The sequence below is a fragment of the Mirounga leonina genome, unplaced genomic scaffold (assembly GCF_011800145.1).
Source record: "Mirounga leonina isolate KUSES-001 unplaced genomic scaffold, KU_Mleo_1.0 Mir_171, whole genome shotgun sequence".
Taxonomy (NCBI): domain Eukaryota; kingdom Metazoa; phylum Chordata; class Mammalia; order Carnivora; family Phocidae; genus Mirounga; species Mirounga leonina.
This window is the reverse complement of record NW_023270436.1, coordinates 23,106,277-23,169,910: the sequence shown is the minus strand read 5'-3', so window position 1 is coordinate 23,169,910 and position 63,634 is coordinate 23,106,277. Positions and strand designations below refer to the sequence as shown.

Genomic DNA, 63,634 nt, shown 5'->3' with positions numbered 1-63,634 from the left:
AGAAGAGAGAACAAAGGATTCCTCCTCTGCCTGACCTCACAGGAAACTCAATGTCCAAGAGTTAAGCATGGCGGTGCTGTGTGACCTTGTCCAGGTCACTTAACCTCTCTGAGTTTGAAATAGTTTCTCCTGTGTGAGATGAGAGGGTTGGACAAGATCATTCTAACCAAGCTCCCTTCCAGCTCAACCTGTGAAAATGTTGTCATCTTAAAACACCTCTAATCGGGGCGCCTGGGTGGCTCAGATGGTTAAGCGTCTGCCTTCGGCTCAGGTCGTGATCCCAGGGTCCTGGGATCGAGCCCCACGTCGGGCTCCTGGCTCAGCGGGGAGTCTGCTTCTTCCTCTCCCTCTGCCTCTGCCTCTCCCCCTGCTCATGCTCTCTAACTCTGTGTCTCAAATGAATAAATAAAATCTTAAAAAAAAAAACAAAACACCTCTAATCATTTCCCCAATGAGATTTTTATTGCAGTCATGTTGTGGCTAATTGCCAAGGTTCATTCCTTCAAGATAATCTGGTTTTGTGCCTGATTTACCACAAGTCAAGCTCTTCCCATTGACAAATACAGATATATGCATCTGTTTACGGAAGTACTTTACAAGTTACAATTAGATTGTCTGGCTCAAGAAGGCAAGGTGTGGCCCATGGGGTGAGGTTCTGGGGAATTAGGGAGGCCAGCTGGGCCCAATTTCTGCAGATTCTCAGGTTCAGACCTCCAGGGGAGCCCCAGCAATTTGTATGCAATGGAACTGCCTTGATCCAGAACAGGACTGCTTTGGCCCCCCCAACTCTCTGTGGCAGGTGGTGGTGATTCTGGTTCCTGCCGCCTCCAGGAGGGCAGCCTGGAGAAGGTGAACATGGTGGAGGAGCTCCCCATCCCCCAGCCTCTGGGGAGAAGCAGCTTCCTTCAGCAGGGTCACCTCTGATTCCCATGGACTCAAACGTACTGTGGTGACCCACCAGGAAAGAGGTGCATTTCCCATAGCTATCAGGAACAGAATGACTGGGGGCAAAGGTGGGCTGTGTTAGGTGATACTGTCAGGAAAAGTAAAAAGGAAAGATGACTAAAATGTTTGGTTCAGGATTTCTATTTAGGAGTCTATACTAAGAAAGTGAAAATTAGTGTGGAATGAACAAGTGAAAGTCTGCCTGTCCATGCATCAGGAGAGGTACTGATGAAGTCAGCTGCAATGTTAACAGGAAACATTACTTTTCCCAAGGTCATGTTACAGCTGTGAAGTGTCCCAATAATCATGTTCTTTGAGTGACTATTACATTTTACTGAGATTTCTTCCCCCCCCAATATCATAAATTTGCTGTTTTAAATCATAATTGTAAGAAAGAAACATGCCTGGAGGAGCTAAGTTACTTGGACACAGAGAAGCAGCCTGAGGTCAGAAGTTTCTGGACTCAACATTACACACCTATCTCTGTGGTTTCCAAGGGAACAGGACTCTGAGTCCACTTTGCTATCCAGATCTGAAGTTGACCCCTTTCACTCAGGCCTGCAATGTGCTGAGTCTATCAAAGCACTGCTTGGTTTACATTCACCTAACCCCCCAGCTTTTAGCCAAATGCTTTAATAACCTTTCTGTTTATGTGGTCAGACCCCCACAGTTGCTCTGCTCCATAAAGGAGCCTATAGATTCAAAACAGTTCCAAGGATCTGTCTGAGAAGTTCTCTTGGCACCCGCCAGCAGGGATCCAGTGTGTTCCCTCCAGGGGTCCTGGTCAGGACAACCAGCCTTTGAGGATGGAGGGAGGTTCAGGGGAAAGAAGGAAAGGCTGTCAGGCAGGATTACTCAGACTGCTGTGTCCCAGCACTGCATGGATTAAGATAGTCTATTAGTCTCGTGTCATGTGTAAGACTCTTTTCTCTTACTAAGCTGGAATCCAGACCTTTAGAAATTGGAAACTCACTAAGTGGATATTTAACTCTTCCCTATAGCCTTCTTTCCTGGATTTTCTTTTAAAGGTTTTATTATTTTTTAAGATTTTATTTATTTATTTCAGAGAGAGAGCACGAGAGGGGGTAGGGTCAGAGAAAGAAGCAGACTCCCTGCTGAGCAGGGAGCCCGATGTGGGACTTAATCCCAGGACCCTGGGATCATGACCTGAGCTGAAGGCAGAGGCTTAACCGACTGAGCCACCCAGGCGCCCTCTTTCCTGGATTTTGATAGTCATTAATAAGTGCTGAAATGGAATGAGCTCGAACCATATGCCAGCCACTGTTCTAAGCATTTCATAAGCATCCTCTTCTGATCCTAATGAGAAACCTATGAGTGTGGTATTACAGTCCCAATTTACAAGAAATGGGCTTGAAAAACCATCTTAGTATGTGGCAGAAGGAAATGGTAGCTCTTGGGGCACCTGGGTGGCTCAGTCATTAAGCGTCTGCCTTCGGCTCAGGTCATAATCCCAGGGTCCTGGGATCGAGCCCCGCATCGGGCTCCCTGCTCAGCGGGGAGTCTGCTTCTCCTTCTCCCTCTGCCTGCCGCTCCCCCCGCTTGTGCTCTCTCTCTCTCTGTCAAATAAATAAATAAAATCTTAAAAAAAAAAAAAAAGAAAGAATTGATAAGCTGAGCTTCATTAAAATTAAAAACTTCTAAAAAAATTAAAAACTTCTGCTCTGCTGAGGACACAGTCAAAAATGAGAAGACAAGGGGCGCCTGTATAGGGGTGGCTCAGTCGGTTAAGCATCTGCCTTCCTTCGGGTCAGGACATGATTCCAGGATCCTAGGATTGAGCCCCTCATCGGGCTTCCCATTGGTGGGAAGCCTGCTTCTCCCTCTCCCTCTGCCTGCCACTCCCCCTGCTTGTGTGCTCTCTCTCTGTCTCTCTCTGTCAAATAAATAAATAAAATCTTTTAAAAAATGAGAAGACAAGCCACCGACTGGGAGAAAATATTTGCAAAAGACATGATAAAAAACTGTTATCCAAAATATACAAAGAGGGGCGCCTGGGTGGCTCAGTTGGTTAAGTGTCTGCCTTCGGCTCAGGTCATGATCCCAGGGTCCTGGGATCGAGCCCCACATCGGGCTCCCTGCTCGTTGGGTAGTCTGCCCCTCCCCTTCCCCCCTTTCCCCCCACCGGGCTTGTGCTCACTATCTCTGTCTCCCTCTCAAATAAATAAATTCTTTAAAATATATATATACAAAGAACTCTTAAAACTCAACAAGAAAACAAGCAACCCATTTAAAAAAACGGGCAACACACACCTCATCAAAGATGATAAATAAATGGCAAATAAGCATATGAAAAGATGCTCCACATCGTATGTCATTAGGAAATTGCAAATTAAAACAACAATGATACCACTACACACTTATTAGAATAGTCAAAATCGGAGCATGTGTGTGGCTCAGTTGGTTGGGCATCCAACTCTTGATCTCAGCTCAGGTCTTGATCTCAGGGTTGTGAATTCAAATGTCATTGGTTTGACACTGAACATGGAGCCTACTTTAATAAATAAATAAATAAATAAATAAATAAATAAATAAATAAATAAAATTTTAAAATATTTTTAAAAGGGGTGTCTGGGTGGCTCAGTCAGTTAAGCTTTAGACTCTTGATTTTGGCTCAGGTCATGATCTCAGGGTCATGAGATTGAGCCTTGTGCTGTGCTCTATGCTGTGCATGGAGCCTGCTTGGGATTCTCTCTCTTCCTCTCCCTCTGCTCCTCCCCCTACCACGTGCACATACTTTCCCTCTATAAAAAAAAATAATGATAAATATAATAAAATATAAACAAATAAACGAATGAAAGAATGGTCAAAATTCAAAACACCGACGACATCAAATGCTGGTGAGTATGCAGGTCAACAGGAACTGCCATTCATTGTTGGTGGGAATGCAATACAGGACAGTCACTTGGGAAGACGGTTTGGTAGTTTCTTACAAAGCAAAACGTAATCTTACTATCAGATTCTACAATCATACTCCTAGCTATTTACCCAACTGGAAGTCCACACAAAAATCGGCATGTAAAAGTTAATAACAACTTTATTCATAATTACCAAAAACTGGAAGCAACCAAGATATTCTTTAATGGGTGAATGGATACAAATTCTGATATATATATATATATATATATATATATATATATATAAAATGAAATATGGTATAAATAAAAATAACAATCAAAAGAAATGGGAAAATGGGGCGCCTGGGTGGCTCTGTCGGTTAAGCATCTGCCTTCAGCTTGGATCATGATCTTGGGGTCCTGGGATCAAGCCCCATGGCCAGCTCCCTGCTCAGCAGGGAGTCTGCTTCTCCCTCTCCCTCTGCTCCCCTCCTCCCACCTGTGCTCTTTCTCTGTCTCTCAAATAAATAAAATCTTAAAAAAAAAAAAGGGAAATCAAGCCACAAAGAGACATGAATGAAACTTAAATGCATATTGATGAGTGAAGAAAAGTGAGTCTGAAAAGTCTACTTACTATATGATTGTAATTATACAACATTCTGGAAAAGGCAAAACAGTAGAAATAGTAAGATCAGCAGTTGCCAGAGCCTGGGGGGAAGAGGCTGGGGTAAGGGGATTGAATAAGTACAGCAAGAACAGGGGACTTTTTTTAGCATAGCATGGTAAAACTATTCTATATGATAGTAATATGGTGGATACATTATACTATGTATTTGTCCAGACCTATAGAATTTTACAGCACATAGAGTGAATTTAATGCATGCAAATTTAAAAAAAATCATTGAGGAGATCAAGAGATCCCAGGATAGAATACAGAATGTGACAAGGAATCTAATCTGTATTACCAATGTATAAAACAACTGAAGGGGTGGGGGAAAGGATGCTGACCTAAGAAACTTTGAAAATGAGTGGGATCCGTAAGAATAATGGCAAAAGGGAGTGCCTGGGTGGCTCAGTCTTAAGGTTAAGCATCTGCCTTCAGCTTGAGTCATGATCCCAGGGTCCTGGGATGGAGCCCCATATTGGGCTCCTTGTTCAGTGAGGAGCCTGCTTCTCCTTCTGCCTGCCACTCCCCCTGTTTGTGCTCTCTCTGTCAAATAAATAAATAAAATCTTTAAAAAAAACCACTAAAATTTTAGTATAATTTTTGATAGTTTATCAAATATCATAGTTAGTTGACTTTAATTTTGTCTCAATCAGTCCATCTAATTTTACAGTTCTCTTTGCAAGTTAAATAAATTAAAATGTTTCCCAAAATATGAGCAATTAAAAGGCATGGATAATAGAGTAAAATGATTCAACATAAGTCTAATGGGAACTACATGAGAAGAAAATGGTGAGAATAAAGAAGAAGCAATATTTGAAAAGATAATGGCTGAGAATTTTTCAGAATTGAGGGAAGATATAAATCCTCAGAATGAGGAATACCAGTGAATCTCAAGCAAGATAAATAAAAACAAATCCAAACTTAGATACATTATAATGAAACAAAAACATCAAAGATAAAGAGAATATCCTAAAAGAAGCTAGAAAATGACACATTTTCTACAAAGAAACAATAATTCTACTGTCAGATAACTTCTTTTTTTTTTTTTTTAAGATTTTATTTATTTATTTGACAGAGAGAGAGATAGCGAGAGCAGGAACACAAGCAGGGGGGGTGGGGGAGGGAGAAGCAGGCTTCCCACCGAGCAGGGAGCCTGATGCGGGGCTCGATCCCAGGACCCTGGGATCATGACCTGAGCTGAAGGCAGACGCCCAACGACTGAGCCACCCAGGTGCCCCCTGTCAGATAACTTCTTAATAGTAACAATGGAAGCCAGAACACACTAGATTAGTATCTTCATTGTGTTAAGAGATTATACTAGACACCTAGAATTCTATACACAGTGAATCTAACACTCAAAAACAAAAATTAAGTAAAATGAAGACATTTTAAGAAAAACAAAAACCAAGAGCTTACCTGCAACAGAACCTTACTTACTAATATACCTTCAGAAGAAGGAAAATGATTCCTGAAGGAAAGTCTAAGATGTAAGAAAGAATGGGAGCAAAGAAAATGTCAAGCTTGAGGATAAATTAAACAAATATTGGCTGCATAAAACAATACCAATAATGGCTAATATTAAGAGCATAAAATCAAGATAAAAATGAAACACAACAATTGTTTTTAAGTCTAGAGGGTTCAGATTGGAGTTGGAGTATACTAAGATCCATGTATTGTTCCTGAGGAGAACAATGATTAATGTTAGGATCTGCTAAGTGTGTAAATTAAAATTTGGGGGTGATCATTAAAAGAACAGAAACAGAGTATATAAACTAGTAAAGGGTAAAACAGAATTAGTACAGGGAGAATTTAATCCAACCATCACAGTCCATGTACTAACAGTCTCTTGAGTCTATAGGGAGAGGATGATTGGTACTTTCCTAGGCTCTGCCCTATGTATTTCTTCCCTTGGTTGATTTTAATTTGTATCCTTTGTCAGTAATAAATTGTAAACGTGCATATAACAGCTTTCACTGTGTTCTGAAAGTCCTTCTAGTGAATTATCAAACTTCAGGATGATCTTGGGAGTCCATGAACTTGTCATTGGTGTCAGAAGTGTGCATTCCTCCCTATCTTCACAGTTGGTGAACTTTTGGACTGTCTAATCTCCCCCCAAAATAAAATGGATAAAGTATGACATATTCTGTACAGCAATGAGAATGAATGAATATTCACACAACAATAAGGATGAATTTCATAAACATAATGTTGAATGAAAGAAGCCAGAAGAAAAAGAAAACATTGTGTAAGGAAATAAAACTTCCATGGATGTCTTGGTGCTTCTGTAGAAAACCCTAGTCTTGGGGCACCTGGATGACTCAGTAGGTTAAGCATCCGCCTCTTGATTCCAGCTCAGGTCATGATCTCAGGATTGTGGGATTGAGCCCTGGGTAGGGCTCTGTGCTAGGAGTGGAGCCTGCCTAAGATTTGCCCTCTCCCTCTGCCCCCAACCCCATACCAGGAGCTCTCGAGAGAAAGGAAGAAAGAGAGAAAGAGAGAGAGAGAGAAAGGAAGGAAGGAAGGAAGGAAGGAAGGAAGAAAGGAAGAAAGAAGGAAAGAAAGAAAGAAAAAGAAAGAAAACCCTAGTCCCCTGAGATATGGAAATGTATATGATTTAAAGATAGGCAATGCTTGCTTTCACTTCCCCTAAAAACATTTAACTTTTCAGACACCATGACACTCCATTCTGTAGCCATTTGTCTAGTTAATTGTCTTAACCAAAAGCAAAATAAAACTCTTATTTCTCTGCGAGGGCCAAATGGGTACAGTCCAACTAGGCCCCTGGTTTAAGCTCCCAAGGTCCCAGGAAAACCAGACTGCTATCTCCCCATATATTTCAAAAGGGATAAGCCGAGACATCCCAAACATCTTTACATTATAAAAGCCAGATACTGGGGCTTATCCAGTTCTTGTAGGGATGTATTTACATTCCATCAGATTAGGGTAAGTACCTAGGATCCTTTCCATTCAATTCTAACAAGCAGTTGTTTTTTCTTTTTCCTTTCAGGAGGGAAAGAGAAGGCAGCTGCTTTGCTCCTACTTACAGAAATGGAGAAAATTCATTGTTCTCCATCCCTCATTTATGATATATAACCCACTACTCACACAGAAAGCTTCCATCAGCTCTCACTGAATTGTCTGTGGGTCTAGGTACAAGGAACTAGGTACAATGCTACTCTGGTTGTTAATCTGGTTGTGGGTATCAAGCAAAAATTCCTTCCTCTGACCCAGAAACCTCATGTTTCTGCAGTGTTTATATTTAAAAATTATATATCTGTGCGAGTGGGTTAAGACCTTGGACTCTTCACAGTTCTTAACAGAAGATGTTATGAAATTCATTGACACAAGTTCAAAAACAGGCAAAACTATTGTATGATTTGGGAAGTGAAATTAGTGACTCTCATTGAGGAATATAAACTGAAAGGGAGCACAGTTGGGAGGGCCTCGGGGGTATTGGTCATGTTCTGTTTCCTTATCTGGGTGCTGGTTCTATGAGTATGCTTGCTTTGTGAATCATCATCAAGCTATGAACCTATGACTTGCTATGTTAGTCCACGTTCTCCAAGAGTAGATGCCAAGATGACATTAGGGGTGCACAGGATTGATTGGGGAGAATTCTGTGAGTATAAAAAGGGAGGGAAGCAGAGGAGGCCAAGGGCCCCCTGTGGTGCAGGTCTGAATCCAACCCTGCAGAGCCCAGAGTTACAGGGGTGGGAAGCACAATATCCCCCCAGTGGATCACTGGGTGGAAGTGGGATGGCTTTCCGTACATTGTTGCAGAGTATTTCCTTCAACCTGGTGCCTTTAGAAGGCCATTCCAGTAATTCTGTGAGGCTGGCTCCCTCTGGATGTGCATAGGTGATGCAACACTGGATCCCATGGCCACGGCCCTACTCCTACAAATCCTTACATGAGAAATGGGTCCTCTGGTTGGATGCAATGACATGTGGGATCCCATGCCTGTATCAGGCATTCCACAGGCTGCTGGATAGTGGTGTTGGCTGAGACTCTCCAGGCAGAAAAGGCAAACCCCTACCCAGATTAGATATCTATCCCTATGAGGACAAACCAGTGATCTTCCCAGAACAGAAAATGTGCCTTGTAGCTGAACTGCCATTGAGTGGCCAGCTGGCCTCCTCAAGGAACAGTGGCGTATTGGGGGATCAGTGTTTTCTCTATTACTTTCATCCTTGTGTCCATCAACATACCTCTACCCCAAACCTCCTTATCTCTACATTCTAGTCCTTTCCTTTCCAGACCCTTGACCAGACACTGAAACCATTGACTATCGCCCAGGAATCCATATGTATTCTTACCTTGGGCCACTTTACTTGCCATAACTAGCTGATGACTAATTACAGCCCCACCCATTGGAAAGAGTTTCCATCTCCACTGTCTTTCAAGACCAACCCTGGAAGTAGCTATAATGTAGATATGGTCTATTTTTGCCTTGTACCTGTATACTGAGCCTACCCATCTATAAATCAAACTTGAGTCTTTTCCTCCTCCTTCAGCTAGTCATTCGGGACTTCCATACAGCCTTAGGTGCAAAGTGGGGAGGGATTCTGGAGCAACTGTTGTATGCAACAGAGAGGCCTTAGGCTACCAGTTCATGTTGTTTACTTAGGCCCTCTAGTTCCATAAAACCTTTACTATACTTCCCATGTGGGAAACAGTATGGAGGTTCCTCAAAAAATTAAAAATAGAGGGCACCTGAGTGGCTCAGTCGGTTGAGTGTCTGCCTTCGGCTCAGGTTGTGATCCTGGGGTCCTGGGATCGAGCCCCGCATCAGGCTCCCTGCTCAGCGGGGAGGCCGCTTCTCCCTCTGCCTCTGCTGCTTCCCCTGCTTGTGCTCTCTCTCTCTCTCTCTGTCAAATAAATAAATAAAATCTTAAAAAAATAGAGGGACACCTGGGTGGCTCAGTCCGTTAAGCGGCTGCCTTCGGCCCAGGTCATGATCCCAGAGTCCTGGGATCGAGTCCCACATCGGGCTCCTTGCTCAGCAGGGAGCCTGCTTCTCCCTCTGTCTCCCTCTGCTTGTGCTCTGTCAAATAAATAAAATCTTTAAAAAAAAAAAATCTTAAAAAAATAGAAATACCACATAATCTAATAATTCTATGACCAGGTATTTACCCAAAGAAACCAAAACCACTAATTTGAAAAGATATATATCCCTATATTCATTGTAACATTATTTACAATAGCCAAGATATGGAAGCAACCCCAGTGTCCATGGATAGATGAATGGATAAAGAAATGTGGTATATATGTACAATGGAATATTACTCAGCCATAAAAAAGAATGAAATCTTGCCATTTGCAACAACATGTATGTACCTAGAGTGTATTATGCTAAGTGAAGTAAGTCAGACAGAGAAAGACAAATACCATATGATTTCACTCATATGTAGTATCTAAAACAAAGGAACAAAACAAAACAGATTCTTTTTTTTTTTTTTTTAAGATTTTATTTATTTATTTGTCAGAGAGAGAGAGAGCGCACAAGCAGGGGGAGTGGCAGGCAGAAGGAGAAGCAGGTTCTACGCTGAGCAAGGAGCCCGATGCAGGACTCGATCCCGGGACCCTGGGATCATGACCTGAGCCAAAGGCAGGTGCTTAACTGACTGAGCCTCCCAGGCATCCCTGCAAAACAGATTCTTAAATACAGAGAACAGACTGGTGGTTGTCAGGGGGGATGTGGGGGGGTGGGCAAAATAGGTAAAGGAGATTAGAAGATACAAACTTCTAGTTATATAATAAAAAAGTTATGGAGATGAAAAGTATAGCATAGAGAATTTTTTTTTTTTAATTAGTTTTGATGTAGTTTTTGGGATGTAGGTGAGGTCCGGAGCCAATGACCAAGAAAGAATTCTTGAGATGTCTTTGGTGCAAAAAGCTGATTTTAGGGGTGGTTCAGTTGTTAAGCGTCTGCCTTTGGCTCAGGTCATGATCCCAGGGTCCAGAGATCAAGCCCCACATCAGGCTCCCTGCTCAGCGGGAAGCCTGCTTCTCCCTCTCCCACTCCCCTTGCTTGTGTTCCCTCTATCACGATCTCTCTCTCTGCATCAAATAAATAAAATCTTAAAAAAAAAAAAAGCTGATTTTATTAAAGCACGGGGACAGGACCCGTGGGGCAGAAAGGGCTGCTGTACCTGGTTTATGAGGGGTGACTGATTATATACTCGGGAGTTGGGGAGGTATAGAAAAAGGGAGGTTTTCAAAAGAACTTTCATAGGCTAAAGAGGACCAACAAGATACTGGATGGAGGCCTTGCCATTGTCAGGTTAAGGTTGTTTTCCCCTCTAGTAAAGCATTAACATTGAGATAGTTGGGAGTTTCCTTCCGGAAGTTAGGTTATTGATAAAAATGCTTTTTCCTTGTAAATCTCTAAGACCTTTGTAAACTGAGGGAGACTCATGTCCTGCAGGACTGTGATCTCTGTAAGTTAACCATTTGTTTTTCATTCCCTTAGCTTTAGGTCAACCAGGAGTGCCTGAGAAATGTCATACAGATCCCACCTAGGTGTGCGTCTGTGTGTGTGTGTCAGCTTGTGCTTTGTCCTCAGCTTGCCTTCTGCTTCCTCATCAGTTTGGCATAAGGATATACATACAGACCAATGGGACAGAACTGAGAGACCAAAACACAAAACAAAACAAAACCCTCGCATATATGATCAATTGATTTGTGACGCGTTACCTGTCTCCTCACCTTTTTCTCCCATTCTCTTCAGCAAGGTTGTTTCATACATTTGTAAATTAAGATTGGTTTGTCACATTCGGCATTCCATCCTGGGATTCCACGGACCTCCTAACTGATTCTTTTCTTGTGGTTGTTAATTTGCACACATTAAGATGCACTCTTTGTGCTGTGACATTCTACGGCCTAGAGGCAAAAAGCAATCTTAGCTTGACAATAGCCAGATCTCCAGGATCCTGTACGTCTTTAACATATGAAAATCCTTTTGGAAACTTCCTTTCTCTCTGCCCCTCCCAACTTAAAAGTATATAATCAATTGCTCCTCACAACCCCAATGCAGCTCTTTCTGCCCACAGGTTCTGTGTCTTTGCCTTAATAAAACTACCTTTTCTGCACCGAAGATGTCTCAAGAATCTTAACCATTCGCTTCCAGACCCCAACATCTCACATCATTTTGGTGTCCCAAAGCGCAGCCTGAGTCTTCTCCATGGCTGGACTCCCATCCTTGGTGCAAACTTGGTGAGTACTTTCTCGTCTCTTCCTTTACTTTCATTTCAGGGGCTTTTCTTTTTTTTTTAAAGATTTTATTTATTTGAGACAGAGAGAATGAGAGACAGAGAGCATGAGAGGGAGGAGGGTCAGAGGGAGAAACAGACTCCCCGCCGAGCAGGGAGCCCGATGCGGGACCCGATCCCGGGACTCCAGGATCATGACCTGAGCCGAAGGCAGTCGCTTAACCAACTGAGCCACCCAGGCGCCCTTCAGGGGCTTTTCAAGGAGTATGGTCTTAATGGAGCACTTTCATGAAGATTGCTCAGGCTGCAATCCTCTAGCCCATGGCTACTCTACAGGGAGGAGAAAGCCTGCCTTTTGGCTGGAAGTTACTACTCTGGCCGGAATGGTAGTAAGACCCAGAAACTTGATGCCCTCTCTTTATTCCTGTCCTTATACAAAGTTGTCTGCCTTAGGCACAGGACTGCCACCTAAGTAACCAGGATGGCTGCAAATCTTAAGACTCCATTGTGAGGTTTCCTCCTGATTGCTCTAATGTGATCCCCTTCACATCCCTGGTCTAGCTGCTTCTGGCCGCAGGACCTCCACTGGGAGCTGGCCGAAATCAGTACCCGATTGAACTGTTTTCTATCAGTGTCCTCTACTTACTACTTAAATTACAAAATTGGGTAATTTCCCCTTGTAAAACTTTTCTAATGTTTTTCATGGTTAAAAATGGCAGGCTCTTCACAGCCCGGCACAGTATTTTGTTTCATTCACTGGTACCCATTTGTAGTCTAGAATGCAATATGGAAGCAGCGGGGACCCCAGCATCCCTCCTACAGAGCAGGGTGGTGATCATATCGATTTCATTTGAGGGACTCCTCCGGTTGCTTTGACACCAGGAACCTCGGACATATCCTGTGTGGGATGCCACTAGGGAGTCAGGCGGGTGGGGAGGGGGGAGGAGTTCTGTGGTAATGGACCTTCTCTACTTTTCTAGGAGTATAGGATCTTCAGTTTCCAAGGACTCTCCCTTGGGAAGCCTTTTAACCCACTGGAAACAATTCAGATTGCAAGATTTAAAAAAAAAAAAAAGCACTGGTCTTCCTCTTTCTCCTCCAGCCTTGGCTGGTGATACCTCACCTCTTCTGCCTCCTCCTCCTCCTTCTCCCGTTTCTGCACCACCTCGAGTGCGGCCTGTATAACTAGCTCCTCCTTCCCTCGCTGTCAAGGAGCAAAGAGCACCCACTTGGTGTACATCACCGGCTTCAGTTTCCCCACCAGTGTCCCAGGTAAAAATTGACAGTGGGTAGCAAATTAACTTTTAAGTGGACTCAGGTGGAAGATACTTGGTATTTAAACTAATTTAAGTTTGTTGGGTTTAAGATAGACATGTCTTTTTTTTTTAAGATTTTATTTATTTGACAGAGAGATAGAGAGCACAAGTAGGCAGAGGGAGAGGGAGAAGCAGGCTCTCCGCCAAGCAGGGAGCTGGACATGGGGCTCGATCCAAGGACCCCAGGATCATGACCTGAGCTGAAGGCAGCCGCTTAACCGACTGAGCCACCCAGGTGCCCCGATAGACATGTCTTTAGAGTTATCAAAATTAAATATGAAACTTTTATTCTACCTAGGTTTACTAAGGTCACATAAGCTCATGATCTTGATGAGGGAGCAGAAGGCTAGCTAAGCTGACACCGTACAACCTCCCTCCAACCTCCTGGGTGGGATATGTGTGATATTCTTCCAGGAAGATCCCAACTGTCTTCATGTTAATAATGCCTTCCTAAAAGGAAAAACAACCTTAACTTGACAATGGCAAGGCCTCCGATATCCTGTGGGTCTTCTTCTTCTTTTTTTTAAAGATTTTATTTACTCATTTGACAGAGAGAGAGGGAACACAAGCAGGGGGAGTGGGAGAGGGAGAAGCAGGCTAGAGGGAAAAACAACCTTAGCTTGACCATAGACAGGCCTCCAGTATCCAGTGAGTCTTCTTTAGGATAGGAAAGGCCTTTTGTAAACTTCCCTTGTCTTTAACTCCGCCAACTCTATAGTATATAATCAGTTGCTCCTCACAATCCTGGGGCAGCAGCTCTTACTGTCCAGGGGTCCTGTCCTCATACTTTAATAAAACCGCCTTTTTGCACCAAAGACGTCTCTAGAATTCTTTCTTGGCTGTCGGCTCCAAACGCCACCACTCCAAACAACTGGACAGTAAGTCTTTTCCAAATAAAATAAGGTACTGAAGCATTGATAACTGAACATAAGGCTCATCTGCTTTTGACTTCTTACCGTAAAGAAACTAAAGATACTTGGGTCTGTTGGTACACATGCTTTGTGTTTTATTAAAAGATAGCAGTATGGAAAAATATGTTTTTAAAATTGTAATATGTATTCATAAATTTCAGATCTAAAAGAATTCAGATCTAAAAGATCTGAGATAAATTTTATAAATTTCAGATCTCAAAGAATTCTGGTGTAACAGTTCACAATTGGTTACTATTTCGTTTTCACTGGAGACTATGGTTTCTAAGAGTTAAAATTCTGCTAAATGTAATTAAGACTGTTGGAGAAGAAAAGGCTTCAGTCAAAATCTGAATGAATAAGTTGTAAAGGTTTACAAAGAGAAATCACTGGAAAGGAATTTTACAAGTGGTCAGGACTAAGTTTGAAATGAATGGGTTTTTAAAGTACATTGGTATAAGATTACAACTCTGCTTTTCTTTCTGTTAAAAAGACAGTTTTCTTGGATTGTTGATCTGCTCTTGATAAGAAAATGTAAACAGTTTTTTTTTTCTCTTTTGTCTGCCCAGAAAACCAAAGTTTCTAGGTTTGGTTTTTATCAGGTCTTTGATTATTTAAGATAGTTAAAACTTCTCAATATTAAAGGAGCTAAGTTTTTACTAACAACTATATAACCCTACCTATTTGCCCTTGGGAATTTCTTATTGCCACCTTGGTTAAATAAATTACTATTTAGGCATGTGCTTTTAAACTTTCTGAGGGTTTTAAACAAACTCCCTCAAGATTTAAATTGTAAATGAAGTCTTTTTGACTAATTAGGCCTTTTTATTTGGTATGTTAAGTTACTCCAGAAGCACTGTTAAACAAATGATAAACCTTAGGTTACGGTGTAAATGCTATAACTATTCTAGAGATTATATGCAATTCCTAAAATTTTTAATACATTTTGGTATAAGGCCATCACTTGATATTCTGATTATTGAAGTGTTATGTGTCACAGAAATAACTGGACCTCCTTGTTAGCTACATCATAATGAATTCTCATATCAGATCTTTAACCATGTCCATTTTTGAGTCTTTTGTCATTTATAAGTAATTGTTCTTAATCTCTTATGAAACAAGTTTCATTTTCAAGGAGATTCATAAAAAGGGCTTCTGACAAATACAGGTTTTTGAGATCTTTAAAATCATAAAACTAAAATGGGTAAGAATTTCCAGAACTAACTTTTAAAAGCTGCATTCAAACTGAACAAGAATTAGTAACATGGAACTAAACGAACTGAAGAAGATGATTATAGTTTTTGTGACTCTTGTTTGAAACATCGGGGGCTCTCTAGTGTTTGCTCTTGCAGATTAAGGAAAATTTCTCTTAAGATAACCATGACTCACAGAAATATAAAATATTCCTTTGTGAACAATTTAAAGTGTTTAACTTTTCTCTCTACCTGAACCCTCCAGAATACAGGAAACGAGAGTTTCTTTTTTTCCATAGCAACTACAACTGTTTGCGTAAGTACAATAAGAATCTGTTCTTGTAACAGGACACCATTGGAAACATTGGCTATTTTACCAAGGCTTTGACTGGAATGTCATATTTGAGAGACATGCATAGACTCAGATATAACCATACAGCTTTTTTTAGTTAAGATTTTATTAATTTATTTTTAGAGGAAGAGAGAGCCGGGGGAGGAGCAGAGAGGGTGGGAGAAAGAATTTTAGGCATAGCCTGAATCAGGGCTGGATCTCACAACCCTGAGATCATGACCTGAGCCCAAACCAAGAGTCAGACCCCTAACTGACTGAGCCACCCAGGTACCCCATAACCATACAGCTTAAAGGAACAAAGGTTGACTTTATAAAGCCAATAAAGCCCCTTGGAAATATTAGTCTGACTGACACCTTGCTTACAGAGTTCCCAGCAGCCTCACCAGGTGAGTAAAGAATGTCACTTCCTGTCAGACAGAGGAACCTCAGGATATTTGGGGGATCTTGAGAAGAGGAATTCACTGGCATCTACAGGTATTGCAGGCATGTCTGATGGCAAGCACTTGGCTTGGCTTCTGGCCCAGAGAGGCTACTAAAAGTTTAACTGAGATTCCTTATAAAAGTTCCAGCAAAGCAGATTTTAAAAGATCTGTATGATCAATCACTATTCTTGCTGAGCTTATGTAAATAATTAGGCGAAGTTTGTTAAAATTGGACTTGTTTGATTTGGTTATCTTTGATAAAAATGAGGGTGATTATAAAGACAAAATACATTTCAAGAACCCATCTTTGTAAATAATTAGATTTAAGCACCCGAGACTCAAGACACTGGGTTTGTAATTTGCTCCCACCATTTACCTTGTATTTTTTTTTGTTTCCATAAAGGTGCCTCTTATTACTTATACAATTATTTGCTAAATAAAACAGAGTATATGATAGCTAACACCACCTGCTACACAATCAAAGCCTTAAATGATTCTCAGAATGGCTTTAGATGTCCTAACAGCAGCACAAGGAGGTGCACATGCCATTATTAAAACAATGCTGTGTATACATCCCAGATTATCACAAAAATGTCACAGGACACCAAGAGCTATGAATACTGGGGTGCCTGGGGGGCTCAGTTGGTTAAGCATCTGCCTTCAGCCCAGGTCATAATCCCAGGGTCCTGGGATTGAGCCTCACATCAGGCTCCTTGCTCAGCGGAGAGCCTTCTTCTCCCTCTCCCTCTGCTTCTCCCCCTGCTTCTGCTCTCTCTCTTTCTCTGTCAAATAAATAAATAAAATCTTAAAAGAAAAATTTATGAATACTCAAATTAAGGCTCTACAAATCCTTCCCTCTCTTTCAATGATTGGTTAAGTTCCTGGTTCAGGGGAGGACTGTGGTCAACTACTAAGGTCTCTTTGTTGGCCTTCTCATTCTTATAGCCATTTTAATTCTAACCTGTTGCCTTTTTCTTTTTCTTTTTTTTTTAACATGTCTTTTCAGTGTTTCTCTGCTTCGTGCCCAGACTCCATCACTACAATAATTTCACATTGACAGATGGTCCTTACCGCCTACAGAGATACTTCTTTGCTGTCCAAATTGGACTCAGCTGCCTCTGCCTTTTGTAACTCCCCTATACATTCCCTGACTGACCAACGTTAACCCATAGGTCGGGACATCTGTATGCTCCTATTCAACAGGAAGAAGCTACAGAAGATGAGAACTTCTGCCTTCAACAACCTTAAAGATTTAAGGGTCAGGGCACCTGGGTGGCTCAGTCAGTTAAGTGTCCAACTCTTGGTTTTGGCTCAGGTCATGATCTCAGGGTTGTAAGATCGAGCCCCCCTTTGGGCTCTGCATTCAGCACGGAGTCTGTTGGAGATTCTTCCCCCCTCCCTCTCCCTCTGCTCCTCCTCCTGCTCGTGCGTTCTCTCTCAAATAAATAAATAAATAAATACGTTAAAAAAAAATTAAGGGTCAAAATTGTTCAGGGGGAAATTGATGAGATAAGAAAATGCAAGCTGAGGGCAAATGGCAAACTGACACTCCACATACCCACCCCCCCCCGAAGGTAGGAGTGGTGATGTGGTCTGAAGTAGGGTTCAGGAGCCAATGGCCAAGAAAGAATTCTCAAGACGTTTTTCTGTGCAAAATGGTTGTTTTTATTATCGCATGGGGACAGGACCCATGGGCAGAAAGAGCTGCATTCTAAGTGTGAGGAGAGACTAATCATACAAGATTTTCTATCCTGTGGAGGGGAGGGTGATGTTAGGTTCAGGAAACTGAGTCTATAGATTTCTGGAAATTGCTTTTTTCTTGTAATTTTTAATACAGTTGCAAATTGATGGAGACTCATGTCCTGTGTAACGGTGATCTCTATCAGTTAACAATTTGTTTTTCCCTTTCCCTTGCTCTTGGGCAGCCAGGAGTGCCTGAGGAATGAATGTCACACATGGCTCAGTCGGTTAAGCAGCTGCCTTCAGCTGCCTTCGGCTCAGGTCATGATCCCAGCGTCCTGGGATAGAGTCCCGCATTGGGCTCCCTGTTCAGTGGAGAGCCTGCTTCTCCTTCTCCCTCTGCCACTCCCCCTGCTTATGCTCTCTCTCTCTGTCTCTCTGCCAAACAAACAAAATCTTAAAAAAAAAAAAGAATGTCACAGATCCTACCTTAGGAGGGTAGAGATTTCAGGCTGTTAGATTGTGTTTTGCTCTTAGCTTGCCTTTTGCTCCCTCATCAAGTGGGATATTATACTATTTCTCAGGCACTCATGACTGCCCAAGAATAAAAGAAGGAAAAAGCCAATGGTCAGTTGATAAAGATCACAGTCATGAAGGACATGAAACTCCATCAGTTTGTCACTGTCTTAATGATTTACAAGGAAAGCCCATCTTGAGAATAATCAGACCTCCAGAAACCCATAGACTCAACTTCCCGGAGCCCTAAGGTCATGTTCCCCTCCATAGGATAGAAGACCCTATATATATCATATATATATAATCAGTCACTCCTCACACTTAGAATGCAGCTCTTTCTGCCCATGCGTCCTGTCCCCACTGTTTAATGAAAATCACCTTTTTCACACCATAAAACATCTCAAGAATTCTTTCTTGACCATTGGGCTCCACGATCCCACATCATCCCTACCTGGTGCCAAGACTCATTTACTGCCATAACTTCAAGCCAATGGATGATCCTTTCCATTTGGGGTGGTCCACATACAAGGATCGTACAATACATTGAAATTAAAGTGCCAGTTTGAGTATGTCAGTTAGAAACCCAGAAATATTTTTGTGCTAATCTGGAATGTATACACAGCATTGTTTTTATGCTAGCATAAGTTCTACCTTGTGCAGCAGTTAAAACATCTAATGCCATCCTAGTTTGTAAAACTGCTTTATGCATTAGTGTTATTTCAGTATTTAATAGGGAAATGCTATCTTGAGTGTCATTTAGGGCTTTGACTGTGTACCTATTAAGAGCTTCCATGTGCCAAATGACATCCTTCAGTCCTAAAGAAGGATGCTAGGTGTTCATATCAATTAAACACAGAACGTCTCCACCGTTGTTTTAAATTTGCAAGGTTGGCTGGGTTGGTAATGGTTTTAATAATGTGTCTGTGCATCCAGGCAAAACCCAGAGTACAGCGGCCTATCCAGTTTTGGGGAAGTCGTGGCCACGAGTTAGAGCTGCAAGCCATTGGGTCCCCTTAGGCCTGGGGAGCCAGCCATCTAGTTTTGGGCCTCCTTGTCCAGTCAGTAGCAAACCAGTCAGTGGCCTGGAGAATAATGATTTGTGATATGAGAGCCATCCATTATTTCCATAAGTCCATAGTTAACCCCACAGAGTGGGGTATGCTCTGGCTTTTTTTTTTTTTTTTTTAAGATTTTATTTATTGAGGCGCCTGGGTGGCTCAGTCGTTATGCGTCGGCTTTTGGCTCAGGTCATGATCCCAGGGTCCTGGGATCGAGCCCCACATCGGGCTCCCTGCTCCACAGGAAGCCTGCTTCTCCCACTCCCACTCCCCCTGCTTATGTTCCCTCTCTCGCCGTGCCTCTTTTTTTAAAGATTTTATTTATTTAACAGAGAGAGATACAGCGAGAGAGGGAACACAAGCAGGGGGAGAGGGAGAGGGAGAAGCAGGCTTCCCACTGAGCAGGGAGCCCGATGTTTGACTCAATCCCAGGACCCTGAAATAACCTGAGCTGAAGGCAGATGCTTAACGACTGAGCCACCCAGGCGCCCCTACACTCTGGCTTTTAAAGAATGATTTTGTCATCCCAGCCACACAGAATTGATCAAGGTGATAGCTGAGATATACAATTGTTGGGGCATCTATTCCAGTTTCCAGCTGTTCAAATAATCATATGGTTATGGGGTCCTGTTATTATCCCCACAGAATAACAAGAAGATTGTGTATACATGAGCTATTGTGGCAATTTCCCTGAAGTTTACTTCAAATTGTCTAGCTTAGGCAAACAACATTCAAAGACCATTAGAACTAGAATTTAACATTTGCAAGGGTGTGTTAATGAAATAATTTTTCTCTATAATTACCCTTATTTCTAAAGATAGCCAAATCAAGCCTAACTCATTTGAAAAACAAGTCCAATTTTAACAAACTTGGCCTAATTATTTACATAAGCTCAGCAAGAATAGTGATTGATCATACAGATCTTTCAAAATTTGCTTTGCTGGAACTCTTCAGAAGGAATCTAGACTGAATTTTTAGTAGCCTCTCTGGGCCAGAAGCGAAGCCAAATACTTGTCATCAGACATGCCTGCAATACCTGTATTTTGGACAAATTCCTCTTCTCGAGGTCCCTAAAATATCCTGAGGTTCTTGCACTTGCCAGGAAGTGACATTCTTTACGCACCTGGTGAGGCTGCTGGGATCTAATGCCATCCTAGTTTGTAAAACTGCTTTATGCATTAGTGTTATTTCAGTATTTAATAGGGAAATGCTATCTTGAGTGTCATTTAGGGCTTTGACTGTGTACCTATTAAGGTACTAACTCTGTAAGCTTGCTAACTCTGTAAGCAAGGTGTCAGGCCAACAGTTCCAAGTCGCTTTATGGTTCCATGTTTCATAATGTCAACCTCAGTTCCTTAAATCTGGTCATATTTGAGTCTATGCATGTCTCTCTCAAATATGGCATTCCAGTCAAAGCCTTGGTAAAATAACCAATGTTCCCAATGGTGTCCTGTTACAAGGAGAACAGATTCTTATTGAACTTAAGCAAATAACTATGATTGCTAGGAAAGAAAATACTGAGATTTTTTGAATTTCAGAGGGTTCAGGTAGAAAGTTAAATATTTCAATTTGTTCACAAATGAATATTTTATCCCTTACATATATGAACAGTTTATCTCTTACATATATATCCCTTCATATACACAAATGAATACTTTATCCCTTACAAATAAACATTTCTGTAAGTCATAGATATCTTCTATCTTAAGATATCTTCCTTAATCTATAAGAGCAAACATTAGGGAACCAGCAATGTTTCAAACAAGAGTTAAAAACTATAATCATGTTCCTCAAGTCATTTAGTGCCATGTTACTAATTCTTGTATGTTACTAAGGCAGCTTTTTAGTTAGTTCTGGAATTTCTTAGCCATTTCAGTTTTACGATCTTAAAGATAGCAAATAACTGTATTTGTCCTAAAAGTCCTTTTAATGAATCTCCTTGAAGATGAAACATGTTTTGTAAGGGAATAAGAGCAGTAACTATAAATGACAAAAGACTAAAAAATGGACATGGTTAAAGATCCGAGAGTTCATTATGATGTAGCTGACAAGGAAATTCAGTTATTTCTGTGACATAAAACATTTCAATAATCAGAATATTGAATGATGATCTTATACCGGAACATAACATACCAAATAAACAAGCCTAATTAGAGACTTCGTTGGATGTTTGTTTAAAAACCTCAGAAAGTTTTAGGGGGCGCCTGGGTGGCTCAGTCGGTTAAGCGGCTGCCTTCGGCTCAGGTCATGATCCTGGGGTCCTGGGATCAAGCCCCACGTCCGGCTCCCTGCTCAGTGGAGAGCCTGCTGCTCCCTCTCCCTCTGCCTGCCACTCTGCCTACTTGTGCTCTCTCTCTTTCTGTCAAATAAATAAATACAACCTTTAAACAAACAAACAAACAAACAAAAACCTCAGAAAGTTTTAAAGTACATGCCTAAATAGGATTACAGCTATTCAAAGACCTGATAAAGACAAAACACGGAAACTGGTTTTCCTGGGCAGGTAAAGAAAAGAGAAAACTTTGTTTACATTTTCTTTTTTTTTTTTTTAAAGATTTTATTTATTTATTTGAGACAGAGAGAATGAGAGACAGAGAGCATGAGAGGGAGGAGGGTCAGAGGGAGAAGCCGAGCAGGGAGCCCGATGCGGGACTCGATCCCGGGACTCCAGGATCATGACCTGAGCTGAAGGCAGTCGCTTAACCAACTGAGCCACCCAGGCGCCCTACATTTTCTTATCAAGAGCAGACCAGGAATCCAAGAAAACTTTGTCTTTTTTTTTTTTTTTTTAAGATTTTATTTATTTATTTGACAGAGAAAGACACAGCGAGAGAGGGAACACAAACAAGAGAGGGAACACAAACAAGAGAGGGAACACAAACGGGGAGTGGGAGAGGGAGAAGCAGACTCCCTGCCGAACAGGGAGCCCGATGTGGGACTCGATCCCGGGACTCCAGGATCATGACCTGAGCCGAAGGCAGTCGCTTAACCAACTGAGCCACCCAGGCGCCCCGAAAACTTTGTCTTTTTAATAGAGACAAAGCAGAATTTCAGTCTTACACCAGTGTACTTTTTTAAAAGATTTTATTTATTTGAGAGAGAGAGCATGAGCAGGGGCAGAGGCAGAGGGAGAAGCAGACTCCCCACCGAGAAGGGAGCCCAATGCAGGGCTCAGTCCCAAGACCCCGGGGATCATGACCTGAGCAGAAGGCAGACACACTTAACCAACTGAGCCACCCGGGCACCCCATACCAGTGTACTTTTTAAAATCCATTCATTTCAATCTTTGTCCTGACCACATAAAAAATTCCTTTCCATTTCCCCTCACAAACCTTCTACAACTTTACTTTGCATTCAGATTCTGTCTCAAGCCTTTTGTTGTCAGCCAGTCTCATTTTAGGACTACATTACTTTCTCTTTCCTTCCATAAAAATGTATTCCCATTCCTTGTACCTATCTTAACGCATCTCCAATTTTCCTACATAGAGTTGCTTTTCTTATTTCCACCAATCTTAATTACATTTAGCAGAATTTTAACTCTTAGAAACCTCAGTCTCCAGTGGAAACTAAGTAGTAACCAACTGTGAACTGTTATGCCAGAATTCTTAAATGGCAGATTTATGAATCAACTAAACACAAAGCATGTTTTCCAAGAGACTCAAATATTCTTAGTTTCTCTGCAATAAGAAGGCAAAAGCGCAAACCTATGTTCAGTAATCAATGCTTTAGTATTTTATCTCATTTGGAAAAGACTTAGATGTCCAATGAATTCAGTTCCAATTTATCATCCAAGCAAAACTTTATTTTTTTTTATTTTTTATTTTTTTATAAATATTCAGCTGAAATGTCAGCTCTTTTATTTTTTTTTTAAGATTTTATTTATTTATTTGAGAGAGAGAGTGAGAGAGAGAAAGAGCACAAGAGGGGGGAGCAGGAGAGGGAGAAGCAGACTCCCTGCTGAGCAGGGAGCCCGATGCGGGACTCGATCCCGGGACTCCAGGATCATGACCTGAGCCGAAGGCAGTCGCTTAACCAACTGAGCCACCCAGGCGCCCCCAAGCAAAACTTTAAAGTTTCAGATTTTGAAAGCTATCTTAACAATTACACATGAAAACTTTGAGACAGACAGAATTAACCACCATTTAAGTCATTTTTTGCTGACAAATTGCAACAGAGATAACATGAGCTTATTTGACCTTCGCTAAGCCTTGGTAGAATAAAGGTTTCATATTTAATGCCGATAACTCTAAAGACATACCTACCTTAATTAAACTAACAAACTTAAATTAGTCTAAATACTGAATTGTGTCCCACCTGGGTCCACTTAAAAGTCAATCAATTTGTTCTCCATTGTCAATTTTTACCTGAGGCACCGGTGGGGAAATTTGAAGTGGGTGGTGTTAAGTCCAAGGAGGTGCTCTTCTCTCCTTGACTGCGAGGGTAGGAGGAGGAGCCAATGGTGCCAGAGGCACTGAGGATGGTATAGGAACTAGTTATGGGGGCACCTGGGTGGCTCAGTTGGGTTAAGTGTCTGCCTTCAGCTCGGGTCATGATCTCAGGGTCCTGGGATCGAGTCCTGCATCGGGCTCCCTTCCCCGCAGGGAGCCTGCTTCTCCCTCTCCCTCTGCCTCTCTCTGTCTCTTGTGAATAAATAAGTAAAATCTTAAAAAAAAAAAAAAGGAACTAGTTATGCAGGCAGCACCCAAAGTGGTGCAGAAACAGGAGGAGGAGTTGGTAGAAGAGGCGAGAGGACTCCCAGTTCTAAAGCTTGTCAGCTCAGACAGATGAGCAGACACCATGTTTTTTCCACCAACACAGGGGAATATGCAGTCCACGTCAGAAGACAGGGAACTTCCTCAAAACAAAAGGAGTTTCGGCAGCTGCTGGGGGAATATTCCTTAAAGTTCCCATCCCAAGGTAGACTAACCACAGTTAGCTCCAATTATCATAGCCATTAATCTGGGAAATGAATGAGGGAGAAGCCCCACATCTATTATGGGGAGGATCAGTAAGAGAGGATCAGCATCCCCTTCATTAGGGATGGCCTGTGTTTCTTCCAGCAACCTGGATTGATCAGGAGGAGGCCTATTTAGTTAATGATCATCCAACATGTCAGGTGGGAGTTTATCAGTCTGATTTGTGGCCAAACACATTCTGCAAGAGGCCCTTAGGTCCGGGTCCTGATTTTGAGCCATGAAGGCCTGGACCTAGGGACCTAGGGTACCTACGTCTATTTGCCCTGTTTCCTGCAGAAGAGATCTGACAAACTATATTATACTGAGGTCATGCAGTGTTCCAGAAGATCAGTCCTTTCCTAAATTTTGCAATCCTAATTGTTTCCAGTGGGTTAAAACGCATTCCAAGGGAGAGTCCTTGGGAACTGAGGAAGTTTCTCGGTCCATTGCCAAGAAAATCCATCTCCCCCACCCCGACTTCCGGGGGCTTCCCACGAAGGATACGTCAGAGGTTCCAGGTGTCAAAAGTGACCCGAGGTAGCCCTTGAACGATATCACTATGATCACCACCCTGCCCTGTAGGCGGATGCTAGTGTCCCCCTGCTTCCCCATCGCATTCTATACTACAAATGGGTGCCAGTGTATGCACCGAGATGCCATGCCATGCCTTGCCACAAAGAACTCGTCCTTTTTAACCCATGGAAAACAATAGAAAAGTTTTACAAGGGGAAATTACCCAATTTTGTAAATTAAGTAGTAAGTAGGGGACATTGATGGAAAAGAGTTAAGGTGGAAATCCATCATAATCTAAGTGACATTCTAACGCATGTAGTCCTTACAGCTAACTTCCCTAGGAAATGTCCCGGGTTGGGTTTTAATTCAGTTGGGTGGGTACTGGTTTTGGCTAGCTCCGAATGGAGGTCTCACGGCCAGAAGTGGCTTAACCAGAGATGGGGAGGGGACCACATTAGACCAATGAGGAAGAAACCTCACACAGGAGTCTTAAGATTGGCAGCTGACCTAGTGACTTAGGTGGCTCTCCCGTGCCCCCCCCCCCCCCGACCAAAAAGACAACTTTGTATAAGGACAGATACGAAGAGAGGACATCAAGTTTCTGGGTCTTATTTTCATTCGGCCAGGGGACTAACTTCCAGCCAAAAGGCAGGCTTTTTCCTTCCCGTAGAGCAACCATGAGCTAGAAGATAGCAGCCTCAGCAATCGACATGAAAGTGTTCCAATAAGACCGTACTCCTTGAAAAGCCCCTGAAATGAAAGTAAAAGAAGAGAAAGTACTTACCAAGTTTGCACCGAGGATCAGAGCCCAGATGAGAAGACTCAGGCTACATGTTGGGGACACCAAAATGATGTGAGATGGCGTCTGGAGGGAACGGTCAAGAAAGAATTCTTGAGGGCGCCTGGGTGGCTCAGTTGGTTAAGCGACTGCCTTCGGCTCGGGTAATGATCCTGGAGTCCCAGGATCGAGTCCCGCATCGGGCTCCCTGCTCAGCAGGGAGTCTGCTTCTCCCTCTGACCCTCCCGCCTCTCATGCTCTCTCTATCTCATTCTCTCTCTCAAATAAATAAATAAAATCTTTAAAAAAAAAAGAAAGAATTCTTGAGATGTTTTATGTTGCAAAAAAGGTGATTTTGTTAAAGCACAGGGACAGGACCCATGGACAGAAGGAGCTGCACTAGGGTCGTGAGGAGTGGCTGATTATATACTTCCAAGCTGGGAGGGGGTTAGGGATAGCCTAAGTCCCTAAGGAATTTGGAAGCAAGGTTTCCAGGACCTTGAGGGGTCTTTTACTACTGTCTAGTAGAATATTAGTCATGAGACCCTTCAGATGTACATCAGTGGGCCATATGTTTGGGGGACAATTGCTAAACATAATTTGGGGGTGGGGGGTGGGTAGAGATAAAAGAAGTTTCCAAAGGGATTTTCATATGTTAAAGAAGACTTACAGATCCTGGCGGTTGAGCTAATGTCAAGCTAAGGTTGCCTTTTGCTTCTAGCCAAGTATTAACATTGAGGAAGCTGAGCTCCTGGAGGAAGGTCACCTTGTCTGTCCCAAGTACTTGTCAATGGGCTGTACGTTATAAGGAAATTTAATTTTTTTTCTATATTTCTTTTGCCTTTGTTCTCCACATCACACACCATCTGAAGGTGGTGTGAATATTTGTATAAACCTTGTAATTATCCTTTGAGGAACACAATACGGAAGGTAATATGTATATACTAAAAGCTCAAACGCGCTGAATGTACTTTTAAAATATACCACAAGTTCTATAGCTCTGCTTCGCCTTTTGTCATTTTTCAATTCACCGCTAAGGCTCAGAACATGTAAGTGGTCTCTCGGGTCACTACACTTCTCTGAGGAAAAAAGTCTGCTTTTGATCCACTTTATCCCCCTAAAAGGCGATGAACCAAAGGGAAAGCCACAGGCGACCTGCGGGGAGAACAGCCCAGCCTCACTAAGTGCCCCTGGCGGCCGCTTTTCCTCAGGAGGAGCCTAGTTCCGAGGGCGCCTAGCAACCGTTACCGTGACAACGCCACTGGCGCTCACTCACCTCAGAGTGTGGCTTTCCTCTGTATCCCAGAGGGTACTGCGCTGTCGCTAAGCCTTCCGCCACTCTCCATCCCAACATGCAACGGGGCTCATAAAGTCGAGCGATCGTCACCAGGATGGTTATAGAAACGCCTGAATAGCTGCGTTCGTTTAAACATTAAAACTGCCGTAATAGGCCCACAGATGAGAAAGAACTCTAGAGAGTGGTCTCAGTGATTTTTTTTCAGGAAGCTGAATTGTAAATTTCAAGGAGGAAAGCCAAATATTTCCCTAGACTCGCTCAGGCACCGCATCGGGCAGCCCGCGCAGACCGGCGCTGTGGGGGCCTCGGGGCCCTAGGCAGGGCCCGTGCGGGAGGAAGTGGCGCTGTCTGTCCGCGCGGCGCGCGTAGACCCTTCAGCGTGGAGCAATGGGAGGCCTGGAGAAGAAGAAGGTGAATGGGGCAGAACCCCGGGAGGGGTGGCGCTGGGGAGAGGGGGGCGGGGAGGGAGGTGGGAGCGAGGGAGCCAGGGGACTGCACCTTTTCTGGCCGTGGCCACTCATGCGTTCAGAAACGGCTGGAATCAACGGGATGAGAGACATTTATGAGAAGGGGTCCGAGGATGGGCGAGGATGGCAGTACTCGGCCGATGAAGCCCGGGAAAGAGCCCTGGAGTAGGGCTGTAAAAGAACGTTGGGAGTTACCAAAGAAAGCCTCACCCCAAATGCAGACCGGGCCGAAAGACAACTGTTCACTGAAACAGTAATAAACATTACCGTTACGTCAAGTTTATCATCTCCAAAACTTGTTATCCCTTCTCTGTTGAGCCTGCCCTGGACACTGGGGAGGGAAACATAAACAATCAAATGTGGTCCCTGCCTTCCCCGAGCTCACTTTCTAGCGGGGAAAGGACATAAACAACCAAATAAAACGATCACATATTGTTAAATGTGATGTGAAAGATAAGGGTGGAGAATATAAAAGTATACTTACTTTAGTTAGTGTTGTGTTGGAAGGTCTCTCTGACTCAACATTTAAGCTGAAATCTGAAAGATCAGAAGATCCCAGATAGGTTCTGGGCCATGGGAGTGCTTAGCGAGCAAACCTAGCAGGGGAAACTCAGTGCCAAGACCGTTAGGTGGGAAAGGCTTTCTGTATGCAAGAAATTAGGACATCAAGATGGCTGGGGTATAGCAAACTAAGGGAAGAATGGCATTTGGTGAGCTTGAGGTTAGACAGGGACCAGATGTGCAAGGTCTGTGAGCCACCAGGAGGAGCTTGGATTTTATTCCAAGTGCAGTAGGCCTCAACTAAAGGAGAAGTACCATGGTCGGTTTTTCAGGGATTTCTTATTGCTGTATAGAGAATCACCTTGGTGGTATGAAAAGATTGGGGAAGGGATGAAGGTGAGGAAGATGTAGTTGCCTCCTGTTTCCTTCAGATTGAAAGTTCCTGTTGCCTGTTTATGTTTAACCCAACACACTATTGAACAACCAGTAAGTGCTAATGTTTGGAATTGCAAAGATATTAAATGGAAAATCTTCCCTTGCAGCACAGATGTAGCTATGTAAACAAATCACGACAGTTTTTAATGCTGGTTTTCACAAGGATTTTGAGCCAGATAACGCTTTTTTTTTTTTTTTTTTGACAGAGCACAAGCAGGGGGGAGCGGCGGGGAGAGGGAGAAGCAGGCTTCCTGCTGAGCAGGGAGCCCCCAGAACCCTGGGATCACGATCTGAGCTGAAGGCAGACGCTTAACCGACTGAGCTACCCAGGCACCTGGAGCCAGATAACCCTTTGTCGTAGAGAGGGCTGTCCTGTGCATCATAGAGTATTTAGTAGCATCCTGACTTTTTACACGCTAGATGCCAGCGGCACTCAACAATCCAAAATGCCTAATTCCCTTCCCTCCATCCCACACACACCCAAGGAGTAAAATCACCCCAGTTGAGAACTACTTGTCTACTTGATGTTTAAAAGGATAAGCATGATGACAGATGTGTGTGTGATGTAAGGCAATGGAAAACACTTTTCATGAAGACCTAACTTTCTGAGGCAGTCTGAAGCTCATCTTTGTAGCCCCAGTAGACAGTTTCTTGAGGAAAGAATAAATGAAGGCTGTATTTGGTGGCGGGGGGTGATCGGAAGGTGGGGGGTCATAAGTATACTCTTTGAGGGGCTGTATGTTTATCTCTTTAGAGCTAGACCTGGCCATCAAGGTCCCTGCTGCCTTAATGCAGAGGATGATCTTGTTTGGAAAGGACATTCTTGGTACAATGCACTGCTTCTCTTTATCATTGATACAGAGATGGGAACATGAGGCCGCATCTTGGCACTACAGATACCCACATGGTTGCATCAGACAGTATGCTCCTTGGGGGTAGGTAGAGACCAGGCCTTCTGTCTTCATTGCCCTCATAGCATCTAGCTTAATACAAGGAACATTGTAGAGGTCCTCTTATTTTCTGTTAAATGAATGAATGGTGGAGGGGAGAGGCTTTGATTTAGAGCTTGCATTCTCAGCTAGATATCACCTGCAAGGGAACAAGAATTAGTTGAAGGGATCTTAGATATTTCAATGGGGGCGCCTGGTGGCTCAGTTGATTAAGCTTTTGACTCTCGACTCCAGCTCAGGTTGTGATCTCAGGGTCATCAGGGTTCTGCACTCAGCGAGGAGTCTGCTGGAGATTCTCTTCCTCTACCACCTCAAGAGCTCTTTCTCTCTCCTCCTCCCCTTCTCTCTAAAATACATAAACAAAATCCTTAAAACAAAAAAAAGACCGCATTACATAATAATCTTGGGTATGTCTGCAGTATTAACATTTCATGGGGCTGTGAGAGGGGACAGTTAAGGGGGGAAACGGTCTAAAAAGGCTTCTGGTGGTAGGGATTGGTTATAATGGAAAAGTTGAAAAAACTGGCTTAGGGGATTAGGCACTGAGGCTGAGGACTCAGACCTACATTTGAATCCCAGCCCTTGAAAAGTTATGTGACCTGGATAGGTTATTTGACTGAGCCTGTTTCTTCTCAGTAAAATGGGAATTTTAATCGCACCCATGCCACGGTGTTGTGAGGATTAAACGAAATAATGTGTGGCAATCACTAATTATAATGGCCAATACTTAGAGCTACTACCAAGTGCTTGGCGTAGCACCTGATCCATAGCAACCTTGTCCCCAGCATCATGCAGATGTGTGTGTCCTTTACACTGATTATTGCAAGGACAGTGCAGGAGAGCATGTTCAGGCGGGTGGACTCCCTCCCTATAGCATTTCCTGTCCCAGAAGCCTCTTGGCTACTTGTCCACAGTGATTGTTGCCTCTGGCCTGATGCGTGCCCAGAGATTGATGTCATCACAGCAATCACTGCTAATGGTCAATTGGTTTTGTTCTCCCCAAGTATGAACGAGGCTCTGCCACCAACTACATCACCCGAAACAAAGCCCGGAAGAAGCTGCAGCTGAGCCTGGCTGACTTCAGGTGAGGTTGGGGAAGGGTGGAATAGGGGAACCACGGGGGGTGCCCAGGCAGTGAGTCACACTCAGTGATGGTGAAGACTCAGCCGCATCCCTGTCTTACCTGCACTGCCACAAACTCTGTCTAGAATTCTGATAAGCCCTCCTCTTTCTAGTCTGGTTTTGCTTTAATGAGCTATGCTTTGCCAGGGGTGGGTCTGTGGAGAAGCTGGAGAATGGGTCGTGCCACTCTGGGTCATCAGAATGAGCTCACTGCTACAGTGCGTTGCTGCTTTCTGGCTGGGTCTTTGTCACCCATCCCCTCCCTTCTGGCAGAACAGACCTCTGATCCTGAAGCTAGAGGTTCTCAGCTCCTCGTAGAGTCAAATCCATAGTTTTCCACAGCCTGTGGGCCCTGCTTTGTGGCCCACTTTTAGTCACCCAGCACCTTCTACCCTTACAGCCTCTGTCCTTCCAGAATGCTTTTCCCTCTACCTTTTATATGGCTGAAATGTCAGTTTCTCAGCAAGGCCTTTCCTGACTGCCTTTGCTAAAAGGGGTACCTGCCATCTGGCCCCTGTCAACATCCTGATTGTTTCTTTTCTGGTGTGTGTGACAATCTATGTTAGGTGATTTTCGGGGACTTGTGATTGTCAGATCCTGCACAGGGACATGAATTCTCCAAGGGCCCCTGTTTTCCCTGTTCACTGCTGTTTTGCAGGCTTGGTGTGGCCAGGGTTCAGCACGTTTACTGATAGAAGGAATGGCCTTTATCTTCCAGGCGGCTGTGTATCCTGAAAGGCATTTATCCCCATGAACCCAAACATAAGAAGAAGGTTAATAAGGGCTCCACAGCGGCCCGAACTTTTTACCTTCTTAAAGACATCAAGTTCCTCCTCCATGAGCCCATCGTCAACAAGTTCCGGGAATACAAGGTAAGGCCGGGGCTCTAGGGTCCGGATGGTGTCCATCACTGCTCTGTGACCCACCAACTGACCTTGGGCAGATTGTTTAACCTCTCTGAGCAAGCCTCAAAGGAATGTCTCAAGGATTAACTGAGATTCCATGTGGAAATGTGCACAGAACCTGGCAAATGATTAATGCTTTACCTGTTGTACCTTTTCCCTGGTTCTTTTGCAAAGTAAACTTATTGCCTTGAAGCAAAAATGGTACTATTTCAGGGGCTCTTTGGTGTAGTCTCTGCCCAAAGAAACTGCTCCTTTTAAAATTCTTTCTGGAATTGCTCCCAGGAGACCAAGCTTTCCATTCCATAAATGGAAACCATTAACTGCTCAAATGCCACAGGGAAAACAGAAACCTCAGACCAAATGCTGATAATTGAAAGCAGACTGCTGTTACTGAAGCCTTTGTGGAGCCCCTGGGCCAGGCTGAGTCCTGGGCTGGGAGGGGTGAGGCGCCACCTGGTGGCCACAGGAGACTGGCCAGCACCTGCTGCTGGCCCTCTTACTCAAGTCCAGGAGGTAGGTGGCTTGTTCTGTTTTGCTGCTGGGTTCTTTTAACTACTTAAACTCACTGCATTGGAAGAGGGCCTGTTGTGGGAAATGGCTATCTTGACTATTCAGCAGAGGTAGCCTTAGAGCCTCTGAAGAGCACCAAGGGCAGGCCTGACCAAAAGTACTTATAGGGAAGACATCAGTTGGTGTGGAGGACCTTCTGAGCCCATGCCTGGCCTCAGCTGCATTTTCCTGTGTGACCTAGCCCAAAACATGGACCTGTGGCTTGTTTCATGCCCACACAGACTGGTGCTCAGAATGGAGGCCAGCTTTCCTGGCCCTGAGCTGCCTTGCCGGCAGGTCGCTTCACCTCAGTTGGAAACTAGGGCTGAAAACATTATGTTTTCATGTAAACGTGTAGTGGAGTCAGCATGTCTGAGTGGTTATCTCTGGTCATCCATCACAGGGGTGCACCAAGCTGGCTCTGCTCATCCGTGTGGGTCAGTTTTGATGTTTTTTGGAGTTTACTGTTTTATACGTCCCAGCTGAGGGGATCAGATGGCACAGACAGCTGTGGTCAGCTTCAGGAGGCCCTGAGAGTCCTCCCGCCCCGTGTGTCCCTCTTTGGTGGAAGAGGGGTCTCCAGGAGCCCTTGGCCCCAGCATCAGCGATCTCTCTTCTCTCCCAGGTGTTTGTCCGGAAGCTCCGGAAGGCCTATGGGAAGAGTGAGTGGAACACTGTGGAACGTCTGAAGGACAACAAGCCCAACTACAAACTTGACCACATTGTCAAGGAGCGGTAAGTTAGGGACTCAGTCCTAGCACTGAGACTAAGACCAGGATCCTGCTCAAGTTGCTGGCATCCTTTTGGAGGAAGCAGACCAAAAAAAACAAACAAGTTGCTAGAATGATTGCAAGTCACAGCAAGTACCATGTGGGATGCTAACTGCATGAAGGGAACTCAGGGGGATATATGTTACCTACAGGTTTGTCAGAGTAGGTGTCTGGGGGCAGACACTTGAGCCAGCCAAGGGAAATGTGGTCCAAGCAGAAACAGCAGATGCAAAGGCCCTGTGGTGATTGAGATCCAGAGTTCTGGGATTGCACCCCAGGCACATGGGGCAGACATGGCAGACATGGCTGGGTGCCTCTGATCTTTTTTTTTTTTTTTAAGATTTTATTTATTTATTTGACAGAGAGAGAGCACAAGCAGGGGGAGCGGGAGGGAGAGGAAGAGGGAGAAGCAGGCTCCGTGCTGAGCAGAGAGCCTGATGCCGGGCTCAATCCCAGAACCCTGGGAGCATGACCTGAGCCCAGGCGCCCGTGGGTGCCTCTGATCTTAAGTGTTCTTGTCCAGCCTTCTCAGTAGTCCCACTCATCCATTGGCTAAGTCAGTGGTTCTTAACCAGTAGCAGTTTTGGCTTCCAGGAGACATTTGGCAATGTCTGGAGACACTTGTGGTTCTCATGATTTGGACATGGAGCAGGGAAAGAAGTCCTACTGGTGTGTAATGGGTAAAGACCAGGGAAGCTGCTAAACACCCTACAGTGCACAGGACAGTTCCCACCACACAGAACAATCGGCCCAAATTGTCAGTGGTGGTAAGGTTCAGAAACCCTGGGCTAATGAATGTCCATCTTCTCTTGGGGGCTGATGGCCTAGAAATACTCACTCCAGGCTGGATGGACTTGGCACCACTGAGTCAGGCCAGCCGTGGGCTAGCATGGAGAGAGCCCTGGCCTAGGAGCCTGACATGTGGTGTCCTCACCACAGCTCTGCAGCCTGCAAGCTGGGCGACCCAAGAAGAGTTCCTGCTCCAAGCACGTCCTCCTCCGAGCACGTGTGGAGCAAATGCAAAACTTGCACTAGGAAAAAGCCAAGTGTCTGGATTCATGCCCACACCAGGTGGCAGTGCGGTTATGGTGTTGCAAATCTGTGTCACCCCCCCCCCCCCCCGCCATTGCCTATAAAAAAGCAGGTGGCTCAGAAATAGTTGGGGCTGTTTCTACGAAGGTCCTGGCCCGGTTGGTGGGTTTGTGCGTGAGGTGTAGAGGGAACTTGGAGGCACCAGAGGGGCCCATTGAGGTTTCCGCCTGAGCACCAGAAGACCCGATGCCCCTCCTGCTGTTGTCTTTGGAGAGGTCCCTTGCAGCCTTTGTTCTGTCTCGGTGTGGTTTGAAGACTGGCAGGTTCCTCCTGGCGGATTGCAGGGAGTGATGCCACCTTGGGCTGGAGGGACCCTGGCCATCTCTGGTTTCATGGCTTTCACAGTCCCTTTTTGAAGCAGCGGAACGCTTTCTGCAAAAGAAAGCCTCCTGGAAGGCAGTTTGGGTGCCAGAGGCTCCGACAACTGCCCTGGCTAGGGAAGGGAGGCCCGAGGCCCTGTCTGTCCACTTGTCCCCAGGCCTTTCCAGGGAGCTACAGGAGCCCGATTTTAAACCAACAGTCTGGTCCAGCAATGTCATTTTCCAAATGAAATCCCTGGGGTTGGGTGAGGCCAAGTGACCCATCCTGGGCCACAACTGGGACTGGAATGAGGTGTCATTATACATACTCCAGTGTCCTCTCCATGACCCAGGCCCCCATCCATCAGCAGGGCAACCATGCAGTAATGGATCCTGCCAAGGACGGCTCATTCTCGTCAGCTTCCTCACTTGTCACAGGATTCCTGGAAGCGCTTTCTTGCTCTGGCTTTTCTTGGCCTAGGACTGAAAAAATTCCAACATTTTTACCCTTTGGTTCCAATTGGTTCTGCAAACTAGAAAGAGGGCTGGGTGATGAGGGACAAGACATAACTCACTCTGGTGACCTCTGGCGTGACTGACAGAGTGGACGAGGAGTCCAGGCCCCCCCGCCTGGAGCCCAGGTTAACCAAGCCTGTGAGCACTGCCCTCCTGGCCGTGCAGGTACCCCACATTCATAGACGCTCTGCGGGACCTGGATGATGCCCTCTCCATGTGCTTCCTCTTCTCGACCTTCCCACGGACTGGCAAGTGCCACGTGCAGACCATTCAGCTGTGCCGCCGGCTCACTGTGGAGTTCCTGCACTACGTCATAGCTGCCCGCGCCCTGCGCAAGGTGAGCCCACGGCCACCGGGGGGAGGGGCTGCCACTCTGCTCCCTGCCCTGCCTCCCAGTGCTTTTCACCCTACTGTCCCCTCCCTCCAGGTCTTCCTGTCCATCAAAGGCATTTACTACCAGGCCGAGGTGCTGGGGCAGCCCATCGTGTGGATCACACCCTATGCCTTCTCCCATGACGTGAGTATGCCCATGAGGAAGGCGGGGGCTTGTGCTGGGCCATTGCTCTTTCTCTGGCTCCTAGACAGACATAAGGACTTGGGCAGAGGGGGGATTTTGTTGTCCTGCATAGTCCAGCATGGGCTGGGTTCCCGAGTGCGGCCAGGGTAGGATGTGGGGTGAGGAATGTACCACACAGCATCATAGTGAGAGCCGGAGCCAGCCTGTGTGCAGTCCTCCCCAGCTGGGTGCCCTTGGACGTGTTCCTGCATCTCTCTGTGCCTTAGTTAATGAATGATGTGTTTCCACTTTCTAAGTCTTGTCCTGAGGATTTAAGGAAAAAAATCCTTCCAAGTGCCTGGTGCTTGGTCCTTTGGGACTGCTGAGTGAGCAGTGAGCAGCTTCCAAAGCTCGGACAGTAGCTGAGCCCAGCCCTACCTTCAGAGCCCTGGGGTCATCGTCCCGCTCTCCCACTAGTGGCTGCCAGACCTTGGCCAAGCTGCTGTGCTTAACTCCTCAGCTTCCCCTTACTCCCACTCAAGGCTGGGGGACCTGAGGTGGGGAGGGTGAGTATATGAGAAGCCATTAGCCCATGGCACTACTTCCTATTTATCTTGGTTTAGGCTGGGTGTTTTGGGCAGGGATTCACAGAGAGAAATCCTGGTTTTGCCTCCGCATGGGGCAGCATTAGCCTCTAGTCCCCCACATGGTCTGGGCCAGGCTGTCCTTCTGCCTGACTTGTCATCCTGTGGGCCTGCATATGGTCTGGTCTCCTGCCTGTGCCTGGAGCAGCAGATGCACCAGCCTGGCTGGACAATCTGTTTGCTGACCAGGTTATCAGGTACTGCAGGGTGAGCTGGGGGTCTGGGCCCCTCCCCTTTACTCTGGGCTGGCGGGGGTCCAAGGCCAGAACCCACTCTGACCGCAGGGTAACGGACATGTTTGGGGGCAGGCTGCAGTCTGTGGGTGAGAGGCGACTTGGCCCTCAGCAGTCCCCTCTTCCCACTCTCCGGGGCCGGCCTGTTGGTCAGAGTATGGCCCTTCCCTCTTCCCCGGTCCATCCCTCCTCTCCACCTCCTTCCTTCCTATCTTCTTGCCATGTCTCCTTCCTCCCTAGCTCTTCCTCTTTTTCCTTCTCTCTGATGTTCCACCCCCATGCTGCTCAGACTGGTCTTTGTATGTCCTCCGGGTGGTGAATAGGGCCCTGTGGAGGCCAGCCTCCACACAGCTGGCCCTGGGGGAAGGGAACAGGCCGCCCATTCCTCCTTCCTCCCTGGCCAGCTCATTGCCACTACTTCCTCTCAGCCGGAGGATGGGGGACCGGTCCTGGGTCATTACTGAGGCCCTCCTCTGCCTTCTTCCCCTGAGGAGCTAGTGCTGGGCTCCTCAAAGTAGGATCCAGGCAGGTAGTAGGTGGGCTGGGAAGGGGGGTGATGGGACCCTGCTTAGCGCTGTGCTGTGGAAAATGGAGTTATTGGGGCTCCTGGGTGTCTCAGTCGTTAGGCGTCTGCCTTCGGCTCCGGTCATGATCCCAGGGTCCTGGGATAGAGCCCCACATTGGGCTCCGTGCTCCGCGGGAAGCCTGCTTCTCCCTCTCCCCCGGCTTGTGTTCCTGCTCTCGCTGTCTCTCTCTCTGTCAAATAAATAAAATCTTTAAAAAAAAAAAAAGAAAGAAAGAAAATGGAGTTATGGAGTTAATTCTCAGATGCTTCCCTAGCAGATGCTCTTGGAAGGACGGAGGTATGAATGGGGGCACAGGTGGAGCACCTCTTGGTCCCTGCACCCTCATACCCACACTGCCCAATGGCAGAATAGAGAAACAGCACAAGGTCATGGGCATGCCTGGCATAAAAGGGACGTTGTGATCATTACCAGTTTTGACCTTGTTCAGCATATTCTGCCATCCAGGTCCTAGGGGGTCAACAGGGCTGGGCTAGCCTCCCTGGCTGTGGGGGGCAGTGCTGCTCAAGAGTTGAGACACTTTGTCTGGCTCTCAGATCCTTCCCCTGTTTTGCTTTATCAACTCCTCAAGGGCAAAGATAAGCCCTATCATGTCCCCTACTTACTGGGTTGGCAGCTCTCGAGGGTAGCCGTGTGCTTTGGCCCCAGGCAGGCAGCTTTTCTCCTGCCATTTCTCCAGAGCTTCCTGGGACCAAGTCAGGCAGCTGTCCCATCCTGTCCTGGGTCCTCAAGTTGTAGTTTTGTCTCTGGCATGGGCCTGAGACTGGGTCGCTGAATTGAGTGTCCATCCCAAGCCTCCTGCCAAGGCGTGAGGGTGCTGAGTTCCATCCACCCAGGCCGACAGACGCCAGCTGGGCTGGTGATGGGGCTAGGCATGGGGGGAGGCTAGCAGGCGAGCCCCGGAGAAGATGTTAAATGAAGATTGTGGGATGACTCATGGAGAAGGATGAGCTCTGACCAGACTGGCCCTGGAAGGCCGCCTCTGTGACCAAGTCTGGTTTGAGCTGGGACTTGCCAGATGAGTAGGGAACTGGGGCAGGGGCAGGGGAGCTCCAGCCAGTCCCTTTCATCTTCCCCTTTATGGCTTGGGGATCTGGCACTGGCCTCAGGATGCCCCTAACCCTGGGGAACCCTGTCCCGAGCCTCCCCCAAAGTGCTTGTGGTGGGACATGCCACATAGCCCCTTCTCATGGGGCAGGGGTCTGAAGGCAGGGCTGCCATGGAGGGGCCTTGGGCAGGTTGGAATCCCTCCCATGGGGGTCATCAGTGCCGTCTTTCCCCTCTACCTGCACCCTCACTGCCAATGGGTCCCCTGTGCCCCCCAGCACCCGACAGACGTTGACTACAGGGTCATGGCCACCTTCACCGAGTTCTACACCACTCTGCTGGGCTTCGTCAACTTCCGCCTCTACCAGTCGCTCAACCTGCACTACCCACCCAAGGTAGGGCCCAGCCCAGCCCAGCCCAGGTCCTTCTCAGTGTGCAGGGGCCACGGCCCTGCTCTCCCCACATGGAGGCGGGGGCTCTGGCATCCTCTCCCTCTGACCTTCCCCCTGCCTCCCAGCTGGAGGGTCAGGTCCACATAGAGGCGAAGGCCAGTGAGGACACCTACGCGTTGGACTCCGAGAGCTCCATGGAGGTGAGAGAGGCTTCCAGAGCACTGGTCCTGCATCCCCCCGCAGAAGGGTGGTCACTGGCCTGGGGGTGGGGTTGTGCATGGCTAGATGGGTGGGCTCGGGGCTTGCTCTTGGAACCCAAGCCCACTGATGTCCTAGAACTGTCACTGCTCCCCCTTCCCCACCGTGACCATGCTCCCAGACAAGACCTCCCACCTGTAAGCGGCAGCCCTTCTTCTTTCCTGTAGAAATTGGCGGCGTTGGGTGCCAGTCTGGCCCGCATGGTGGTGCCTGTGGAGGAGGAGGCTGAGGTGGATGAGTTTCCTGCTGATGGGGTGAGGACTGCGGGCCGGCGGAGGGGGGCGCCTTGGGACTGAAGGGTCTAGAGAGAGGCTGGGGACCATCTCCGCCCTGTGCCCTCCAGTGCGGGACTGGGCAGGCCCAACGGTGGCACGGCCTCTTTTGTGGCAGGAGACGACAGCGCAGGCGGAGGGCCTCAGGAAGGAGTTGGAGGCACAGGAAAAGCACAAGAAACTTTTTGAGGGCCTGAAGTTCTTCCTCAACCGTGAGGTGCCCCGCGAGGCCCTGGCTTTCGTCATCAGGTGGGAAGCTGACGGCAGCGGCTCTGCCCCGCTCTGGGCTGGGTCCCGGCCTGGATGCCCGCAGTGACCTCGGATGGTGGCAGCAACCACGCCTCAGGCGTGTGCTGCACATTCACTGGAGTGGGCGTGCGGAGCGTTCAGCCCGAGCACGCAGGTGGCACTCGCCCCCCGGGCAGCTAGCACCACCTTCTCACCGGCTTAGGGCCGGCCCCCACTGGGCCAGCACTGGAGGTGTTGGCCCGATGACGGGGGAGATCCCGGTGTGGGGGGAGGGCACGGGTGTGTCCTAGGAGGGGGAGCTTGTGGGCCACCTTCATGCTGGCGCTTCATGCTGAATACTCTTGTGCTCTCCCCCTGTGCCTGTAGGAGCTTTGGGGGCGATGTGTCCTGGGACCAGTCTCTGTGCATTGGGGCCACATATGATGTCACAGACTCCTGCATCACCCACCAGATCGTGGACCGGCCTGGGCAGCAGACACCTGTTATCGGCAGGTAGGTCCGCAGTGCTCTCATCCTTCTCCATCTGTTTGGGTTTCTGGGGGTGGAGGTCTGTCTCCAGCCCCAGATGCAGAGGGGCTTCAGGTTGCTTCCATGACCTGTCTCTGCCACCAGGTACTATGTGCAGCCCCAGTGGGTGTTCGACTGTGTGAATGCACAGCTCCTCCTCCCCGTGGCGGACTACTTCCCCGGAGTGCAGCTGCCTCCACACCTCTCACCCTTCGTGTCGGAGAAGGAAGGAGATTATGTCCCTCCCGAGAAGCTGAAGCTGTTGGCCCTGCAGCGGGGAGAGCACCCAGGTGAGCGGGCCAGGCGATGGGATGGATAGGTTCCTCCGGGCTGGCTTTGGCCTCATCTCATTGTTTCCCTCCTTGGCTACAAAGGTGGCAAGTTCCTGAGAATGGGACAGTAGGGGCACAAGGCCCTTTAAACCAACCTTTGGAGTCAGGCTTACGAGAAGGGAACGAGTCTGTCCTACAGTCAGCTGTTGCTTGATGTGCAGAGTGACCGAGCAGGAGCGGTCTGGAAGTTGTCATGGGTATTTACGTAGGAGGTGGCAGAGCTCAGGGTCGGGGACCTGGAGTTTCCTCCGAAGGCAGCTGGGGCTGTGGGGAGAGGTGCCAGGAGGAGCCACAATTGGGACAGCCGTGCACTCCCTTTGGAGTGTCTTCGTGGCTGAAGAGCATGGTGCCTGGGCCCAGCTGTTGGTCTGCAGGGAGAAGGGGAGGCTCTCAGGGCTTTCAGCAGTCATTGCCCTTTTATAGGAAATATGGGTGAATCTGAAGAGGAGGATGAGGAGGAAGACGATGATGGTGATGGTGATGAAGGGGGAGAAAATGAAGAGGAGGAGGAAGAAGATGCAGAGGCTGGTTCAGAAAAGGAAGAAGAGGCCCGGCTGACAGCCCTGGAGGAGCAGAGGATGGAGGGGAAGGTACTAGGAGGCTGACGGGGGGGGCACAGCCTGGGAAGCAGCCACACTGGCCATCTTCGGTGCCAGCCCCGGCCTAGAAGGGCAAGAGCCAGGGGACTGGTCGGGGTGGGGGGACCCACCATCCACAAGTGTCCACCCTGTGTCCCCAGAGGCCCAGAGTGATGGAAGGCACCGTGAAGCTGGAGGACAAGCAGAGGCTGGCCCAGGAGGAGGAGAATGAAGCCAAGCGCCTAGCCATCATGATGATGAAGAAGCGGGAGAAGTACCTTTATAACAAGATCATGTTTGGCAAGAGGCGCAAAATCCGAGAGGTGAGTCCCCACCACCCGCCTGAGACTCCAGATGTGGCCACCGGATGTGGCTGCACAGGTGAACTTGGGGGCTGACTGGCTCTCCTTTGCACAGACTCCGGGCCCTTTCTTAGCCTTTTTCTGAGGTTACCCGTCTGGCCTGGCCTGGCCCAGCCCCTGGGGCCCCCACCCAGGCCTGTATGGGCAGCTTGGTGTCAACAGCTTGTGCCTGGGCTTTCTTCAGAGTTTCAGTCTCCTTTCTGACACCCAGCTCTTTCTGAGTGTACTGACGTCTGGGGACAGAGGTGTCCCAGTAGACTCAGGACCCACTTTCACAAACGACCACTTAACAGATGTGCATAAAGCAGGAGGGACTGTGGGAGGTTTAGATTAAGTTTCTATTTTGTTTCCTCTTATTCACAAAGCCATAGATGCTCATTGTAAAAAAACTTTTTTTTTTTAAGTGCTTTGCAGAACTCTATAATCGGTGATGCGGGAGTGGCTCACAGTCCTGCCTTTGGGGTGATGTGTAGTAACAGCGCCTCAGTTTCTTCTGTGTGTGTAATAACATGGGATTTTAGAGCCATCATGCTGCATACAGGTTGTTTTGCAGTGTGTTTTTCATTTAACCATAGGGTGAATTTCTTGGCTATGACCTCATACAAGTGACCTGTTCTCTAGATAGGATTAGTTTTTCATTTTGAGGCATTCTTAGAAGACACCCTTGAGCACATCCCTGCCTCCCTCTGAAGTCTCTGCAGGGTATATTCACGGGCATGTAATTGCCAGGTTGAAAGGCCTAGGTATGTTTTGTAGTAGATGTTGCCAAATGGGCCGCAGGGGAAAGACCCCTCCCCAGCAACCTGGTGAAGGTTTGATTGGCATCCAGCTTCCCCAAGGAGGAAGGTAAAAATGGGGCAACTGCTTCCAGCTCTGGGAGCCTGGGATCCTCCTAACTTGTTATGGGCCCATTGGATCATAGAGCCCTAAAAGCAAAGGTAAAAGCTTGTTTCATTGCCTGAGGTTGTTCAGTTATTTTTCCTCCTGGTCATTTGCCTATTTAGCTTTCCTGGAAGCTCTGCCTTTAAGGGACAGCCTTGAGTGGGAAGAGGAGAGGTACCCCACAATCACAGCTTGATCCCCCCCTTTCTCCTCACAGGCCAACAAACTGGCAGAGAAGCGGAAAGCCCACGATGAGGCTGTGAGGTCTCAGAAGAAGGCCAAGAAGGCCAGGCCAGTGTGAGTGGTGGCAGCCTCTTGATGGGTGAGGCCCGCTCCCGGCAGCTGGACTTGGCATAGGCAGGCCGGAGGACGCAGGCTTGGTGGCAGACCAGAGTCTCTTCTGTTTTCATCCCCTTCCTCCCCTTCCGGCCCTGGCTTCCTCTCACGCTCTCTGGCTGGAGCCCCAGCCTCCGTTGGATGGAGCTCCCTGCTGGTGGCTGGGCAGAGGAGAGGCCTCCGTGCCCAGCCCAGCTTGATGCTCCCAGAAGTCAGTGACATCGAGGGTAGGGGCCTGACCAAGCCCCTCACCGGCTGCTTCCGTTTCCCCTGGCTTTCTGCAGCGCCCCCTTCCCCCCTGGGTTGGACCTGTGATTCTCCTGCTGCTGTGATGGGGTGAGGGTGAGGAAGCGTTTGTTATTAAACAGCTGGAGTTTTAGAACCAGTTGAATTCTATGTTCATGAACCTTCGTGGGGTTGGAGAAGGGCCACCTAGTGAAGTGGAGTCTGCCCTTGGCTCACATTCCAGCCCAGGTATTTTTCCTCTGTGAATGGTGCTTCCTCCTGTGTAAATTAAGGGTAGAAATTCTGGAGCCTCTCTGGGGGGTGGGGGCAGGGGGCGGGGGAGGAGGGTTCAATGGTAATGTTACGCAGACTTAGTAGTGTCGAGTGTCTAGTGAGTCAGGTACTCTGTAAATACCAACTGTGATTGTCATAACTTGCTGCTAGAGTGAGCCCAGAACGTGGAAGCCAGCACCCGATGGATCTGTGCAGCTTGAGTTGTGGGTACCAGCTTCACCTTGTAGGCTCCTCGGCAGAACCACCCAGTAACCCCCACTGTGGGCGTTGCATGCAGTCTGACCTGTGACCCTTGCTGGGCCGTCCTTGCAGCTTCCCACCTGACCCTGCCAGTGCCCTTGCCGAGACCTGGAGAGACATGCCTTGACCCGGATGGCCAGAGCCTCACAGCAGGGCCAGGGCCAGAAGCCAGCGCTCAGGATGGTCACTCAGCCCCTCCCAGATCAGGCAGGGAATTTCTGAATCGCCCCCTCAGGGGGCTGAAGGCTGTCAGGGGCAGAAGCCGGGGTGGCGGAGTGTGGGTTTGGAACTGGGCTTCATGTACCCCCAATCTAGGCACCTGAGGGCCTTGGCCCTCTTCCCCTCACTGTGCCCAGGCTCTGTAGAAGTTTTTTGGGCAGTGGCTGCAGGCCCACCCTGGGGACGGGGGGCGACGGGGTGGGAGGAGAATTTGGGCGGGCTCTGACAGAAGGACCAGAGGACCCAGGGCCCCTGTCTTGGCTGGGCCTTGCAGGGGGCGGAGAGGGCTATGTTATACTCTGGCATGCTCGTGGGGGTGCCATGCTTCCAGAGGCAGGGATGGGATCAGGGCCTTTGGAGCCAAAGCCTGCCACCCTAGGGAATGACTTGGGCCTGCCTGGTTGCATGTGCATCCCAGGGCCATGGCAGGGTTGCTAGGGCAAGGCTGGAGAGCAAGCCAGTCGGATCTGGAAAAATCCCTGGCAGCCATACGGATGTGGAATTTTCCCCATTCCAGAGTCACCCAGTACTGGCGGGGGCAGCGGGGCTCTGACGCGGCCCGTGGCCCACTGAGTGGCCAGCAGGTTTTGCAATTCCCACAGCTGGAGCTGCACATTCCCAACCAGGCAGGCGTTAGTTCTCATCCTTGGTCCTCCTCTGCGGTGAGGAGGGAAGCTGGGCACTGAAGGTGGATCACGGAAGGGGCACCTGCATCCTGATGGTGCTATGCTTAGCCCTTATGGACACCGTGGAGAGGTGGGGTCAGTGGAGACCTCCTAGCGGCATGACTGTTTGGAGATGGGTCCCTTGCCTGAGCTTCCCTCAGGGGATCCTGGCACCCCCCTGCACCCCTCTCATCCACAGTTTAGACCCCAAAAATGTATGTCCCCAGCTTGCACTGACTCGAGCAGGAGGCCATACCTCACATTGGATATTCAGGGCTCCAGAGCCCCTAATAAAAGTTCAGCAACTAGTCTAGCCACCTCCCTTTGCCCAGAGCTGGGCTGCCCTCACCACCACCACCACGCCACCCGGTTTCCCAGGCACCCTCGAATCCCCTTCCGGGGCTGGGAGCTCAGCCGAGCCTCAGGGTCCAGCGGTGGGACAATAGCCCCGTTGGCGCATCCGAGACAAACGCGCCTTGTTGAGCCGGCGGCGGGGGCGCCGCGCTGCGCTCGGGGACGCTGAATGCGGCTTCTGTGCGTCCCGGGCGAGCGCGGAGGGGCTGGGAGGGGGCCGGGAGGGGGCCGGGGCCAGGCCGCCTATTGGCCGCAGCACCGGGGGACGGGCCAGGCTGGCGGCCGCACCTGGCCGGAGTGAGTGTGGCGGCGGCGGCGGGAGCATGGTCCAGGCCCGGTGGAGTCGGGGGCCCGGGCGGGTACGCCCCGCCGCCTAGTGAGCGCCCGGGCGGCGCGGCCCGGGACCGAAACAGCCACGCCAGGCCCGAGGAGAACGGGGCCAAGGTAAGTCCTGGGGGCCCAGCACCCACTGCTTGCTTGTGCCCTGCCTGGGGCTGCAGCCGGCACTACCCAGACCTCCAAACTGGGATCGCGGGAGTCAGCCCCTCAGACCTGAGTGGTGCGGGAGTGCAACAACCGCTCCGGGTCCGAGTGCCCCGCGGGCTGACAGAGGGTGGGCAGCTGGCGGGGGGGGGGGGGGCGCACATTGGTGTGTACCCTGTCCTTGGTTTCTTCCTCATAGCCCCCTTTCCAGGTTTTTCCCAGTCTTCGGACATGGGTGGGTGGGGCTGGAGCTGGGCTGGAGCTGGAAGTCCATTAATGATTAATCTTGGACACAGCAGCCTGAGCCCTGGGGGAGGAAGGGCAGGGATCTCCCCTGTTCCCACCAGCGCTTTCCAGAAGGGGTGAGGTGGGGGGCCATCGGACCAGGGGCTGGGGGTCAGGGGGAGGGATGGATCCCCCTCTGCTTGGGGAAGGCCCCGTCCTATACCACAGAGGGGGCAAAGCCAGCAAAGAGAAGCTTGTGGAAGTGGGACAAGCCCTGATATCCAGGAAGGGCCCATAGGAAATCCAGCCGGTTGAGTTTCCAGGACCAATGTCCAGGAGGAGGTCCCGCTTGGTCTGCCCTGTCATTGTCAAGTCGGTACTTGGTCACAGCACAGAGCAAGACTGTGGTCTCTTCCCAGTAGGGCCCCCCTTCCCACCTGCCTAGAGCTGGAGAGGTGATGATCTCACATCTGGCTGCAGTAAGTAACCCACACCAAGTAGGAGAGAGGGAGGGAGAGAGAGAGGGCCACAGGCCTGACACCTGATCACCTTGCCAAGGTGACAGGTGCCATGAAAATCCTCAGGAGGACAGTCCAGTTGGGAGAATCCAACCTCTTCCTTTACCAAGGGGGGTGATCTGAGGCCCAGAGAGGTAAGGCCACCGGCAGGCCTGGACCAGAGCAGCCCCTATAGTGCTACACTGTACTTTGCCCTGCAAAGGAGGGCATTCCCGTTATCCTTAGGGGGAAACTGAGGCCCAGGGTGATTCAGTGACTTGCCCAAGGTCACACATAGTTCAAAGGTGGCTGAGTTGACTACGAATCACAGGAGTCTTGTCCCAGCCCACATCTCGGGACTGCAGCCCTGCTCAAGACCTCTCTGCTGCTCTGGGGTCCTAGGCTCTTGGATCTGCCTGTGCTGCCCAAACCCCTAGCTCGGGACCCCTCCCCCCCTTGCCTTCCTAGCTCCCAGCTCTGGCTGACACTCGGGGGTGGGCAGGCTGCTACTCTGGGAGCAGAGACAACAGAGCCCTGTTCCCAGCTGCCACCTCGGGCTGCTTCATTCCCTGCTTCTCACTCAGGCCGAGCCCTGCCTGAAGGAAGCTCCCTGTGGACAAAGGAGCCTGCCTGCTTCCTGTGTAACCCCTTGTCCAGTGGGCATGGGTCTGCTGTTTGAGAGCATGGGGCGAATGCCCTCTTGTCACCCAGCAAGAAAGGAGTGTTTCGGGCGCCTGGGTGGCTCAGTCATTAAGCATCTGCCTTCGGCTCAGGTCATGATCCCAGGGTCCTGGGATCGAGTCCCACATCGGGCTCCCTGCTCTGCGGGAAGCCTGCTTCTCCCTGTCCCGCTCCCCCTGCTTGTGTTCCTGCTCTCGCTATATCTCTCTGTGTCAAAAAAATAAATAAAATCTAAAAAAGAAAAGAAAAGAAAAGAAAAGAAAGGAGTGTTTCCCTGACAGTCCCCACTCTGGGCTCTGAGGGACTGAGTGTGTCACCCTGGGGAGAGGCAATAATTAACCTAGGCGAATGAGGCACAGATGGTGGAATTCCAGGCACGGCAGTAGGCTTGTGAAGGGCTTCTTCCTGGGTGAGGAATATGATGAAGAACAACCCCTTTTATAACCGACAGGAAGGGCAGTAGTGAGCAGAGGTGCCCGTGGGAAGCAGTGGGCTGGAGGCTGGAGGAATCAGCAGGTAAAGAGTGATGGTTGGGAAGAACTGGGGTCCCAGATGATACCTTTTTTCCCACCTGCCTGTTCCAGGTGGCTTGGCCACTCCCAGACCCGATCCCAGCAGTGCCCTGACTTGCCATGGGACCTTAGGCAAGTCCTTTCCTATCTGTGCCTCATTTTCCCCCGATGTGAAATCTGGGGGTGAGGGAACGCGGGTCTGGAGCATGGGAAATACGGGGGTTTGGATGAGGAGGGTTGCCTTCCAGGAGTCTGCACCAGTGGGTCCTGTTTCTCCTGCCAAGTGGGTCTAGAAAGGTCATGATAATAATCCGAGGTATGAGCAAAGGGCTCTGCACGCCTCATTCCATTTGATCCTCATAGCAAACCCGTGAGAGGGGCAAAATATTCCCATCGTTAAGAAGCTGAGGCTCAGAGAGGGGAAGTCACCTGCCCAAGATCGCCCAGCTGGGGACTGGGGGAGTCAGAATTCATAGCCAGAGCATCTCAGCCTCTCCAGGAGGGGAGAGGCAGGTGGGCGGATCCAGGACATTGTGCATAACAGGTGTTCAGCACCTTTTTAAAACCTTTATTCTGTTACATATTTTTATGCAAGCAAGTGCATGACATTCCTTTAAAAAACATTTCAGTCATGCTAGGAGGTACAGCGAATGATACGTATTCTCAGTAATTGGGAGTTAATAAAAAAACCACTGACTTCTTGGTTAACCTGTGTTTTGCCCCTCTGAAGCTACTTTGGGGCAACTTAGCCTTGATGGTGACTTTGCCCAGACAAGGGCGTATAGCAGGAAGAGCTTGCTTGTAGTTCTGACTTTGTCAGTTGGCCCTTCACTAGTTTCTGAGCCTCGTGTTCCCACCCATCCCATGGCTAGCAGGTGACCCTGGGAAGTCTGTAGGGGTCCCAGGCATGGTTGCCATTTGAAATGGTAGAGATAGGTGACCCTGCGAGATCAGAAAGAGCCTTCTGAATCATCAAAGAACATGCCCTCTTTCAGTCAGCTGCCAGACCTGGTACCCAGCTGGCCGCCATGCCCCCAGCCCAGGGGGCAGGCAGCAGGGGCAAGATGTCAGTGCTGACAGTTTGGGGGTGGTCCTATGAACCAGCAAATTGGGGTTCAGCTGAAGTGCCTCTCTGGGTGATCCTCCCCATCTCTACTCCAGCACCCCACTCCAGAGGGGCAGAGTGAGGAGGCTTCTCGGTCCCTGCAGGGCACTGGCCCGGGCTCCTGGGTGGAGGGCCAACCTTTCCCATCTGCACCTTTAACTGTGCAGCCCACACTTCCCAGCTTCTCTGCCCCAGACCCCTGCTGCTTCTTCCCCACTTTAGGACACTGAGGCTCGGAGAGGGCTGTGGTCGCACAGCAAGGAGGGGTATGGTTCCGACTAGCCACTTCTCTCTCCTCCTCCAGCCAGACTATAGGTTTTCAAAAATGGAAATATCTTTTCATTTTAATTCTTTTCCAGAGTAATACAGACTCTTGTAAAGCAAAATCATATGTGTGTGTATATATTTTTTCACTTCATTATATATTATGGACATCATTTAAATGAGTACATCATAAACCATGGAGTGAATGTCACATAATATTTTTAACCATCCCCTATCGTTGGACATTTAAGTTGTTTCTGTCTTTCCCCTTTGCTAAACTTTTGCACCCTTCTCGGATCTCCTGTTAGATTGTCCTCTGTGAACAAATGAGCACAGATGGAATTGCCGGGTCTGAGGATGGGCACCTTTAGAACTGTAATAGTTGCTGTCAAGTATGCAGTCTGCGAACTCTAGGGGGAGTCTTGTTGCTCCACTTTTAAAATCTCCTCTAGGGTCCCCATGAGATTCCCTTCCAGCTACAAGAAACAGCCCTAGGACACCCTCACCCCTTCACCTTGTCTTCCAGAACCCTGTTCCCATGTGTGTGCACTGAGCAAACAGCATGGATGCCCATCAGTCAGGGAATGGTTCATGGGGAGCAATGTTCCACAGAATGTTCTACAGCCAATGGCTTCAGAGGCTCTTTATCTTTAACTCCTTGGGGGACTCTTGCCCTCCTGGCAGGGCTCTTCACCTTCCTCCCCCTTTCTCTAGTGGATTCCATTTGCTTCTCTGACATCAGTTCCCACCTCTGTGCCCATGGCTCCCAATCTCTTTCCCCTGAGATCTCCCTCTTGTGCTCCAGGTAAGGGATCTTATTGCTCTTTGCATATTCTACAAGCATCCCACACATCGCTCAGACTCAACTTGTCCTAAATTGAAACTGACATTGCCCATCCAACCCCAATACTAAACATACCCCTCTCTTAGGCTCTCCCACTCAGGGACCAGCTCCACCCCCAGCCAGCTCCACCCCTAGTCACCCCAACAGGGTTCCTCCCTCCCCTCCCCCACACCCTATCGTTCACCAAACGTTGTCTATGCCATGGCCTGCAGATGGTTCCAGTTCATTCCCAGCCTTCTCGTTGGTCCAGGTCATTTCACGCCTAGCAGCTATAACCCACTGTCAAGGTCTGCTGGCTTCTCCCAGTCCTTCCCCATCCCTACTGTTCATTTTCCATTTAGCAGCCTGATGGGAATCCCATCTCCTCACTTCTCTGCTGAAGACTTTCCAGGGTTCCCCACTGCCCACAGGATCCAGGCCAGATTCCTTAGCATGCTTCCCTGAGACCCTTCATCTCCTGCCTGCCCCTGCCCCCTTTCTGGCTGTGCTTCTAGTCTCCCCTGCACACCCAGCCTCTGACGTACACACATCCTGGACGTTCCAGCCAAGCTGAACATTTGTTAGTTTCTCAATCGCCCTGGGTCTTTGCACATGCTTTTCTCTCTGCCTGGCTCATTCCAGGGTAACAAGTGCATTAGTTAATCCTAGCTGCTGTAACAGACAAGCCCCAAGTTCCGAAAGGCTTAGCACAATGGCAGTTTAGTTGTCATTTTCATGAAATCTAATCAGGTGTTTAGTGAGTGGTGATGCGAATACCAGCCTCCTCCCATCTCATGGCCCCTGCCCATCTCCAGATCGTTGGAGCTGGCCCCATTCATCCAGCATACGCGAAAGGAGACCACAGAGAATGTCCGCCCACCTAACATCAACAGCTATTATTCTGCTCACATTCCGTTGGCCAGAATTCAGTCACACGAGGACACTGAACCACAAGGGAGGATGGGAAATGTAGTTTAGCCATGTACTCAGGGAGAAAAGGGAACTAACTGCCTTTGGAAATCAGAAAACACACAGTAGCTTCTGCTACCAGGGACCCCTAATCCTAGGAAGCCTCCCTGAGCATGCTCTTCCTGCCACCCCCCCCAGACTGGATCAGGTGTTTGCGTTCCAGCAAGCCCCACCGTGTCCTCCATCACAGCACCTGCAGCTGCCTGCTCCTCTCACCCCCAGGACTGTGAGCCCAGAACTCTGGCACGGGAATGATGAACCCTAGCGCCGGGCACAGTGCAGGTGCTCCCTAAATAACTGGAACGGATCAATTTAAAATTAATTGTGGTCACAAAAAGATGTCCACAATCTATTGACATGGGAGAGGGGGAGCAAGGTAAAGACAAAATGTATTCCCCCAAAGAGACCCCTTCTATCATCTGTATGGGTTTATGGACAGAAAAAATGTGGGGAGGCTTGTGCTAAAGTTTTAAGGGCAGTGACCTATGGGGATGGAGCTCTTTTCATTGTCTTTGCATTTTTCTGTAATGTCTGAATTTTTTTTTCAGTGATCATGTACTGCTTTTATAATTAAAAACTTTTTTTTTTTTGCTGGGGTTGGGGGAGAACCAGCCAGAGATGACATCACTATCGATACCCTGAGAAGGGAACCCTCTGGCAGGGCTGGAAGCGTAGGTTCTGCTATCAATGCTTCCTACTCTAGAAAGCTCTGCTTCACGTGGCTCTTCTTTACCTGCCTTCCCACCCCACCACGACCTCACCCAGATCCTGACCTCCACTCCCTCCTGCCCAAGATCCTTAACCTCTTGTGACATGGGGCTTGTCACATCACGTCCTTGAGCTTCAGCTCCCTCCTCTATAAAATAGGGGTGGTAACAGGGCCTCCAGTGGCAAGGATTATGAGAGCGTGTGATGCATGAGAAGTCCTGAGCACAGGACCATACTGCGTTTGGTCAAGAGTCCACACTCATAAACCACCTCTCTGCTGTTTGATACCAGCTCTGCCCTGACTCACCCCCCCCCCATACATTTATTTATCTGTTTTCAAATTAGCTCAGCCCAGAACAGATGAATAAATAACGCTACTCCCGTGCCTTGGGCCAATCCAGCATTCAGAGAGATATGGACTCTTGGTCCTCCCTGTGGCTGTTTAAGCTCTGGTATTTCATGGGACTTTGAGGGCTGCTCCCAGGCTGGGTGGGGTTGTAGGGGAAGGGGCAAAGTGTCCGAGCAAATGTCAGATGCCTACTGTTCCCTGGGAGGAGTTGGCAGCTGGTCAACCTATGAAAGTGCTCAGTGTGAGAAAAATGACTGTCGTGATAGTTATTACTATTAACCGATGGTCAATTACTGGTTTTTTAAATATTTTATTTATTTATTTGACAGAGAGAGAGAGAGCACAAGCAGGGGGAGCAGCAGGCAGAGGGAGAGGGAGAAGCAGGCTCCCTGCTGAGCAAGGAGCCTGATGTGGGGCTCGATCCCAGGACCCTGGGATAATGACCCGAGCTGAAGGCAGACGCTTAACCGACGGAGCCACCCAGGTGCCCCGATGGTCAATTACTATTAACCTTGGTCCCTAGAGCCCCTGTGCCTGACGGAAGGATGTGAGGTACTTTTCTGGGCATCTTCTGTTCATGGCAAGGCTGAACCCGGACCCCAAGACAGACCTAAACCCAGCTAAGAGCGGGGTGTAAGAGATTTCAGCACCTCCGGTGAGCCTGAGGGCCCTTGGGGTTTAGGACAGGGCCCCTAGAACTGCCTCTTCTTGCCAAGACCTGGGGAAGGATTGGCACCTGCAGTGGGCCCGAATCTCTCCAAGCTGGTCCACGGAGTCCCGTGCGCCGATCCCCACACAGGGTGCAGACAGGAGAGGCATGATCGTATTGCCTCTTTGATGAAGGACTTGGAGCTCACAGGTAAAATCTCATCAGACTGATCCTCCCAGAGCTGGTCAGGTTCTCTGCCCCTAGGAGGACTCCTGGGTGAGTTGCTTGCTCTGGGGGCTCCGCCGATTTTAGACAAACCTTGGTCTCTGGTTGTATCTTGGTATCTTTAAGCCCTGGAATTTGGCAAGTGTGCATTTGGATTTTCTGACTGGCACTGACTGTCCCTTGCTAACTATGTGACCTTGGACGGGTGAGTTCATCTCTCTGAGCCTCCGTTTCTTCATCCGGAGAGTGGGCTAATCATGTTGCTTAATGCATGGGGCAGCATTAAGATGAGGGGGACTTAATGAGATGTTGGGACTTAATGAGATACTGTTCGAGGAGCAATTCGCCTCCCCGATTCTCTGCAGAGCTCTGCAGCTGCTTGTGTCCTTGGTCCAAGGACACCTGAGACCTGGCTGAGCCCTGGGGTGAAGGAGCTGCCTGGCTGCGGAGGTCTAGAGATAGTCAGGGACCACCCGGAATGTGTCCCTGGCAGAGGGCCCGGGTAGCACCTGCAGGGTACAGACACATGCCACCTGCTATCCCCCGGGGAGGGACCTCATGAATATTCACACCCACTGGAACCTGAGGAAGCCAGCCAGAATACTGCTGTAGGAGCGTTCCTGTTTCCCAGTGACCGGAGAGGCAGCCTGGGAGTCAGATGTGGCTCAGACAGGGAGAGGAAAGGGGCAGCCAGCCACGGCCCAAGGTGAGTGTGTCTTCCTCCACCCCTGCACAGGGGTCCCTGGGGGAGCAGGACACTTTGGGACCAAGGCCTGCCTGGTAGTTATGCTGTAGGACAGAAGGTTTACCATCCTGGGCTCGGTTTCCCTACGTGCATGCTGTGGCGATGAGTCCTGTTTCTCCTTCCTTCTCTAGAGGGTGCTGGTCCAACCGAATGAGAGGATTGCTGGGCCTGGCCTGGAGCCAGCTGTCAGCACAGATGGAGGGCGATGTGCCTATGGTAACCAAGAAGGATAGGAATAGATGGGGTGGGCTAGGGAGGGGGGCGGACCATCACTCCTGAGTGCCTGGGACTGTCACCACCATAGGCAGAGGAAGAGAGACCCAGATTCTAGTTCTCTCTGCTGCTGCTGTGCTGTGTGACCTTCAGGGTGGCCCTGCCTTCTCTGAGCCTTAGCCTCCCTGCTGTGCTGTCTTCCCGATTGGAAGCTGTGAGGCTCAGCCCACACTGTAATCGTCCCTGGTGCCCCATGGCCTTGGACCTGGGGCTGTCTGTTGACTGCAAGCCTCCACTGTGGGCCATGGGCACACACCTTGAAGGGGCCATGACTGGGACCCTGGGAGGGCAATCATAATGATGATAATAATAACGATGGCCACCCATGCCCAGGGAGTGTATGCTCTGTGCCAGCCCTGTGCTGGGCACTTTCCTTGTGGGACGAGGGAGATCTGCGTGATGCCCTGTGATGGGGGCGGAGTTGGCACCGTCATTTTAGAGGAGAATCTGAGACCCAGAGAGGGACACAGCCTTACCTAGGGCACACAGAAAGGAAGCAGCAAAACTGGGTCTCAAACGCAGGACCCTGGCCCCAAGGTGCTGGCCCCAGGTGGCCCTCGGATGTGTGACTCACACGTGTGGCTCCCACCCACTCGTGTTAGCCCCGGCTGCATTCTGCCCTGAGGGTCATGGGGGTCATTCATCAAACATTTACCTGGTGCCAGGCTCCAGCAGCGCAGGGATGAGTTACCTTAGGCTTGCCTGCAGCCGGGCACAGAGGAGATCTCTCCGCCCATAAACCTGGGCCCGGGAACCTGGTCCCTGGTCAATAGTGATGATAAGAATAATTAATATGTATTGATCTCTGCCTGTGTGCATGCATCCTCTCATTCAAATCTCAGTCTCATGACTCTTCCTCTTAGCCAGGCTCCTGGCTGCCAGCCAGCCCCTTTTTGGGCCTTGGTCTACCCAGGGACTCTGCCTGTGGTTACCAAGGGCCCTGTTTGCCCTGATCTTGGTGCTGTGTGTCCATCGTGCACATGAGGAGACTAAGACGGAGAGGCCGAGCAGCATGCCCAAGTCCACAGAGACCAGGCAGGAAGGGAACCATCAGCCTCGAATGCCTCAAGCTATTGACACAGTAGGGACCAGCCACCAAGGCCCCCTCTGTTTCTCTACTTTTCCTCCTGGCTGCCCTGGCCCAGCCCACAGAGGCCACACCCTGCTGTGCTGCTGGGACAGAGCCCCATTAGCCACACTTTGGCCTCCTGTGGTGGATCTTCTGGCTGCACACACACTTCCTGCGGGCTTGGGACTGGGCTTGGGACATGCCAGGCAGGGGCTGCCACAGACAAAGCTGGAAGATGCATATTGGAGGCTGACAGACTTGGGCTTGAATCCCAGCCCCGCCCCCTGCCTTGCTGAGTGACCCTAGGCAAGTCACATCACCTCCTGGAACCTCGATTTCCCCATCTGCAAAATGGGAGTGACAGTGGGGTCAGCCTGCTGGGATAGCTAAGCAGAATCAGTGAGTTGCTCTAGAGAAGTCCCTGCCCAGGGCCTGGCTCATAGCAGGGGCTCAAAAGTGAAACCTGAGGGCAGGCATGGTTTCAGGAAGCCCAAGTGGCAGAGTGAATGAGTGAAGCCGTGATGGGGAGGTTGGGGGCGCTGTCCTGGGCCAGGCTAGGTGGAGCCTGATTGGTGGTTCTGGGAAGCTGGTCTGCCCCCTGCTGCTGGGCTTCTACCCCAGAGCTTCTGTCATCAGCCTCTCAGATTTCCGGAAAGTGCCCTGGTGAGTAGGGCTGCTGGGGCAAGAGTGGACCCTGGGGATTTGGGGAGGGTAGGAATTTTACCCTCCCCTGTTTTAAAGTCAGAGAACCCAAGGTCTAGGGCCCCACTCAGGGTTTGGGCCCGAGTCTGAGGCTCTGGCCTGGCTTTAGGCTCTGCCCTGTTTTCTAGTGGGCCCTAGGGGACAGGAGCCCAATTGGGGCACTTGATGCAATGAGCTGGTTTGTGCTGGGAGCCGGCAGCAGCCACGCCTTGCTCAGGGGAGCACACCCTGAGGGTGACAAAGACTGAGACCAGGAGCAGGTCCCCAGGGGCTCAGGAGGGAAACAGCTAACACTCTTTGAGAGTAACTACATGCTAATTGCTTTCTTTGCCTCCTCCATCTCTGAAAGAGCCAGTGGTGGTGGTGGTGGGGGGTGGTTATCAGCTTCCCAATTTTACAGATGAGAAACTGGGGCTCCATGGAGGTTCCTGTGATTGAAACACAGGCCTGGGGCCTCCAGAGCCTGGGGTCAGCACCTCCCCCTCCATGACCAGACTGGTTAGCCACATTACCCCACCCTGCATTCTTTATCACCTATTATTTAAATATATTAAATACATTTTATTGCCTTTTTTTTTTTAAAGATTTTATTTATTTATTTTACAGAGAGACAGCGAGAGCAGGAACACAAGCAGGGGGAGTGGGAGAGGGAGAAGCAGGCTTCCCACTGAGCAGGGAGCCCGATGCGTGGCTCGATCCCAGGATGCCGGGATCACGACCTGAGCTGAAGGCAGCCGCTTAAAGACTGAGCCACCCAGGCGCCCCTTTATTGCCTTTTTTATTTTTATTTTTTTTAAAGATTTTATTTTTATTATTTATTTGACAGAGAGACACAGCGAGAGAGGGAACACAAGCAGGGGGAGTGGGAGAGGGAGAAGCAGGCTCCCCGCAGAGCAGGGAGCCCGATGTGGGACTCGATCCCAGGGCCCTGGGATCATGACCTGAGCCGAAGGCAGTCGCCCAACCGACTGAGCCACCCAGGCGCCCTTATTGCCTTTTTTTAATTAAAAAAGTAATACATGCTCCCTTTTTAAAAAGCATTTGTTACAGAAATGCATAATATAGAAAAATATTCCCGTGTATACCCCTTTTCCTAGCTATGCAGAGGATACTACTATTAACATTTAGAATACTGCCCTCCAGTTGTTTCTGGGCCTACATGTATACATATATGGATTTGGGGGCATAGTGTTCTGGAACTTTCTTTTTTCACATTATTAGATCATGATGTGTTTTTGAGCCAGTCCACTTAGCTCTGTCTTGTTTTGTTAATGGGTACAGAAGACTCCATCTGGGAACAGGCCTTGGTTTGTGTAACAGACCCCCACTGATGGACGTTGAGGTCATTTCTAGTTTTTTAAATTTCTGACCACGCTGCCATGAACACCATGTCATGTGGGACTTTGCCCAAGTGTTTATGTGGAATCGTTGGAATTTGGAGAGCTTATACCTTCCTCCTTTGCTAGAATGAACTGCCTTCTGGAAACATTCTCCCCCATTCTCGTTTACCCCTGACTTGTCCACCTTGCCCACCTAAGAGTGAACAGAGATACGTCATTGTCATGAGGGAGGCCAAATTCCCTCTTGCATAGTTTCTTCCTCTGCACATTGCTTCCTTATATCCTTTCCCGTGATGAGAAATTTCTAGAGGATGAGCAGAAGACTCAGGGACTGGTGCTGGCTGCTGGGATGAGGCCTGGAGTGCCCCTTCTCTGAGAAGGGTTTATGGGTGCCTTGGGTAACTTTCCCAGAGGGAAGGATGTGGGGTCCTCCTCCAGGCAGGCTATTGAGCCTCTGCCCCCAGGGATGGTGGGGACGTGCCGTGCGTGTGGTCACGGGGCAGCACGCATGACTTCTTGTGGCCTCAAAGGCCCAAGGCCTCCATGCCGCATGTGTTAGAGCTGGAGTGGAAAGTTTTGTGCCCTGGTATTACAGCTGAGGGGAGGGAGGAAGGCGCCCTGAGCCCCGGCTCTCTCCTGGGCTCCCATCCCTCAGCATGAACTGCCTCGCTTACAGTTCATGCCTCAGTCCCCTGCCGTTAGGGATGCCACAGTTAGACCAAAAGACTAGACCGAAAATTCCCCAAACCCAAAACAAACAAACAAAAATTACACCCAATGTAATTTTCAGATAAACACTGAATAATTTTTAGTATGTCCTGTGCAATATTAAAATTTTTTTTTTAAGTTTTTTTTTTTTAAAGATTTTTTATTTATTTATTTGACAGAGAGAGACACAGTGAGAGAGGGAACACAAGCAGGGGGAGTGGGAGAGGGAGAAGCAGGCTTCCTGCGGAGCAGGGAGCCCGATGTGGGGCTCGATCCCAGGACCCCGGGATCATAACCTGAGCTGAAGGCAGACGCTTAACGACTGAGCCACCCAGGCGCCCCGCAATATTAAAATTAAACAACTTTTGGGGCACCTGGGTGGCTCAGTCGTAAGCGCCTGCCTTCGGCTCAGGTCATGATCCCGGGGTCCTGGGATCGAGCCCCACATCGGGACCCCTGCTCAGTGGGAAGCCTGCTTCTCCCTCTCCCGCTCCCCCTGCTTATGTTCCCTCTCTTGCTGTGTCTCTGTCAAATACATAAATAAAATCTTAAAAAAAAAAATTGAACAACTTTTGGGGTACCTGGGTGGCTCCGTTGGTTAAGCGGCTGCCTTCAGCTCAGGTCATGATCCCAGGGTCCTGGGATCGAGTCCCACATCGGGCTCCCTGCTCAGCGGGGAGCCTGCTTCTCCCTCTCCCTCTGCCTGCCACTGCCCCTGCTTATGCGCGCTCTCTCTCTGACAGGTAAATGAATAAAATCTTTAATAAATAAATAAATAAATAAATAAATAAATAAATAAATAAATAAGACAACTTTTGGGGCGCCTGGGTGGCTTCATTGGTTAAGCACCCAACTTGGTTTCAGCTCAGGTCATGATCTCGTGGTAATGGGATCGAGCCTCGCGTCGGCGTCGGGCTCTGCGCTCAGCACGGAGTCTGCTTCAGATCCTCTCTCCCTCTCTTTGTCAGGCATGTGTGCGTGTGCTCTCTCTCTAAAATAAATAAAATCTTTTTTTTTTTGAAGAGTTTATTTATTTATTTAACAGAGAGAGACAGAGAGAGAGAGGGAACACAAGTAAGGGGAGTGGGAGAGGAAGAAGCAGACTCCCCACTGAGCAGGGAGCCCAATGCGGGGCTTGATCCCAGGACCCTGGGACCGTGACCCGAGCCGAAGGCAGACACCTAACCGACTGAGTCACCCAGGCGCCCCATAAATAAAATCTTTAAAAATAAATAAAATTACACAAATTTTTTAAAAAGATTTTATTTATTTATTTGAGACAGAATGAGAGAGAGAGAGCACATGAGAGGGGGGAGGGTCAGAGGGAGAAGCAGGCTCCCCGCCGAGCAGGGAGCCCGATGCGGGACTCGATCCAGGGACTCCAGGATCATGACCTGAGCTGAAAGCAGTCGCTCAACCAACTGAGCCACCCAGGCGCCCAAAATTACACAAATTTTATTCATTGTTTATCTAGAATTCAGATTTCCCTGGGCAACCCTGCCTGCTGGCAATCAGAGAGAGGAGGTAGGTTTGTGCAGAGGCCTGGCTGTGTGAACTGAACCCTCTCCTTCCTCACTCTGAACCTGTTTCTCCATCTGCCTGCCCTATGGACCCAGGGGCACAGGGACCAGTGAAAAGAGATGAGGAGCCTCAGCTCCTCACTGGGCAGCTGGGAAGGGTGGCACAGGAAACAGGTAGTCTGGCTGGGTCTTTAGGAAGCTGAGAGATTCAGGCCCAGGGAGGCCCCTGACCCCTCCTTGTGAATAGCCCTGGCCCCAGGCCTGGGGGGAGGGGGCACCGGGAGAGGGTCTTCTTTTTCTGTCTTACAAAATGATTTCATTACGGGATGCCTGGGTGGCTCAGTCGGTTGAGCGGCTGCCTTCGGCTCAGGTCATGATCCTGGAGTCCCAGGATCGAGTCCCGCATCGGGCTTCCCACTCAGCGGGAAGCCTGCTTCTCCCTCTCTCACTCCCCCTGCTTGTGTTCCCTCTCTCGCTGTGTCTCTCTCTGTCAAATAAATCAAATCTTAAAAAAAAAAAAAATACAAAATGATTTCATTACGAAGCCCCAAAACATATAAAGTAAACTGATGACACCTGGGTACCCACCCTACCCTTGAAAATTAAAACTGAACCAGGCAGTAGAACCTGCTTCCTGCCCCATCCCCCAGTCTCTCTCTGCATTGGCTTTGCCCACCGTCTCTGTCTGCACCCCTGTCGCTGTGTCTCTCCATGCATTTGTCTCTCTGTCCCTGTGTGAATCTTGTTGGGGGGGCCACAGAGCCGGCCAAGGGCCAGCCAATGTCAAAGGCTGCCTTCGACCCAGCCAGGCCTGGGGCAGCAGTGGAGGCTCCCTGGGGCTGGCCTCCTGATGCTTGCCCTGCTCTGTGACCCCACAGGTATCTGAGATGCCGCTGCCCCAGAAGAAGCGCTGGGTGTCCATGGCCAAGGGGCTGGTGCTGGGAGCGCTCTTCACCAGCCTTCTGCTGCTGCTGTACTCCTATGCTGCCCCCCCACTGCACACTGGCCTGGCCTCCACGTGAGTGGCTCCCCGGGGGGGCCAAGCGGTGGGGGTGGGGTGGGGCACCCTGGGCTGCATCATGCTATGCTGGATGTGCAGAAATTGTGCTGATTAGGGCAGAGCTCACTGTGTAACCCTGAGCCTCAGTGTCCTCCTCCGTGAAGTGGGCATAATAACAGAGCCTGCCTCATGGAGCATGCGGATCAAATAACACTGACTGTCTGCGTACACGGCTGGGATTATCCTCATCTGAGGCTCCAGTGGGGCTGGGACGTGGGGGTGACTTGTCCGAGAGAACTCCACGGGCACAGGGCCCAGGCTGAGACTGGATTCTGTCTGCCTCCAAGCCTGGCTCCTAACCATGAGGCTAGCCCACCTCCTCAGGGGGCTGCTCAGCCCGGGCCTGGCATGGTTTGTGCTCTTGGTTGGTGGTATCAAGTTGAACTAGAGGAAATTACCGAGAATTGATTATTTTTGGTCAAAAACCGACCTACAAAATCTCATGTGGTCCAACCTAATGCTAATTCGTGATAACGTGTACCATGTGGTGGCCACGAATGAGACAAGAACCAGCAAGCCTGTCTCACTTTGACCTCACACCAACACCCCAGATGGGCCTGTTATTTTCCCCATTTCGTAGATGAGGAACGTGAGGCCAAAGAGACCAAACCACACGCCCAAGCATCGCAGCCTGGACACAGGCCTGTCTGGTCCCCTGTCCTGGCCTCCCTGCTACCCACCATCCCCAATAGGCCTGATCTTTAGACTCCAGGGCGCTGGGGTTCTGCCTCCTGAGGGCCCCCAGCAGCCCCTGAGGCTCTCCCCACCATTCCATCCACAGCAGGACCCCGGAGGGCACAGCGCCCTGCTCCCCGGCGCCAGGTGAGCCCGAGGCCCTGACCCCGGCCAACGGCTCTGCGGGAGGGTGCCAGCCTCGACGCGACATCGTGTTCATGAAGACGCACAAGACGGCCAGCAGCACGCTGCTCAACATCCTGTTCCGCTTTGGCCAGAAGCACGGGCTCAAGTTCGCCTTCCCCAATGGCCGCAACGACTTCGACTACCCGGCCTTCTTCGCTCGCAGCCTGGTGCAGGACTACCGGCCCGGGGCCTGCTTCAACATCATCTGCAACCACATGCGCTTCCACTACGAGGAGGTACGCGGTCTGGTGCCGCCCAACGCCACGTTCATCACCGTGCTCCGCGACCCCGCCCGCCTCTTCGAGTCCTCCTTCCACTACTTCGGCTCGGTGGTGCCCTTCACGTGGAAGCTCTCGGGCAGCGACAAGCTGGCCGAGTTCCTGCAGGACCCAGACCGCTACTATGACCCCCACGGCTACAACGCCCACTACCTCCGCAACCTGCTCTTCTTCGACCTGGGCTACGACAGCGGCCTGGACCCCGGCAACCCGCAGGTGCAGGAGCACATCCTGGAGGTGGAGCGCCGCTTCCACCTGGTGCTCCTGCAGGAGTACTTCGACGAGTCCCTGGTGCTGCTCAAGGACCTGCTGTGCTGGGAGCTGGAGGACGTGCTCTACTTCAAGCTCAACGCCCGCCGCGCCTCGGCCGTGCCGCGCCTCTCCGGGGAGCTGTACCGGCGCGCCACGGCCTGGAACGTGCTGGACGCCCGCCTCTACCGCCACTTCAACGCCAGCTTCTGGCGCAAGGTGGAGGCGTTCGGGCGGGAGCGCATGGCCCGCGAGGTGGCCGCCCTGCGGCGCGCCAACGAGCGCATGCGGCGCATCTGCATCGACGGGGGCCGAGCCGTGGACGCCGCCGCCATCCAGGACTCGGCCATGCAGCCCTGGCAGCCTCTGGGCGCCAAGTCCATCCTCGGCTACAACCTCAAGAAGAGCATCGGGCAGCGGCACGCGCAGCTCTGCCGTCGCATGCTCACGCCCGAGATCCAGTACCTGATGGACCTCGGCGTCAACCTGTGGGTCACGAAGCTCTGGAAGCTCATCCGGGACTTTCTGAGGTGGTGACATCCCGCCCACCGGCAGCCCCCTCTGCCCGCTGGATCGCTGAGGAGGGGCTGGGCGGGGGCCGGCCGGCCTTCCCTGGGTCCTCCTGGTGCCCCCCCCAGCTCTGGGGGGAATGAGGTGGGGCTGCTGCGGGGGTGCGGCCAGCCGGGACTGGGCCCACGGCACACAGGGCCTCAGATCAGTATTTGCTTATTCTAGCCTTTTTTTAAGAATTAAATCCCCTTCCCTCCAAGGAAGAATGTTCTATTTCCTGCCTCCCCTTAAAGGGGAGAGTTCAGAAGTAAAGGCATTTGATGTTGTGTTTTTTGTTAATCAGCCTCAGTGGTGCTGACTGGTGGGGCCCTGGGTGGGAGGTGACTGATGAGGATGGGGGGACCCTCAAGAGAGCATGGCAGGTGCCTGAGTGTGTCTGTGGGACAGAGCCCAGTGGTGTGGCAGGGTTTGGTGTGCACCTGTTACGTGCTGAAGCCCTGTGTGGTTGAAGGACTCCCAGGAGCTACCAAGACCTGGAAGATCGTGTGTGTGTGTGTGTGTGTGTGTGTGTGTAGGAGTGTGCGTGTGATCATCCTGGGGCTCTACCAGTCACTGACTCCAACTCAACACTGGTTATGTGTCCAGCATTAGGCTGAGTGGGTTATCTCAGTTCATCTTCATCAAAACTCAGCAATGTGGGAACTGTCATTCCCTCGTGTCAGAGATGAGGAAGGGAGCTCAGAGAGGGAAAGTCATCTGGCCAAGATCACACAGCAAGTAAGTGCTAGGACTGGAACAGGGGCTGGGTGGGATGGAATGTGTGGCCAGATTAAGATAGAGTCCATGCGTGCGTGCGTGTGTGTGTGTGTGTGTGTGTGTGTGTGTGATGGGGAGGTGGGGAGTACCTGGTGTAGCACTGAGAGCAGGCCCCGGGCCCAGGCTGAGGGTTCCTTGTATAATCTCATTAATCCTCACAGTCACTCTTCGAGGTAGGCACAAATACCATCCCATATTACAGATGTGGGAATTGACATTCTGAGAGATCAGAAGGGACTTAACTGAGGTACACATCAGACCCAAAACTAAACCTTCTCCCTGGGACCCCAAGCCCCTTGCAGCAGTGTGGGGATGCCTCAGCCCTAACCACCTGCCTCCCTTGGCCTCCCCAGGGGGACAAAGGCCCTTTCTGGGGCAGAGGACTTGTGGGTCTATAACTAGGAGCCAGCAGCCAGACACGAAATGTAGAAACCACAGCCAAAGGAGTTTATTGGAGAACTGTCTGTACCAGGCTCCAAGCCAAGTATTTGTACACCTTATCTGAATATCCACAACATCCCAGCTTCATAGACCAAAGCTCAGAGAGGTTAAGCGATTTACTGAAGGCCACACATCTAATTACTGCCAGAACTGGATTTCAAGCTGGATTAGTTGTCTCTTAACCCCTCCCTGGATCTGAATCAGTCTTTCTCCTGGGAGTGAGTTTCTGGCCCAAGCAAGGTGGGAAGAAGTTAGGGTGACCAACTCTCTCAGTATCCTGGGACTGTCCCAGTTTTTGCACTGAAAGTTCCCAAAGCCCAGGAAACTCCTCAGTCTGGGCAACCAGGATGGTTGGTCAGCCTGGGAGTTTTGAACTCACCAGCCCCCTGCAGCCACCGCCTGCACCCTCCTAAAGTTCTCTGTAGCAAGAAATAAGCACATCTTTGAAGCTTTATTTAATTCATATGGAAAGAACTAAGCAAAAGAAAGGAAGAAAGAAAGAAAAAAGAAAAAGAATAGCTAAGGTATTATTGACTCCAAATTCATGAGATAATCTCCCCCCCCACATACTTTTTATTAATCAAAGAGAGATATGAGTTAGTGCAATATGATAATATCTTGGGTTTGTGGAACCTCATAATTTTATTTCCTTGGACACTTAAAGGCCTATAAATACCAATAATAATATTATATGTCATCGAATTATTTATTATTAATATTGGCACTTCTAAGCCCTTAGGGATCCAAGGAGAATAAATCAGGCAAATAGTAGATGCCAAGAATATAAATTGCTCCATTAGTATTTACTATCTGCCTGGTTTGTTTTAAGAACATTAGAGTTATTAACTCATTTATTAACATAATTAATATTTTAACAATGAGTAGTTGCCTGGTACTGAGCGAGCACTTTGTGCTCAGCTCTGTGCCCTGGGAACATGGACAGTTCCTTTGCTCTCCTGAGGAGACGACCAAAACACAGAGAAACTGAGCAACAAGCCCAGGGTCACCCAACCAGGCAGCCATAGAGGCAGGATGCAAACCCAGGTCAGTCAGACACCAAGGGCTGGTGCTTGCAGCTTCCAGACCCTCGGTGCCATTCCAGTTGGCCACCTCAGCCTCGGGATGGAGGTCTTTTCCATAGTTGAAAATGTATGAAGTCTCCAAGGGGCGGAGCGGCTTGTAGCCTGCAGGGGCCAGACTGCTCTTGCCATACCTGGGCAGCAGAGGGCGCCATGGTGCCAAATTTGGTCTCAGCAGGTCAGGCAGCTCCCAGCCGCCAGGGGCTGGGGGCACCCATGGTTAGGCCTGGGCTTACAGGTGAAAGCCAGGGCGAAGGTCATGGCTGTCCCCTGGGAGAAATTCAGTGGAACTACCTGTTCCTCTCTGTAACGGGATGAATTGTAACCCCTAAAAAGATCTGTTGAAGTCCTAACCCCCAGTTCCCTATGACTGACCTTATTCGGAAATAGGGTCTTTGTACATGTAATCAAGTTAAGATGAAGTCATCAGGGTGGGTCTTAATCCAATACGGCTGGTGTCCTTATAAGAAGTGGCAATGCCATGTGAAGACAGGCAGAGATTGGCGCGGTGCAGTTACAAGCCAAGGAATGCCAAGGGCCGGCAGTGACCTCCAGAAGCTAAGAAGAGGCAATGAAGGATTCTACCCGGAGTCTCAGAGGGAACATGGCCCTGCTGACACCTTGGTTTCAGACTTCCAGCCTGCAGAACTGTGAAAGAATAAATGTCTGTTGCTTTAAAGCCATCCAGTTTGTGCCGCTTTGTTACACAGGAGCCTCAAGACACAAACACGTTCTCTGTGCCCCGGCCCCTGCTCTGGGTCAGGCCTCTGTCCCTCACCTGGACTCCCTCCCCCAGGCTTGCGCCTATGACCCACCTGTAGCCAGAGGCCGGCTTCGGCTCCGAGCCCTCCATGGTCCCCCTCACGCCTGGGGAGAAGCCATGCGGCTGCACACGTCTGTGGCTTCGCACATGCTGTTCCCTCTACCGTAACGCCTCCTTCCCACTGCAGGCCTAGCATTGCTAAGTGACTTCAAAGCAAGCTCTGCTGCCTCCTCTGGACCTTCTTCCCTGACAGCCCAGTCCTCAAGCTAGCTTAGGGCCGCCGGGCTCC

The 63,634-nt window shown here is 49.4% G+C and overlaps 2 protein-coding genes across 3 annotated transcripts; both read left to right on the top strand.

Annotated features, from left to right (window-relative positions):
• The first annotated feature begins 26,980 nt into the window (after positions 1-26,980).
• Positions 26,981-41,829, top strand: PES1 (pescadillo ribosomal biogenesis factor 1). Its single transcript, XM_035017373.1, has 15 exons — positions 26,981-27,077; positions 30,024-30,103; positions 30,860-31,013; positions 32,221-32,330; positions 34,438-34,609; positions 34,700-34,789; positions 37,555-37,671; positions 37,794-37,868; positions 38,094-38,180; positions 38,317-38,447; positions 38,814-38,939; positions 39,060-39,244; positions 39,710-39,876; positions 40,026-40,187; positions 41,326-41,829. The coding sequence occupies exons 1-15, from the start codon at positions 27,054-27,056 to the stop codon at positions 41,407-41,409; spliced, it is 1,764 nt and encodes a 587-aa protein (XP_034873264.1). The 5' UTR covers positions 26,981-27,053; the 3' UTR covers positions 41,410-41,829.
• Positions 41,830-43,649: 1,820 nt separating this feature from the next.
• On the top strand, positions 43,650-60,766 carry GAL3ST1 (galactose-3-O-sulfotransferase 1). Of its 2 annotated transcripts, XM_035017479.1 has the most exons (3): positions 43,650-43,885; positions 58,167-58,306; positions 59,130-60,766. In XM_035017479.1, the coding sequence occupies exons 2-3, from the start codon at positions 58,176-58,178 to the stop codon at positions 60,271-60,273; spliced, it is 1,275 nt and encodes a 424-aa protein (XP_034873370.1). In that variant the 5' UTR covers positions 43,650-43,885; positions 58,167-58,175; the 3' UTR covers positions 60,274-60,766. The 2 variants fall into 2 exon arrangements, with proteins under 2 accessions (XP_034873370.1, XP_034873371.1); XM_035017480.1 differs by lacking the exon at positions 43,650-43,885 and having other exon boundaries at positions 58,173-58,306; positions 59,133-60,766.
• The last annotated feature ends 2,868 nt before the right edge of the window (positions 60,767-63,634 follow it).

Coding starts and splice junctions, on each gene's coding strand:
- PES1 (XM_035017373.1), top strand. CDS start 27,054: ATGGGAGGCCTGGAGAAGAAGAAG. Junction 34,610..34,699: donor CTGCCCGCGCCCTGCGCAAG/GTGAGCCCACGG, acceptor CCCTCCCTCCAG/GTCTTCCTGTCCATCAAAGG. Junction 38,448..38,813: donor GCCCTGGCTTTCGTCATCAG/GTGGGAAGCTGA, acceptor CTGTGCCTGTAG/GAGCTTTGGGGGCGATGTGT.
- GAL3ST1 (XM_035017479.1), top strand. CDS start 58,176: ATGCCGCTGCCCCAGAAGAAGCGCTGGGTGTCCATGGCCAAGGGGCTG. Junction 58,307..59,129: donor CACACTGGCCTGGCCTCCAC/GTGAGTGGCTCC, acceptor TTCCATCCACAG/CAGGACCCCGGAGGGCACAG.